Source organism: Paroedura picta, chromosome 10, assembly GCF_049243985.1.
Source record: "Paroedura picta isolate Pp20150507F chromosome 10, Ppicta_v3.0, whole genome shotgun sequence".
In the NCBI taxonomy this organism is placed as follows: Eukaryota; Metazoa; Chordata; class Lepidosauria; order Squamata; family Gekkonidae; genus Paroedura; species Paroedura picta.
This window is the reverse complement of record NC_135378.1, coordinates 41,752,734-41,803,424: the sequence shown is the minus strand read 5'-3', so window position 1 is coordinate 41,803,424 and position 50,691 is coordinate 41,752,734. Positions and strand designations below refer to the sequence as shown.

Here is a 50,691-nt window from a genome sequence, read left to right as displayed (position 1 = left end):
ATTTTAAAAAGTGGCATCAGTGTATCATGTGATCATGGCAGCTCTAGGAATAACTGGAAACGCTTTACCATAGAATTTCCTGTGATTCCTAGAGCCATCCTATGTCACTTTTGGGTTTTCCCTGGAAGTGACATAGCAACACGGCCACCCTTGCATGCCCCATATCCCCTGCCGCAACCCTCTCACCAGCTTGGCCTGGCGACATCTCCCTTACTGTATTTTATCCTCACAACATTCCTGTGTCATAGGTTAAGTTGAGAGTATGTGACTGGTCCAAATGTTTAGTTAAGAATGCTTAACATCCCCCCGATTTAAAAATAAAACACTTTAATATGTTAATATTAAAACTAATAATTGACAAACCCTGCAATTCTAAACTGAGTCCCACCTAAGTCCATTGCATGGCCACAGATGTGTGAAAACCGCATTTAGGACTGCATCACTAACCATTTAATCAGTTGGCCACTGCTCATTCTTTACACTCCACAGGAATAGCCTAAAGGCATATTTTAGAAGCAAAGAAATCATCTCTAATGCTTTAGTTAACAGTTGAGGAACCAATTAAATGCGCCACTAGGTGGCAATGCAGGAACCCTTAGAACTAAATACACCTGAACTCTGGACATCTGGAAATTGAAGACTATATCCTTTGCAGATGACATCTTTGCTGTTCTGTCGTGTCAATTGTCAAGCAGTTTCTTTTATTACGGTTAATTAGCAGTTTCTCAAATGGGAAACCTTTTCCTTTCTCTTTATATTCCCATGAACAAAATGGAACTCACATTTCATTCAGAAGAAGTGTGGAGCACACTCTTCAAGGAATGCTCAACTTTTTGAACTAGCTATGCAGTTTCTTACAAATGAAAATTAATCAAAGTACTATTAGGATTGTGATTCCTATTATTTATTATTTTCTGTGTGTAAATATAAAGTTATCTGTTGAGTAGGATCAAGACAGCTTTTTTCAAAAAACCAGAGCCCTCGATGAAAGGGGTTTTAAAATGTCCTCCTAGAACAATTCAGCCGTTCAGACTGGAATTGCACATACAGAAGCACGTATGTATATAAGGATTTACTAAACTATAAACACTCTATCTTTTCAGCTGGGAGCAACAGCACAGAATTTACAGGGTGTGGGAGGGGAGGGAAACCAGCAGGGAGTCTGCCCTTCCTTCCTTCTCTCCTTCTCTCCTTCCTTCCTTCCTTCCTTCCTTCCTTCCTTCCTTCCTTCCTTCCTTCCTTCCTTCCTTCCTTCCTTCCTTCCTATTCATTGGACCCAAGACAGAGTCCCTGGCGCTTTTCATTGCAGAGATATTAAGGAAATGTGCAAACAGTTTTTTCAGGATTGCCTGGGGGAATGGAAGGGAAGAAGTTGCAATGCAGTTAGAGCTGAATCAGTTTACCCCTTCCTGGCCATTTTCATCCCCTTTCTCTCTTTGCTTATTTGTTTCTGTTGTGCACTACCACTTTAATAGGTTACCTCAGAAGGCTTCGGTGGAAGCAGGCCTTGTATGAGAATTTTGTATTGCATCATTACGTAGTGCAAGGCTCCACAAACTCTGCAAATCCAGAAGCAAGCAAAGCCTAATTAAGTATTTATTAAGTATTCTTTTCTTCAAGTCTACTTGTCAGCTCTGGATTTGGCATTTTGCACTATGCAGAAGATTCCATCCTTCTTTAATAGCCACAGTGACTAGTGTTGCCAGCTGGTGGTTGGCACCTGATGGACGGCCCAGTCTGGTAGGGCTGCCAAGTCTGGGCTGGAAAATTCCTGGAGATTTGGGAGCGGAGCCTTTGAAGGGTTGGGCTTGGGGAGGGAGGGGCCTCAGTGGGCTCTGATGCCATGCAGTCCACCCTCCAAAGCAGCCATTTCCCCCAGTCTGGAGATCAATAGCAATTGAGGGAGATCTCAAGGTTGGCAACCCTAACAGCGACATATGGAAATCCTGGGCAGAAAAGGGAATAAGATTTTCACTGTTTCACGGTTGTCTCCTAGGTCTGGGGAGAGAAATTCATCTCGGTAGGAGGAGGTGTGGGGCAGAGGCTGGCACTGGAGCAGAAAAAAATGAATACTCATTTGACTCAGCAAGGTGCCCAGTTGAGAGAGTCATCTTGCTGTAACTTGCCTCTGTGAAAGAATGCATGGCTCTGAATTCATGCAAGTGCAAAATACCTTTTACTCACAGATGAATACCCACTGGGATTAGAGCTGAAGGACTGACCGAAGAAGCATAATAGGCATTTTCAACTTTGTAAGCATGCATTCTTCCTTATAGATATTTTAGTTGCACAGATACATTTTGGAGCCAACTGAGGTTTTTGCGTACAAAGAGCTCTGTTTTTACATTTGGAAATTACCACTACCGATGAAGAACATTTGGAAACACAGCATTTCCTGGTAGTGCTACATTTTGCTTGTTCTTCATGCCAATTCAAATCCAAGCATAGAAAACCCACAGGGAAAACCCTAAATAGTCTCAAATGCTAGCATTCTCCTTGATCACAATATTGTCTCCTTCAATATGACTACTAACATATGACTCAAAAATTGATCTAAAATTATAGTAAAGATGTACTCATGGAATATTGTGAGGTGGGCTTATAAATTAAATTCCTTTGAGGTTAGAGAAGATCTAACTCAATTCAGCATTATATTCTTACAAGAAGCATAGACTACCAAGAATATTTTTCATCCTGATGAATAATTTGATGAATTATGCATGCATACGAAAGCTTATACTTAGAATAAAACTTTGTTGGACTTAAAGGTGTCACTGGAATCAAACTTTGTTCATTTCCCCCCCTTATGCTGACTAGCAACAAAGAATGGTCAAAAAGGGAAAGCAAGTGCTGGCTTGGCATGTCTTATTTCCTCTTCCCTAACAGAAAATGTGTCAAAGTTGAAACCATGTTCATCTTTGGCTATGGCAGTGAAAATCTGGATGGAAAATAATAATTGTACAATAACCATAGCATATATTCCCCCATCCCTAAGTATAATTCAACTAAATCAAAACTGGACAGCAGTGGAAGCTATATTGAAAATATATACAATTAACTCCCTAAAACCAATTTAATGATCATTGGTGGTTTTAATGCAAGATTGGGTAATATTACTAAGGCAGGTTTGATAGAAGTGGAGGAGGGAGATGGATTTGACTGGATACACCATATGGTTATGAAAAGCTCAATGAAATATAAGAAAATAAATTCTGCAGGGAAGAGGTTGCTAGAATTAGTCTTAAGAAATTACACATCTCCTCTGGTACCCCCTGTAGAATATTCTTCATAAACTGTTGAATTCCTGCCTGCTACAGATCTTGCATATTCCAACAGATAAGCCTAGGGCAGAGTCTGCACTTACTTTGTTTATTCCATTGTCAATCCTGTTGAATTCAAATCGATTTGAACTCGGGTCTTCCTCTCCCCCCTCCCCCCCAATTGAAACAGGAAAGTGTTCTGCACGTGGTTAGGGTAGTTCAGAAGGGGGGGCAAGCCTCTTTTTTTCTTTTCTTGAAGGGGGGGGGAGAGGAGCCAAGCAGGGAGGCTCTTTCTTTTCTTGGAGGGGGGGGGGGAGAGGATCGAAGAAGGCAGTAGAGAAAGAAAAAATCCAAGACCAACAGAAGTTGAGAGAAATTAGGGGCTTCTCCTTTAAGGCAGGCTTGTCACATGGCCACCTTTAGCCATTCAGGGCATCTCTACCACGGAGGTTCAAAACAGCCTGCTTTATCAATACGAATCTAAAAATATTAAAGTTTAAAAGCACTGATATCGCACAATAAAGGTAGGGTGATTCCAGAACAATCCTTCTTGCTGCAGAAAGAAAATTTAAAGTGCCCAAAATCCAAATGGAAATGGCATTCTGTATAGACGGCAGGGACTGAATCGACCTGGGATTGGAATAAAAGCTCCGTGCAGTTTACACCTAGGTTTAATATGCCCAGACTAGTTGCCTTGCTTGGTTGTGTCTCGGTTTGACATGCAGAAATTTAATGCATCTCCTAGCATAAAAAGGAAATATTTCATCTGCTTACTTTCTGTATGTCTGAATCCAGTTCAAAGCACGGGAACAGTAAAGAAAAAAAAGTTAGTGATTCTATTTGAATACTATGGACCAAAGCGAGGTAATATCGGCATGCAGGCCTGACATGAGTTATGAGTCATACAGATAAGCTCACAAGGCCGAGGGTGTTTTGTTTGACCTAGTTTAAAAAGATGCAAAAAGATTTTTAAAACAATAAAAAGCAAGCATTACCTAAGTGGACTTAATTCACTTACCTTTGCCAACAATAATGACATCAACATTTCCACCACAGTGATTAAACCACTTCAAAGCTGGAAAATCAGCGAGGATATAAAACTGGGACAAATTGAATGTGCCGAACTATAGGATGGCAGGGTCTGCTAATAAGCTTTTATTGGAGTGTTTGTAAAATCCTGGATGACTCACGCAGCGCCCTGCCACGTGTCTTGTGGCAACGATATGGCAATAAAATTTTTACAGGGCCCACAATGTCACATTTCTGAATCATAATTATGCATATTTTATATGTTGTGTTTTCATACTCACTTAATTTAAAAAGCATTAGAGGTATTACAGAATGTGATTCACCTGGTAATGGATTTGACAAGTTAGTGATGTAATACTTGAGTTGCTGCTGAGAGACACAGGTAGTAATTGTAATTACTGATGTTTTGGTGCCTAATGGCTTCACTCATTATATTAGAGGGATGTGCGGTGTCATATTAACTAATAACAACCTCAATGGAAATAGCCCATTTCTATTCTGGACAGTGTCAATAAAAAGAGTAAAGAATATTTGAAAACATTCAGATTTGGCTGCTATTCTGGCACCTGTCTAGCAGACTTGTAGTTTGCTGAAAATGAGCAAAGGACAGTGACTTTCCGATCAACTAACTTACATTGATCCTGCCACCGCAGATGGTTATGTTGATAGACCAAGTATTTAGCTAGTAATCATGTTGCTGACTCACTGGCTTGTGGCTTTGATTCTATACAATCCATAGCTTCTGTTTATTCTCTAGCCTTTGTTGTGGTTGTTGCTGCACCTGCTGGGCACAAGGATAAATGGTTGGTTTGTTCACTATTTCATACAGGCAGTGCTGCAGACACTGGGTGGGGGAATACATGCAAATGCTATAGTCCTCCCCCAAGTGAGGCCACTGGAGTAGACAGACGGAGGCAAATATTTTGCTTTCATTTCTCTCCCAGCACTGAAGGCCAGGGAGGATGGGGCAGAGACAAATGCTGCCCTTTGTCCCCAGAGGACAGGAAGCAACTGTGTATTGAGTCAATTTTGCATGCCTGGGCAATCAGCACCATGACAGCAAGACTGCCAGGTAGGTTTTATTTCGTTGTTTGGGTTTGTGATGCAGCAGCATTTAGACCAGTGGTTCTCAACCTGGGGGTCAGGACCCATTTGGGGGTCGAACAATCTTTTCACAGGGGTCATGGCAGGGTGAGCTGCTTGGCCCGGGGGGGGGGGGGACGCTGCTACTGTTGCCGTGAGAATGGCATGGTGGGGCAAAAGGCAGAACTGAGGAACCCTGGGGGGGGGGGGAACAACAATTTATATGCAATCATGAACAATGGATCTTCACGCCATTGGTCAGTTTAAGTTTAATTTCTGTGAAAGAACCCTTGCATAATTGTATGGTTGGGGGTCTCCACAACACAAGGAACTATATTAAAGGGTCGCAGCATTAGGAAGGTTGAGAACCACTGATTTAGACCAGTGTTTTTGCAAGGGGACACTGTCATTTGTACTTCCTCTTCAAAACCCATTTTCCAAGGACCACTAGGTTATAATAACTTCTACATTTCCTTGACAAAGAATTGAGACAGCCAGTTGTGTTTCCGAAATGAGCACAGAACATACAGTTCAGCCTTTATTTCTGCAGCCTTTCAAGGGAACCTGCCTGATGGGGCTCAAGAAGCTAAATGTAATAGAAACATAGACTGACTATTAAAAATCCACCCAGAGCATAAAACAGAAATAACTGAACAGCTTAAAATGAATTTACCAATTTTTAGTTTAAAAGCACACTATAGGAATGGTTTTAAACTGTCAGCCCCTCTATTAAAAGCCTGAGAAAACTGAAATGTTTTGTTCAGAAACCTCAGAAAGTTAGGCAGGCACGAGGCAAGCCTTAAGGGAAGGCGGGGGCATTCCAAGGTGAGGTGCCACTACCTAAAAATCCCTGTCTCTGGCTGGTCTCAGAAGGTGGGGGCAAAGAGAACAGGGTCGGAGGCCAGGGTAGGATGGGCAGTAGTATTTCTCACAAATAGAGCTACTGCTGCATTTGGCAAATCAGGTGGCTGCATATGTAGAAAGAGTTGGCATGCAGCTGAGAAAAGGAGACAATCAAACAGTACATGTTTGACTCTCAGGTGAATAGTACAAGGCAGACAAACTGCCAAGGTCTCCTCTTCATAGATATTGTCCAGTCTTTAGTTTTACCAGGGTCCATTCTGCACACGTTGGCTATTGCACTTTGAATGCACTTTAGCTGCAAAAGCACAATTAAATTGCACCACGTGCAGAATGGGACAGTATAGCTTTATGTTCTTCCAGCCTTCAAATACTTTCTGTTTGGCCTTGAAGACAATGGTAAAATCAATCATAGTAAATGGCAGGTTGGATTGTCATCCTGGCAGGCTGCTAGCCTTTAATCCTCAAAGGCACAAGAAAAAATAACATATGAAAAGCAAACAGTATCGATGACACAGTGAAATCCAACTTTCCCACTGCTCTTAATTGAACAGTGAGCAAACCAGCTATGATGAAGGAAACCCTGAGGAATTTATTAATGAGTCCTCCAGTTAAGGGAGGGATAACGTGTCTATTTGTAAGCTATAAGTATCTGGGTGAGAGTTGTAAGGCTTCTTTCTCAGTGAGTGGACTAGCAGGCAGTTTCTGTGTGTAACCATGTGGTGTTCTGGACTGTGGGATGGTCACATGGTAAGGTGTCATTAGGATACCATACTACCAGGTATGCATGCATCTCTGATACTCATAATTCAATAGAGAGGGGAATGCTTCCAAACAGCCCAAATGCCTCTCTGTTACCCATTTTGCATGGCAGCAGCCATGCTGAGCTACCACCAGTTCTTTGCAACAGGACAATTTGCCCTGCTGTTTCCTGTGTCTCCATGGGGGACCATTTTTGGCAGCTGTCCACTGTCCACTGGATTTCTTCCTCCGCATGAGGTTCCACCGCATGGGGGAGAGCTGGTGGGGGGGGGCTTTTTCTTCTGTTTAGAAATGCAGTATTAAAACTGAGTTCCTAAACAAGCAAACAAAAAGGCCCCAGGTGGCCCGGCAGCACTGTGCAGCACCGTGGAGCCACCTAGGGCATTTTGGTGTCCCTTCTGGGACACTGCAGTCAGTCCAGGTTGGGGAAGGAGTCGGGTCTTCCAGGCCCGGTTCTTCCCTGCCACACGGGCCTGGCTCTGCATAGGCCCTGTTGGCACCAAGGATAGAAAAGGGACTGCAGAAATATCTGCATCCCCTTGCCATATGGCAATGGAGGGCCTGAATTGGGACAGGCCCAGGACAGGCCCAGGCCAGCACCAACATCATGCAGCGGTGAGGATTAGCCCCACTGCCAGACGAGTATCGGCACAGGCAGAAAAGGTCTGTTTAGGTTGCCTCAGTCAGAAATCACAATTTTTAAAAGTGAAAAGCACACCTTTTGGTCTTGCAGCAACACCGCCTGCCATTTCATGGATTTCTTCCTTTCTCAAAAGCACGTCGCTTCTCTTTCTAAGGTAGCGATCCCCAACCTGTGGGCCGCAGACCACATGTTGTCCTTCGACTAATTGGAGGTGGGCCGCGAAGGACGCTTTCTCCCCCCCCCCCCGGCCCTTTACAACACACTTCGGGTGTCATTGTCTCCCATCACTCCCAGATGGGACTATCTCCTTGCAGAGAAACAAGCTCAGGGTTCCCATTGATTTGTCATTGTCATGAGTTAAAATTTCCATGAAAATAAAATGTTCCTTATGTTCATTGTTGTGGCGTGTCTGTATCGTATTTTGAAGGAATGTTTAAACATTACCATAGCAATCAGAGAGCGTTAGGGCAGTGGTTGAGAGTAGAGGAGTAAACTACACGCCCCCCACTGGGCCTCAGTAATAGGCATTGAGTGGTCGCCGGTGATAAAAAGGTTGGGGACCACTGTTCTAAGGCATTGCTCCACCAAACATCTGCTGAATTTTAAAGGCCTCAATTCTTGTCAGTTTCACTCCTTGGATTTTGATAGTGTGGAGATTAAATGGGTGAAATTCCAAAGCCAGGCATTTGCTATTCATCCGTTCCCACCAAGACTGGATTTCATGCTGATGGAGCTTCGTGGGAAAGTTAAACACAAGAGAATTTGCAGGTTGGGGGAGGGGATGGTGTGGGTAAGTCTTCCCACTTTCCTTAACTGCAAACTTCAGGTGTGACATCTCTCATTTTTCAGAATGGAACAGATTTTTCCACCCTCCAATAGTTAAATTTATCTAAACTGAAAAGCAGGACATGAGAGGCTGGACCAGTTGAGGCTTCTGTGAAAGTACTTTTTTCTCTCCCCATTGTACTTTGCTTTTCATGAATTTTGCAGCCTGTGGGGAAATGATACCATTTCCACATGGAGGGTTAAAATGCAAGTGGCTTCCTGCTGGCAAACACAGGATGGTAAATCTCGCATTTGCAGCCCACCTCATGGGGAGACCCCTCCCGCGTTTTCCTTCTGCCCTTTCAAGGATTTTTGCCTCCTGACAAGGCTGCAAGGGAACACAAGCCAAACCTCTCCCTCCATTTCTTGGCTTGTCAATCACAGCAAGCCACCAATCACAAGACAGCAGTTCTCTCGTGGACTGAAACTTTCTCCCCCCCCCCACAAATGCAACTTTAATAAAATCAACACTGCCCATTGCTATAGAGAAATGTCAGAATGATACAACATCCCTCCCCTTTTGGATTTGTATTTTTTTGCATTTTATTTCTGTCTGGCTGGACTTCTGAGATGCTGCACATTGTCCCTGGAACCCAAGAAGACATTTTATGCTAATGGTTGGCTTTAAAACAAGCTGCTCAGGCCCCTGTATGATTGGCAGAAGGCAGACAGATCACCCTCCCGCCCCCTCCCCAGCTTATTTCCCATCTCCAGAAGATGCAAACAGGACTGTTTTTGCCTGCCCTAGTTGTGAGAAGGCTGGACAGGTAACTGAAGCCAAAAATATATATTTTGTGCTAATGGTATACTTAAAAACAAAGTGCACAAATGGCTGAATGATTGGGAGAAAGCTGCTCAATCACTGCCCCCCTCCCCCATTCCCAGCTCATTTTCCACCTCCAGAAAACAAGACCGTGGATACTTTAAAGAAGATTTTATTTCACCTTGGATAATGCAGGTTTGCAGTCCCACTGCAACATGAACCATGACATTTTTTTGAATTACTCAAAGCAGGAAATGGAGGGGGAGGGTGGGAGTGAGAGTGGGACAAAACTGCCAAGATTTCCGCGCATTTCCCCCTCCATACGGTCTTATCCCAGGTGGCTCACCGGTGGTTTGCATGATTTAGGAGGGTAAATCCAGTTTTCTGGATTTCTGAAACTGCAATTTAAAAATGGCCAAATTGTGACCCAGCTATTGGACAGCTTTGGGATGTTGGCGATGTCATATGGACACCAACATACCAAGGCTCATGTGGAAATGGCTGATGTCTACCCCTTAGCAAAATGCAAAGGAAAATGCTGATGCCTTCTAGTTGGCATTTTCAGACTTACTGTGTATTATTCCAATGTTACATCTAAGTTTGCTGATATGTTCTTTTTTTCTTAAAATAGCAGGTGGTGATGATTTTAAAGCACAATGGCATATATTTTAGCCTTAATAAACAACAAAACAGTACATTTAATCTGCATACCCAGCTGACATTTACACCCCAAATAATCAAGAGATTCAATTAAGATAAGTTACTTTCCTGTTTGTGAAATACAACTACTTACTTCATTTCCCTGACTGATTTTGGGTGAAAAAATGTAATGAAGTTTGCATTCACTATTCTTTGTAAGGTAAACAGAAAGCAGGAAAGAACCAAGGTCAGCTCTATGCCAATGGCAAGGAACCACATATGAGTTCTTCTTATACATGAATCCAAATATATAGTTGACTGAGAGATAGCAAATCCACTAGAAAAAAGAAGCTAGGACACCGAGAGGGGTGAAACTAGTTCTGTAAGAACAAGGGAACATTGTCCTTGTTTTGCTGCAATGGCCAAGTGCTTTTGAAAATGAAGTGGGTTACATTAGCCATATACATGTTACACCAAATTACAAATCACGTACAGTGTACATACGTGTGTTGAGGAATTCTCATACTACATTGAACCCATGTACAGTTGAACATATGATCTGTGTCTCACATCTTTCCAGAGTGTTCCGCAGTTTTGTTTGTAAAGTGAATACATATTAGTTCTAGCTTACAAACAGATGTCTACATGTGTACGCATGATATATGAGTGTTCACTGTAGCATGGCCTACTGTGGATAAGGTTGCCATCTCCCGGTTGAGAAATACCTGGAGATATTAGGGGTGGAGCCTGAGGTGGGCGAGTTATGGGAGGGAGGAGCATAATGGAGCATAATGCCAGAGAGTCCACCTTTCAAAGTGGCCATTTTCTCCAGGTGAACTGATCTCTGTCTTCTGAAAAGGGAGATATGCTGTCTGCTATAAGTACTTTTTGGATTAGTATTGTTCTTTTAAATCTAAAATGGAAGCACCTGCCTTTAAACATCTGTGTGCTTGTTGTTTTTAACACAATATTTTCCAAGTAAGTGGGTTATTCTATGGAAGCACAGATGTGGTAAAATGTATGTTTTTTTTCAGCCACAGTATATTAGATGTATGATAATGTTGTAGAATGAAGACTTATGAAAATTCCCAAGGGGAAAATGTTCAAAATGTCACTACAAGACTTTGTGTAACCCTTGATCCCCAGCTATAACTTACATAATATCCAATAATGTTTATTTAGGAACTGAGGAAAAGGTTCTCAATATGGTTGCAGTGGTGACACACAGACAGTGAAATGGCATAGCAGAATCTTGGCTTCTTGATCTGCTGAAGAGGCATGCCATCACAAACTCAATAGAAGAATAGGAACCGGTTGTTTTTTTGTTTTTTGTTTTACTCTGCTTTTTACTACCCAAAGGAGTCTCACAGTAGCTTACAATTGCTTACCCTTCCTCTCTCCACAACAGACATCCTGTGAGGTAGGTGAGACTGAGAGAGCTCTGAGAGGAATTATGGCTGGCCCCAGGTGACCCAGCTGGCTGTCTGTGGAAGAAAGGGGAATCAAACCTGGTTCTCCAGATTAGAGGCTGCTGCTCTTAACCACTGTAACTCTTAACCACTACTTCAAGCTGGCATATGGTTATGCTATCTGCAGTATGGGAAAAAGGATAGCTCTAGAGAAACTTTTGACTACGTATTTGCTAAGTTTCTCCACAGTGTGCACATAAAGAACTTCACTGGAATATAGCCAGAAACTTAAGAGGCATGTATGAATGAACTCTTTGTTGATTAACTTGGAGACATCTCCTTTCAAGGTCTGATCTAATCTGAAAAAGCCCAGTTTCTAATAGCTTGTTGTTGTCCCAGTGATTCCACCTTGTGCTATTGCTACTAAGGCAAGAATGACAGCAGGACAAGTTTGTTTGGTTCTGCCCCACTTCTTAGGCAAACCCTATTATCATTAAAAGTAGAAGTACCTATGGCTGCACTAATTTTGAGCGTTGTTACTCTCCAGTAGCTGTCAGGAGGCCAGAGCCAGAGTCCTTTCACTTGAGAGGCAGAACAAGCAGGAACAATATTGAAGGTTCTTTAATGAGATCCCAACTCCAGCATAATTGTATTTCTTTGGGACCCTTACAACTTGCCAGGTGTTTCTGCTCTGATCACTTCAGAGGCTATGCTGAGATACAGGATCCACAGAAGGGCACAAAAGAGAAGCAATCTTTATGCTCCATAGTCACAGTCATGGTGATTGTCTTTCCTTATCAGAATAGCTAAAAGTGCCTTGTTTCAATATATGTGGGAATATGTGCAGTCCTAAACAGAGCAACATCCTTTTAAGTCCTTTAAAGTCAATAGGCTTAGACCCATGTAGGACTAGGGGTGTCAGCTTCCCTGTAGAACATGAGGATTCCCTGGAATTGCAGCTCATCTCCAGACCACAGAAATCAGTTGCTCTGGAGAAAATGGATGCTATGGGAAGTGGGATCTAGAGCAGGGGTAGTCAACCTGCGGTCTTCCAGATGTTCATGAACTGCAATTCCCATGAGCCCCTGTCATGGACATCAGGAGGACCACAGGTTGACTACCCTTGCTCTAGAACATTGTACCCCAATGAGGTCCTCATCCTCCCTCAAATCTCCAGGAATCTCCTAGCCTGGATCTGACAACTCAACCCTTTCCCATCCTCTGCTGGTGGCTGGAGAGGACCAGATAACTTCTATATAGGGCTGGACTGATAGTCTGTATATAAAGTAAGTCTTTTGAGGTAGGAAAAGCCAGATTTTTTTCCAAGCACTCTGTCCCAACAAATACTTGGAAGTCAGCCAACAGCATCTGCAAATTAACTCTGCTTCCAGATGTTGTTTCAACAGCTATTGAATTGTTCTACATAAATGCCTTTATCAGTTATGAATTTGTCCTTGTGCCACATTGTATTGAAGCAATTATATTGTTTGCCAGAAAAACACAAGCTTTAAAGTTTTGCTCAGGGCGTATGTTTACTTTTGTTGCCTTTGGGATTGGGTGGGCTAGAAAACTAAATACATTTTAGTTTTTTATCACATTTTGTTTAAAAAAATAATTACTTGATAACAGATGTATTAATGATTCGCTGTTGGTGGCAGACAAATAAGCATATATAAATCTCACTTTTGTATCACCTCTACAGAGTAGGTTATACACAAAGACCAGACAACATTCTGAAGAGTTGGTATTCCAGTTAGTGAGCCCAAAACAAAAAGGAGAAAATATCCTAACCCAAACGAACACCAAGAACTTAAATAGGTCAAAATAAGGTAAATTAACTTAAGCCTCTATAGGGTCGAACACAGTTTTAAAAATAAAGTGTTAATATTTATTTGTTATTTTGTTTGTTTATAGACTGCCACTTTTGGCTCAGCCACCTTGTGGCGGTTTACATAAAAACATAAAATCAGCGTTAACCCTCCCCCCAAATCTGCAGCATAGCTGGAATAAAATCAATGTGTACATACATACTAACGCTTTCATTGACCAGATGCATTTCGGCATTACTGCCTTTATCAATGGTCAGGGTTGAAATAAAATCAGCACAAATACATATATCTTGACCAGTGGGAGCTTAAATGGACTCTGGGGAATGGTAAAGGACAATCAATCTTGGGCGGCTCCTTGCCCGGCCAAGACCGCTCCTCACTCCTCCCCGGTCCTCCAAGCGCAAACACTGCTCCTCGTTGAGGACTCCCCCCGCCGAGGACTCCCACAAACCTGACTCTGCAGGGTTGGATAAAGGTCCAGGTGATACGCCTCTCGTTGGTGAGTCCCTGGGTAGGAGCGGCGAAGTCGGAGAAACCCCGACAGTGGGGTATAAATGAAATTGCAAAATAAGTTTGAACCCCACCTCCACCTCATTACGTTAATTTTGTAACTCCCTACTCAGTACTGCCTTACCTCATAAAGTTGAAGCAGGGCCTTTACAGAGTCAGTCTGAGGTTGCGAAACAACCTCATATGGGAAGTGAAGCCAATGAACATTTCCTTTGTACTATGGACAGGGGGAAAATACTCCCTTTTCAGTCATATTGTTCAGAATTTGGGTCTGGTTACTGTGTTCTACCCTATGGGCTTGGTCTAAAGTGGCATGCGAGGGGAAGTCATGACAAAGGAATGGGAATGTTTCTTAACAATATTTTCTCAATGGGCTTAAATTCTTACGAAATACAAGCACCCACCAGGGCTTAGAAGAAGTGACTCCCTACTAAAGGGACTGTGCAAATGTCTTGCATGAAGAAAAAGCAGTTTAGATGCTGAGAAGGCAAAGGGAGAGAGACTCTTGTGGGATGGCCGAAGCACTTGAAGGGTGTCAGATCTCTCTCTCTCTCTCTCTCTCTCTCTCTCTCTCTCTCTCTCTCTCTCTCTCTCTCTCTCTCTCTCTCTCTCTCTCTCTCTCTCTCTCTGTATCTGATGTGAGGATTTCCTGCTCTGTAAATGTTTCACTGTTTGTGCAAATATACAGTAATATACAGTAATACATTTGTAAATAAAAATTTTCTCCCCCTCCCCCCAAAAAGGAGTCATACATTTCTCTTGCCTCCAAAAGGAACCAACCCAGTTAACATTGCCCCTGGAATTTCTGACAGAAGGTGGGGAGTGTACAGTAATATAATGCTACTTAACACAGGGAGTGATTAAAATGTGTAGTTTTTTGCCAGAAGATGTAGTGAAGGCCACAGGATGAAACAGATTCTATCAATGGCTGCTAGCCATGGTGACTGAGGGGAACTTCCACATTCAGGGGCACTAATCCTCTGAATCCCAGTCAGGTGGTAACAGACAGGATGCTGGACTAGATGAACTATTGATTTAATTCAGCGTGGCTGTTCTTATGTCCTTATTGCTGATTCCCCCTCGAGAGTTGGGACATGGACCACAGCTGCTGCATAACATAGATCATACTTGGTACATAGCACAAGATATGGGAGGCAATTTAGTGTCTGGCGTGTGTGCATGGTAGCTATGGATAACATATTAAGTTGCCTTTTATATGTTGCTCAGCAGCTCAGGGTTCCCCCCACCTGCAGATCCAGGGCCACTTGCCTTTTGCTCCTTAATCTCTACCATTCCACCTGTTTGTTGCCAACCACTGGGTGTTGTCTCAACACAGCATATTAGCTTCAGTGTTCTAAACAGCACTTAAATGTTTGGAAAAGGTCAAGCCTTCATTGCATAATATTACAAAAAAAATAGTTAGCTGAGATAAAAATCAAGCTACCCAGGAGGCAAGCAAGCAAGCACTGTCTATGTTTCTTTTAATTTCCTTAACTGGATGAATGCCCAGCTATGTTTTTGGCAGAGTACTTGTTATTTGATCAGCACAGCTCTCACAGTTTCTATGGGCAATTAGTACATATCCCCCGAATTTCTCTTCTTTAACAAATGAACACAGACCTGACTGCTTTCCCTGTAAATTGGAGATCTGTTATTAGGAATTTAAGCTCAGGTGATATTTTAACCAGCTTGGTTAGATTCCCCCCTCCAAAGTTTGCATGCAAATCAACACAAACTGGGGTTAAATATATTAGTCATAGTAATTAGAAATTAGTAATCTAGAACAGGATAATCTGTGGTTGTACTTCAAATTACAGTAGTAAAGCATGTGTCAGTATAGGTGTGGCTTAGGTTGACTCAGGAGTCTTTCAGAAGCCAAGAGATGATTCACCTGTTCAAATAAAGAGAAGCGGCTAATAAATATTATGATAATTGATATCTGTAGAGCTACTTGTAATGTAGCAGTCTGTGACATGGAATTTTACGTTAGAGCCAAAGGAGATGAAGAAAGACTGCTTATCCCTCATATCCCTATTATGACAATGACAATGTATTGTTCATTATACCACTACTCCTCTTGTCAAACGCTCAGCATGGCAAGCATGGATTCTCCACACCACAGCTTTTACTCTCTACAATGTCAGTTAAACCAAGAGTTGGTGACTAGTCCAAGATCATTCAGTGAGCTTCATTTTCTGCAAACGCAGATTACTTTAGATTATCACTGAATTGAAATTGGTATAGCTTTAATGAGCTTTCATTTGGATCCTGTGACTCTGTATGTTTTTTTTTTCTCCTTGGAATCCCAGAGTACGTGTTCTCCTCTCCCCAAAGAAAAAGCAGACAGTGTTGCTCTCAGTGCTGACGAGTCTTCCAAACTCTCCTCCCTTTTTCATTCATTAAACTTCCAAGAGCAAGTCAGTTTAAGCACACACTCTCTCTTCTCTGCAGCTGCTGGCTACCTGGCTTGGCCCCTTTAAAATGTGCTTCTATCAAACATGCCTTTCCAATAGATCTACTTGGGGGGGGGGGTCATTTAACAGATGGAAATTAGAAATGCCAGAGGAGATGCTATATGAATGAAAGGTGGAGGAAGAGAGTCTGAAGGCACAGAGTGGGGGGACGGAAATGTAGGTTCCTATCCTATAACCGTCGGAAGTTGGCTATAGAATGTAAAGAGCTTAGAAGTCTTAATGGGTTTTTAACTGAACGTTTGTAACCCACCATGAGCCAGTTTGGGAGTAATTTGGGTAATAAATTAAATAACAACAACAACAGCAATAGTAATAAGTGGCAACTGAGGAAAGGAAGGTGAGGCCTATTTGATGCATTAAGGTTTGAGAAGGTGATATGAAAAGGTAATTTGCTAGCTGTAGTTATAACTAGACAGAGCCAGTTACTAAAAGACGTGAAGGTAAGTATCTGAATACTAGAGAAAAAACAGGTTCAGAATCATATAGGTACCCTGGCCAAAGTATCCATGAAGGTCTCTTGCATGGTTGCCCAAATAGTAGAGAAACAATTTACACAAATTAATAATTAGAATAGAAATTGCTGCTTGAAGCAATATGTAATGATAGTGTAGATGAAGACGGAACAGCAGTGGTTCAAAATTACTAAATCTTGCTTAAACTTTGCTTCATATGAATATGTGAAATAAACTTCTCTTTGACAAGATATAGTAAAAACATGCACAGAAGAAACAGGTATAGGTATAACAACTACTGCTAGCTCAAGGATAGCATTCACCCTATCCTTCCATTTGACCTTGTTCCTTCTTCCCTATCTTGCTTCACTAAATGTTCCACCAAAACATTTCTAAGATCATCTTCTTTCTTTAATTGAGCATGTTGGTGCTTCAAATTTCTTTGTGCTTCATCTGAGGCAGTAATGGAGACTAGCGCTTTTTTGACACATTCATTTTCCTCTGTGTTCAGCTTCTAATGGGTGCCAATTCCTCTGTTAAGTTATTCACTTTTAATATGCCTTTTCCTGACTCTGCTGAATTTTGATCTTGATAAATTCTGTGTTACCTTCCAAGTAATCATCTTTTCCTCCCATGGAAACATTTTGCAAAAAACAAAATTAAAGTTACTATTTTCCCAAGTACTTCCCAAGAAGTGTGCTGGCAAACAAAGGAAACCAAGATAAAAGGAGATAAGGAGTTTCATTATGAGTATCCCTTAGGGATGCTCATTAGTCCTTGTGTCAAACATTCATCACTTGTGATGACAGAATCAAACATAGTTCTATTCAGGACACCAAGAACTAAAATGGATCCTGCATTTCTTTCTCGAAATTTAAGGCTGGATAATTCTACAGGTTTGAAATGAAGAAACATTTGAAAAGACAGAAATTACCTATCAGTCAAGGGAAAGAAGCCAAACACAGAGATTCTCTATTAGAAACAATGCTATTGGGTACATAGGTATAAAGAAAATCCATTGTCCCGTTTCATAAAACCGCGGCTTTCCCACTATAGATCCAGTTACTTATAGAGCCATGTTTGATTCTCCACCCCTCCACATGCAGCCAGGTAGGTGACCTTAGCCTAGTCACAGTTCTTTGAGCTCTCTCAGCTCCACCTATCTCACAGGGTATTACTACTTCTTCAGGGAGTGCAAAGCAGGGTATAAAAACTGTTATTAATGTGAGATTGGAAAGCATTACTTAGTAGTCAAAGTCTATTGCATAATAGGTTATACTCCAAAATTTAAAATTCTATAGCTGATAGTTAACAAAATATCCAAAAGCTTGCAAGTCAATTACTTCTCAAGACAACAAAGAAAGCATAGAGATTATAATTGAACGTACAGAGGATTTTTCAGTTACTGCCTCTGTCAACCTTTTTAACATTGAGAAACCCCTGAAATATTCTTCAGGCTTCAAGAAACCCTAGAAGTGAGATCTCCAGATCCCAGCTGGAGGCTGACATCCCTGTAACTGTTTAGGGATACCAGCCTCCAGGTGGGATCTGGAGAACCCCCAGAATGAAAATTCCTCTTCAGACTACAGAGATCAGTTGGAGAAAAGAGCTGCTTGGGTGGGGAGGCCTTTGTGCCACTGTGCCCTAGGGAGGATCAGGGATGCCAGCCTCCAGGTCGGTCTTGGGGATCCCGTGGAGTGACAGCTTCTCTCCAGAGTACAAAGATCACTTCCCCTGGAGGAACGAGCTGCTTGGGGCAGCTTCTTCTACACACAAACAGGACAAAAGCATTCCTTCGTTCTCAAATTGCAAACCTTATTAACCACACAATCACCTCTCTGTGCAAGAAATACTTGAGTGTCTCCCTCCTTGGATTATGCTGAGAAGCCATTGGACAGAAGGTCCAAATTTAAAGGAGAAGAATCCCATAACCATCAATGAGCAAGTGAGCCTTCGGGGAGGGCGGTATATAAATCTAAATAAATAAATAAATAAATAAATAAATAAATAAATAAATAAATAAATAAATAAATAAATAAATAAATAAATAAATAAAGACACCATCCTTCTGCAACAGCTTCTTCTGCCTGTGCTGTACCTCCATCTCTTTAAGGCAATGCCAATTTGTAGTTTAGTGTAGTGGCTAAGAGCAGTGGCTTCTGATGTGGTGATCTCAATTTGATTCCTTGCTTATCCACATGTTGGTTGACCTTGGGCTAGTTGCAGTACTGTTAGAAACTGTTCTCACAGAGCAGCCTCACCTGCCTCACATGGTGTCTGTTGTGGGTAGAGGAAGGGAAGGCTATTATAAGCCACTCTAAGACTCCTTTGGGCAATGAAAAGCAGGGTATAAAAACGACTCTTCTTCTACTGGGAAGGTGCTACTGGGAAACAGTAGTAGTAGAAGAAGAGTTGGTTCTTATATGCCACTTTTCTCTCCCAGAATGAGTCTCAAAGTGGCTTACAGTTGCCTTCCCTTTCCTCTCCCATAACAGACTCCCTTTGAGGTGGGTGAGGCTGAGAGATCCCTGATATTACTGCTGGTCAGAAGAGTTTTATCAGTGCTGTGGCAAGGTCACCCAGCTGGTTCCAAAGTAGCATTGTTCCTTATATCTTAACAATCTCAGTCTCTTTTTGCCATCAAGTCTCTTCCCTCTTCATCTTTGGATCTCTCAAAACTTTCCCAAAATCATCATGGCTTCATATTTTGGCACTTATTTTGCCACCACCAGTACTTTCCTTACTATGTCTTCATTCCCCCCCCCCCCTTGCCTGTTTAATGTAGGTTTAGGAGCTTTTGGCTGGGGACTGCATTCCTTTCAGGTTCTCCACAACACCTTCTCTGCTTTTGGGCCTAAAGAATAATTTTACTAGTAATAACAACAGAGTTGATCCAGTTTTAGCTCTTCCCTTTCCACTTCCCTGGCCACTTTTCCCTTTCCCTTTTATTCGTTAGTACTCCTGAAAATATAGAGAGAACTAAGCAGACAGCTGTGCAGCTACCATCCTATTCAGTAGCTTGGATTAGAAGCACAATGCCGAGCCTGCTGAATCACAAAATCAGACTGGGACATGCCCAGTCCTACTTTCTGCCAAGAACTATACAATTCTGAAAACATATTAGCAGAGATGCAAATTCACTCACAGTTCAAATATGTGTTGTTGTTGTTTTTAAAGAAAACTGGTTTCAAAGATGAACACACAGCTTGGTGATGGCTGCTCAGCTTCAGGTGGCATTTATCCAAAGTGAATGTATCATATTACTATAGCCTGCAGCAAAACACCAGATATTTTCCCATTTATTCTTTAGTGGGGAGGGCTAGATCTACTAGAGCAACACTAAGTTTCAAAAGGCCCACAGTAGGATGAGAAATATGGGTTACATCTCATGGATCTGCAACAGGGAGAGAGCCAGCTTGATGTAGTAGTTAAAGAAAGGCACCTTTTAATTTGGAGAATCAGTATTGATTTCCCACTCCTCCACATGCAGCCAGTCACAGTTCTCTTAGAGCTCTCTTAGCCTTTCATCACCTCACAGGGTGTTGTGGGGAGAGGAAGTGTAGGTGATTGTAACCCCCTTTGAGGGACTCCTTTGAATAGTAAAAAGCAGGGTACAAAACTCCCAGCTCTTCTTCTAGCAGAAGGCAGCTCCTAAATCAAAGGAAGGGACCCTAAGGCAAACAAAGGCACTATAGGTAGTGAATTACTCCTCCGATGAATAAATCTTTCAACCTGTGACTGCATCATCCCCGTGTGAAACAGGTCATGACTATGTGTTCCTGTGATCTACCAGTTCCTCTGAATTACCAGTTTTGTTATTTTTTTTTAATTAAATCTGTAGTCTTTTTGATTGCAGAGATACAAGGGGAAAGGCAATTGGGGAAATTCACCTCATATCTCCAGAACAGGAAGTTCTGGAAATTTGGGGAATCAGTATATAGCATCATTACATTATGGCAAATGACAATTACTGAGTTTAAAAGCCTGAAAAATCAGGGGTTGGGTAAGTGAGAATGCAGGTGAAATGGAGGCTGATGGAGAAATGTGAGCACAAAATTCCAGTGCAGATACTTCATTGTGATGATAGACAAGTGAAAAACTGGGTGTGGCTATGGTAACAACAGGGATAGTGAATTGCTTTTGGGGTGTATCTTTGTAGCAATACTTCTCTGTGTCCCTTTCATTGTTTCTGTGAAGGTATTTGCAGTGACAGCAGAGCATTCATATTGTCATTTTACCCATCTGGGACTTTTTTTTTAAAAGCCCATAACTGAACCAGAGGCTCTTCTACTGAGCCACAGCCTCACGATAACATAAAATCAGTAACAGTCATATTGTTATAATGTTAAGCTAGGCTTCCCCAACAGGATGACCATTTGCACCATGGGATCCACAACTACTTCTCCAGCTGCTTCTTCTATTGCAGTGGTAGAAAGCTTTTCATTAGAATGAGGGCAGCCAGTCACAAGCCTTGACTTAGAATGGCATTCACTTTCTGAGAAGCTTGGTGGGTGCCAGGAGAAGTAGTGGTAGGCACCATGGTGTTAATAGGTGCCATGATGGGGATGCCATGATCTATGGTTTCGCTATCCTTCTCTGTGTGTCTGTATTACGGTATGTAAGAATACTAAAAAAAATCAATGAAATATATATAAAGTATTTTTTTTGCTTTTCTTTTAAAAATACATACTTTTCAGATCCAAATGCAGAGGAAAGTAATCATCTTACTATTAATTCCTATCCTCCTTCTGAAGTACACAGAAAATTATTTTTCATAATAATATCTTCCCTCCATTTGTTCACCCAGATTGATTATTCATAGTGTAAACATGCCATATTACTTGCAAGTTTTAATTACATTCTGGGTCTAGGATTCCATTAATCCTAACCACATAACGTCAGTCCAACCAGTTCAAGGCATAATTTTTCCAGGTCTTATTAAATTCTGTTCCTACCCTATCTTAGCAATTGGGAAAAATCTATTTCTGAAATGGCATGCATAGACCAATGACCCTCAAATTTATCTATATCTTAAGTTTCAGATTTATTTAATTATTCCAGTTAGGGCAGCATACAGTAAGTGTTACATGATTAATTTATAACAATATTTCATTTTGTTATATGGTGTTGTACCACCCCACTTAATTTAGACTGGAAAATAATTCCTTGTTATAGATTACTTGTGCCATATATTCCATTAGGTCTTATTACAGGACTAGGGATTGTTAGTACTATCCCTCTACACAATGGAGAATTAATGTACTATACAAAAAGAACAGCAGGTTTTGAACTGATAGCACAATACTATTTCAGTCATATATTCTGAGCCAAATTCAAAAGCATAATTTATTTAAGTAATTGGCACCAGAAGTAACTTTGGGGGAGGCTTAGTATAATGCCTACAGAAATTATTCGCTTCACTGAGCATTAGATTGGTGCCTTTGTGCTTAATACAATGTCTGTCCCAGAGCCAAAGACAATATTTTTAAATTTAGTGTTCTTGTAAAGCTAATACGATTATTGTAGTATATAATAAGATAAATAGACAGCATCCAAGCTCATTATTACTGTACATACTAATTACTGTTTTTAAGTATTTGAAGGGATTTCATTTAGAGGAGGGTAGGGAGGTATCTTAATTGGTAGTGGATGATAGGACTTGAAATAATGGGCTCAAATTATGGGTGAGGAGATGTGGAATATTAGCAAGAACTTCTTAATAATAAGAACAGGAATCGGTTTCTATTCTGGGTTCTCCTTCCTCCAAGATATTGAAGCAGAGGTTGGATAGTTATTTGGCAGGGATACTGTACCTGAACAGTGCAGATGGTTGGACTGGATGGTCTTTGGACACCTTTGAACACTTAAATTTTGTGGTTCTATGAATGAGACCAGTGGCTTTCAATTATTTTGACCAGGGACATATGACTAAACTTACTGTATTTTTCAGGAACCACTTGATCAGTAATAGCATATTCCCCCCTGCCCCTCCATAAATGCAGGAATCTCACATTAGTTGATATTGAATATATACATTTTATTGTTTCATGTTTTGTGTTTTTGTGTTTATATAACATTATTGATCCAACATTACTGAACAGCAGGCTGTATTTCTTGGTCATTTCATACACTATGCAAAGAAATACCAAAATTTGCCATTTCAGAGCCTCTTCTGCCAACCTGTTTAGAGATGCCAGCTTTCAGGTGGGATCTGGGGATCTCCTGAAATTACATCTCTTATGCCAATAAAGGTATCTGAATCTAAATCTACAGATCATCTCCAGTTTCCTTGGGAGAAATGGCTGCTTTGGAGGGCAGACTTCATAGGCATTGCACCATACTGAGGTACTGTCTTCCCCAGGCTCCATTCCCAAATCACCAGGAGTTTCTCAACCTGGAGCTGGTTACCCTTCCCCCCAGCTCACTCGTGTAGGCAGGAGGGGCCTGGCAAGCCTAGTCCTGTTTGAGTTCATCTCTCGTGGCCTCACAACCCCCTGTAAGAGAGCTGTGACTCACTTTGGGATCCTGACCCACATTTTGAAAACTATTGAGGGTAAATCAGACTCGGATAGTACACTGATAATTTTTGGGATTACCTGTAATTGACCAAAATGTATTCTGCTTCTGTTCTCACAACAAACTTTACAAGTACATGTGGCATCTAAATCAGTGGTCCCCAACCTTTCTGTGGCTGGGGACCGGCAAGACATCGGGCCGCGCCCGCGCGGACCACACCCGCGCGGGCCATGCCCGCGGGCTGCGCCCACACACCGGGCCGTGCCCGCAGATTGAGCCGCGCCCCGCGGGCCATGCCCGCGCATCAGGCCGCACCCGCACATCGGGCCGCACCCGCAGGCGCGGCCAGCACGGGCGCGGCACGGCCCTGATTCCCTCTCCCCGCCCTCCCACAATAAGAAGCTTCCTGGGCCGCAAGCTTGCGGCTTGGGAAGTTTTTTACTGCGGGGCGGAGCCGGGGGCGAGGGCAGGGGCGGGGAGAGGGAGCCACGGCCTGGCGCCATGGCCTTTGCGGCCCGGCACCGGGTCGCGGCCCGCAGGTTGGGGACCACTGATTTAAATTATATGACTTTTATAACATAGATCTAAAATATTTTGCCACAAATGAAATTAGGTAGTATCATGAAAAGTTTTAAAATAGGTGAAATGCCATTTTGTATAAAATAAGTAACAATTACAATTCTGATACAAAACCTCATTTTGGCAAGATTTCCATCTTTCACATAAGGGATATGGACAGCAATTTTTAAAACAGGTAATCTAACTGTAACCAAGATTTTTTTTTTTGCTTAACCTTTTATTCCAACATACATTCTGGCAGCAGATAACAATATATTTTTCTTTAAAGGAAACTGAGGTAATCTATTATAATTTATTGTTTGTTTGACTGTAATGGCTGTGGACTGAATTCATGGAAATGAATCCCTTGCTTTGTTGTTATCTTCATAACTTCTCCATTTAATGAATCATCTTCAAGTATTTTTATCAGTCCCTCAGCAATTAATGGTGGGCTATAAATGAAATTCAAATGATAAGAATTAGATACAGTTTACTTGACGTGATACTTCTTTATTCCTGAAGGGTGGCAGTGAGGAACAGAGGTATAATAAAACTGCAGACCTGTTTTTGACTATATATTCAGGAGACCCAACGTTTCAATGAATCCAAGTACCAATTCACACATATGCATGCCAACATGGCAATAGAATGGCCACACTTGCTTTGACACCTACTGAGATCATCATTCAGCATGAGTTACCTGTTCCACTGTATGATGAAGGCCTGTATTATACAGAGACAACTGGTAGCTCAGAAATTTTGAATCTGGTTTGCTGCACAGCCTCCAGTTCCAAGGGATCCACCACTGAATATTATGGTTATCAGGTGCTTACTATACAACTCCCTCCCCACCACTGCAAAATTTAATGAGGATTTTGCTTCTTATATATGCCAATGTCTTTCTTTCTTTTTTGGGGGGTGGGGGGATACAGGCAAATAGCTGTTTAACCCACTCCAAGTGATACAAACAGTAACAGAGGATCTGTCAGAATGCCTCCATCTGCTACAGACATAGTCTTGCTAGATATGAAATGAGAAGTGGAAACAGCTGGGAAATGCAGGCAGCACAGTGAACATAACTGTGCTGTCAAGCATAGAAGGCCAATATTTTAAAATTTCAGTTCTATATCAAAACTCACTAAGTTATTTTTTCTTTAACACTCTTGAAGTTGTGATATGGGACCAGGGTTAGCATAGAGGACTGCATGCATGAGCAAAGAAAAGAAATATCAAAGAGCTGAAAAGATTTGGAAAGGAAAATTAAAATGATCAAATGGGAAAGGCCTAAATGCTCGGGAGTATTTAATTAAGGGGAAAAAACATTTTAGATATTTCATGAATTATATAAGGGACTAGCTTCAAAGCCCGTTCCTAAGAATGGGTCTTGAAAGGGTTCCCTCCCCTGGCCCCTGTCCAGGCAGCTTAAGGTGGGTTTGGGCCGCAGCTCGCAGCCAGATCAGGTGGGGTGGGTGGGGGCTGGGCAGCTTGTTAGCAGGGCCAGGACATAGCTCCTTAGCAGGCAGTCAGCAGGCCCAGCCTAGCAGACCAAGAGGCCCTCATTAGCAAGCCCTCCACCATGACTCTTTGCCCAGGGCCCTCTCCCCTCACCTTCTGCTGGCTCCAGACACTGAGGCATCTGAGACATGAGAGCAAAGAGGCTAGAGTCCAGGGACAGAGGGCGGGAGCTGCAGGGGCAGGGCCAATCAGGGCAAAGCTAGCTGCACCCTGATTGGCCCTATTCTAACATGGACAACCAGACACATCCCACCCCCTAGGTTGTTTCACAAATATGTAGAGGAACAACAATGGATAAGGCTGATAAAAGTATATAAAGAGAAAAAAATCTTCCTTCAGTAATGCTAGAACTCAGGGACACCAGTGAAATTTGCTTTCACTATACGTTGATAGATGCTAATTTAAAAGAGGATTTATAAAAGATAACTCTATCAAATAATGGCTTCCATAAACATATTCCTAGGTAATAACTATAGGTTAGCTGTTGCCTTCACACTCTGCTTGTGACCCTTCTATCCACTGTTGAAAATGGTGTGGAGTGGATGGATTTTTAAACTGACCACAGGGTTCTCCTACGAGTAACCATTACATGCTTCCTATGGGAACTTCAGCTGATGCTGGGAAGAAGCACAATTAAAGGCTTACTAATCCCTTGCTGAGGCTTAAAAGAACATGTTGGATGGGAAGCTGATATTCCTCCACCTTTGTTCCCACCTGCAATGAACAACAAGGCCATAATCAGAGGAGCTATTAGGTTGTCAAGGCCCTTCAGGAAGGCAATGGTGGAAGGAGAGGTTTACCAAGAACAAGAAATCAACCTGATATTTCAGCAACATCCCTCATGTGACTTCCAACATGACTTGGAAGTCACATAGGTATGTTGGGGCAACACTCTGGTTTTTGGGTGAAAACCTATATGTTAGAATTAGTCTTTACCACTGAGGTTTTGCTTCCAAACCAGAGTGTTGCTGCAGCATCCCTATCATGCCTACATCACTTTCAGGTCACACTGAAGTCCCATCAGGGATGTCTCTATAATGTAAGGTAAGATTCCTTTTTCTTTTTTCTTTTTTTTGCAGTAAGTCACTCGCACCAGTCAGCTGATCAGTGGAAGAGAGGTGAGGCCTGGGAGCAGGGGCTCAGGCATCCCTAATTAGGAGGGAAGCATATTTTGACTTTTACAGGAATCAGGAAGTTCTGCAATAGAGATGTTGAGCATAAAGGGTGTGTATGTGTGCACATGCACACAAAATTCCACTGAATCCAGATACCAGCAGAGGGACCCTGTCAATAGTGATCCCTGCTGTAAACGAAGGTATAGGCATTCTAACAGCACAAGGCATTATAGCCACTTAGGTTTCCAGTGGATATCTGGTGGGTTATTTTTTTCTTGAACACTCTTGAAGTTGGGATATGGGACCAGGAATAGCATAGAGCAGGGGTAGTCAACCTGTGGTCCTCCAGATGTCCATGGACTACAATTCCCATGAGCCCCTGCCAGTGTTTGCTGACAGGGGCTCATGGGAATTGTAGTCCATGGACATCTGGAGGACCACAGGTTAACTACCCCTGGCATAGAGGACTGCATGCATGACCAAGGAGTACTCAGCAACAATCCTCCGTGAAGTCCATATGTCAAAATATTAACCATTTTGAGCACCATTTTGATTCCAGTATCTAAGTTATGGCTTTGGAGGAAAAAGAAGACTTGAATTTATTTCCCTTGTCCTTTAGAAAGTCTAAGTATAATGACAAGTTCCAGCCTGGGAAATTAAGCAGTTTAAAAGTCCAAGATGGAGCACAGTTGGAATAACAGGTTGTGTGGAAATGTAAACACACTGAACTATACCATACAGACAGGATTTCTGGTTGTCTATTCCAATATATCTGGGCATCTCAAGCAGGAAGGCTTATATCACCCACACTATTTGTAATAATTATTATGCCTTGCTGTTGGTATCCTTTCTAGTTTCTACCTTCTGCAATCTCCCTAATACATCTTAACTATGTGTAACAGGTTGTGGTATCACTGAATTTTTTGTAGGATAAAGATAACAATTAGTTTTGGATGTGCTTTACTCACGGCAATAAACCATAGCTTTCGATCATATTTTTGAGCTCTTCTTTGTATGCTAAATATTGGCCCATATTCTCTTCCTTTTCAATTGTTTTAAGAATTGGTGTGTTAACAAAAGCAGGACAGATTGCATTTATCCGTATACCATACTTTCCTGTTTTAGAGATAATCTGTTAAAAAACAAGAAAAAACATGTTAAGTGTTCCTATTCTGTATATACAAATCTTACACAATTCAGAGCCAATATGGTCAGAATGTCAGACTAGGATCTGAGAAGATCTGCCATGCTTGTTTGGCCCATAACTTTAGGCCAGCCATACAGCCTAACATACCTCATGGAGTTTATTATAACCATGGGTTCAGTGAAGGGACATATCAGCTCCAATCAACCAACACTTTACTAGAACTAGAAAACACTGAACACAGACAAGCAAAAATGGGGATATATATAGGATTAAAACAGGTAGAGAAGAACAGTATAAGTTGCTTTGGGTTCCCATGGGTAAAAAGGTGGCCTATAAATTGAATAAATAATAACTTATATCCTTCACTTTACCCATCTTGAGTGGTTCTAGTCTACTGTTGCCAGATGGGAATGTGTGGACAGAACCATTTATGGTCCTCTGAGTGGGGAAAATGGTATCACACAGTGCTATAGGAATTTGCCCTAACTATGGGAAAAACCATTGAAATATGGAGGATTCCTAGAATGTTCTAGCACTCCATGATGGCACTTCCATGTACCAGGAATGTGTTTATGGCATCACTGGATTCTGTTCCTCTGTTTTGCTCCCACCACTCCCTTGAGAGGGGGCTTTGCATAGGAGGGGCAGACAACCTGGTAAAATGAGTCTATTCCCTTTACACTGAATGAAACACACTTTCAATATCTTTCAATATTGCCTTCAATATCTTAATCCATTTTATTTCCCCTCTTCCTAAAGAACTTTATTAAACTGGGAAGGTGATTTTGTTATTAAGAAATCATTAATAACTCTTTAGCTGTTCATACTCACAGCTAATGACCGTGTGAATCCAATCACCCCGTGCTTTGATGCACAATATACTGGTTGGAATGGAGCAGGCATAAGTCCTTGAATGAGTGAAACAAAGTAGACATGGACATTAATTAAAGACCAACATACATTCCTATAAAATAATGCATGCAAAAGTGTCAGACTATGTACATTAACATTTTTGTTCATGTATTTTACCTTGTAGTTTGATTGAAACAATAAACATTTATATTTCAATTATTTACATAATTTCTAAAAGAATGTTAGACTAGGGTCTGAGAAGCCCAGAATCAAATCCCTGTTTTGCCATGGAAGCTTCCTGGGTGACATTGGATCTGTAATTTTCTTTCAACCAAACCTACATCAAAAGATCATTGGAGAATACAATGGAGAAAGGGCCGCAATATTAGTACTTTGGGTTCCCATTGGGGAGAAAACCAATAAATAAATGAATTAATATTCTTTGTTGTCGTTGCTGTTGAATGTCAGTCAACATGATAAACACAAAACATTTTAAATGCATATAAAATGGTATGCATTTATAATTAAAATGCTAATACACATAACCAGTTTACTCATGGTTTATTCAGGTGAGCAGCTGTGTTGGTTTGAAGTAGGAGAACAAAATATGAGTCCAATGGTACCTTAAAGGTAAAGGTATCCCCTGTGCAAGCACCGAGTCATGTCTGACCCTTGGGGTGATGCCCTCTAGCATTTTCTTGGCAGACTCAATATGGGGTGGTTTGCCAGTGCCTTCCCCAGTCATTACCATTTACCCCCCAGCAAGCTGGGTACTCATTTTACAGACCTCGGAAGGATGGAAGGCTGAGTCAACCTTGAGCCGGCTGCTGGGATTGAACTCCCAGCCTCAAAGGCAAAGCTTTCAGATGGCTGCCTTACCACTCTGTGCCACAAGAGGTTCTTAAATGGTACCTTAAAAGACCAACAAAGTTTTATTCTAGGTGTGAACTTTCATGTGCAGGCACACTTCCTCAGACAATGAAATAAGTGCAGATATAATGAAATATAATGAAATTAATGCAGACAATGAAATAAGTGCAGATATAAGGGCAGAGTGAATACGCAGGAAATTAGTAAACATTCACTCATGGTTGAATACTTTTTTGCTGCTAATTCATTGCAATTGCAAAGTAGAGTTGTTTGGTCTCTCCAGGAAGCCTGTGAGGGATGAATGGATTTACCCAGAGTTTATCCTACATTTCAGCAATGTGCCCATGTGAGTTCAACATGACCCAGATGCGCTGGTTTGGGAGCAAAATCTCTAAGATAGAATTATCTTTTACCACTGAGTTTTTGCCACCAAACCAGAGCACAATCCTGATATCCCCAATATGCCTATGTGGTGCTGAAGTCACATAAACTCATGCATGGCAGCAGCCACGCTAGGCTGCTGTTGGGCATTGTTTCGGGGCAGCATGCCCTGGGGCTTCCCATGGGGAAGGAATCCCCTGGCATATGCGGGCTGTCCTGGCATAGCACTTGCACACATGCAAAACACCAGGGCTGGAAAGCCTGGTACGCTGCCTGGAGGGGGCAGTAGTGTGTAGGGAGAGCAGGGGGCACAGGGCCCTCACCGCTTGCTGGCAGGGGAGCAGTATGCCACCCTCTTACCACGGTGGGGGTTGGGGGATGCCCTATTCATTTCCATGCCTCTGTAGAGCTGACAGGGGCGAGAGGCATGCACGAGGCTGGCCTGACTTAGCCCTTGTCAGTGCCCCTGGCAGCTCCAGGAATATGGAAGAATCCACTTTCCCTTACCACAGGCCTTCCAAGGGCCTGAGTCAGGCCAAGGCTGGGCAGCGCCCAGGATGGTAGCGATGTCAGGCATAATAAGGGATTTGCCCGAAGCCCTATTGCTGCCAACTCGGGCAGTCTGCCCCATGCATGATAGGTCATAGGCCTATCACTGAAAGGCTGCTGCTTCCCTCTTTTTGGGAGGGTAAGCTAATGGACTCCGGGGAATGGTAGAGGACAGGAAGGCCTGGAGGATCATTGTCCATGGGGTCGCGATGGGTCGGACACGACTTCGCACATAACAACAACAACAACAACAACAAGCTCTCCTGTGGGCCAGCTGATCAGTGGCAGAGAGGTGGAACTCCACTGGGGTGTGTGTCTGTAATAATTTTTTATGAAACTGTTCAGGCCACATTTGCAGAACTATTTCTTTAAAAAAGTAACTGTGCCCTGTGTTTCATTCAAAAGTCTATATCCAACCACAACAATATTATTATTTATATATTTTATCCTACACTTACTCCAAGGAGTTCAGAATTATATATATAGCTTTTCCCATCTATATTTTATCTTCGAAACAACTCTGTGAGGTAGGTTATGCTGAATCTGTGTGATTTAACCAGTGAGCTTTATAAAAAAGCAGGAATCTCAACCTAGGTTGCTCCAGCTACTGAGACATTTTAACGGGTAAATACAAAACAGTATTTGCATTGTGGAAACCAATTTCAGTAACCTGTCCAAAATGAGCAAGGGCAAAGTGCCCAACTTGGTTACAGAGCTCATGTTATATGGCATTTGATATGCTAGGGGGGGAAATATGAAAGGGCTCAGAATTAAACCTGAATAATGTAAAGCGGCTAGACAGACACATTTTATAAGGAATTTGTAAGAACAAAATATTGAAAAAGACTGCAGGAGTAGGCAGGAAAGAAGCAAATTGAGAAAATTAGAAATAAAACATCTTTATTGAGCATGAATTAGAAAATAATATTCTGCTGCTCATGGAAGAGTCTAAGGAGAAGAAAGGACACTGGAGGTAGAAATTATACATGTATCTTTTGCTTTGAAGTTACTGAAAATGCTGTGTAATGTAAACAATATATATTTTACTAGGGACAAAGCCCATTGTATCCAGGAATACAACAGGTGCTAGGACCTTCAGATAGAGGAAGGAAGGAAGGAAGGAAGGAAGGAAGGAAGGAAGGAAGGAAGGAAGGAAGGAAGGAAGGAAGGCAGGCTGGCTGGCTGGCTGGCTGGCTGGCTGGCTGGCTGGCTGGCTGGCTGGCAGGGAGAGAGAAAAAAGAAAGACATAAAATGACAGGAATAACAAAGACAGACAGAAGAGAAAAGAAAAGAATAGGAAGAGAGAGAGGGAGGCTGGGAGGGAGGGAGGGAAAGAAGGGAGAAAGGAAGAGAAAGAGAGAAAAAAGGGAGGGGGAGTAAGGAGAAAGGAAGGGACACTGTCCCCCACTCCCAAACATTTGTTAGGGCATGTGGAAGAGTGCTCCAAGGCTGCCCAGGACCATATGGGACCCTTGGGTAGCCTTTCAGCCTCCCTGGGGTGGGACGTGGAGAGAGCCGAGCAGGGCAGTGCGCAATGTTAGGGGCCTTTGCTAGAGGGTAACCAGGCTGGGGTGGGGGCTTTCCAGGGTTTTGGGCAACACCCCAGGACCTGGAGATGTCATGCTGGAGGCTCTCCAGGCTGGCTGCAGGCCCATATGACTGATGAGGGGGCCTTTCTAGGTCCTTCCATGGCTGCCCCAGGCCCTGGCAGGCCACAATGAGCCCTCCACAGGTGGATGACCATTTCCTGGTGGATGGCCATTTCTTGGGCCTTCTTCATAGTTCTGGACTGGGGCAGGCCACAGAGAGGCCCCAGAGGCCAGGCTGAGCCCATATGGGAAGTGAGTGGCCTTTCCAGTCCTTCCAGGCCCCACTCCCAGTGGGCAAGCAGCAATTGAGGGTACACGTGACCTATGAGCCTGGGCTGTGTTCCAGGCTCTCCCTTCCTCCCAGCCCCCACTTTCCAACCACCTTACCTTCCAGAGATAGGCCAGCAGGGTGGCCAGCTGTTCTTCCAGATGGAAGGAGGAGGGGGAGGTGGTCGGGGGGGCATCCCCCACCTGCTTGGTCCTCTGGAGCAAGCCACGCCCTTGTGGGCCAAGGAGGAGGCAGAGGCAGTCAGGGACAATGCACAGCCTACCTGATTGGTCCTACAGCATGAGTGATGCTCCAAAAGGCCAATCAGGTAGGCAGGCTGTATATCATTCTTTTCATTTTTATTATGCTTTGATGCTTTATTTATAGAATATATATGGTTTATTTATAGAATATAAGATTATGTTAGTATTAATAAGCAATTAAAAGTCAATAATTTAAAATAAAACTACAGCTTTGAAGGTATTTACAAACTGATGTGCCAGCTGGATCCCTTCTTAAGCTTGTGGGAGTTAATAATGTAAAAACAGTTGTTAGTTTTCAGTTTATTGTTCTTTCTTACAAGTGTCTGGCTGAGGCATGCCTTGTTCAGTCCTCTAAGACTTGTGCGGTTGGTGTTTTGAGCATTGGGTTTTTGTTGATATAACTTCCCATGTTTATTTGTATTGGAGATAATAATGTGTAACAGACAGACTCAAGCGATGACTAACATCCATTATAATAGAAAGGAAATTCAAAGCTAAGGCAGATTCCAAGACCTTAACCTCTTACTGTCAGCATCATTATAACAGAATATATCTGTTTTTCTACTGGTGGAATGGCATCCCAACTTGTAATAAAAAACCGAAGACTTCTAAAAAGTAATTTCCAATCTGATCAAAGATTTAATAAATAGCAAGTGGTAAATGCTACCACATGACCATACTGAACTTCATGTGTCAGTAATGGCATATCTTTATAAGAAACTACTGCTTGTTGTCACATTAAAATTAGAAAAAAGTTCATAAGCCCTGTTTTTGTCCTGTATAATACAATGGAATATGATGTATTGCTATGAACAGACTGTTCTGTCCAGTGCAGTACAGGAGAGCTGGATAACTGCCACCCAGCCTCAAATGTACCATTCTTGGTGATTCTACAAGTAGGACTGGGCAACTTCAGGGATTCCTGAATGAAGCAGATTGTTTGAATCCATTCCAATATCATTACAGGCCTGGATATGGGACTGATGTGGCCCTGGTCACCCTGGTGGATGACTGCCAGGAGACCGATAGGAGAAATATGATCCTATTAATTCTCCTGGACTTCTCAGTGGCTTTTGGTGATACCATATAGATCACAATAACCATCTGGACTACATTTTGGGATAGGGAAAGAAAACTTGTTTTTATACTCTGCTTTTCACTGTCTGACAGAGTATCAAAGTGGCTTATAGTGGCCTTTCCTTCCTCTCCCCACAACATACACCATGTAAGGTAGCTGAGGCTGAGAGAGCTCTGACAAGACTGCTCAGTCAGAATAGCACTATCAGGGCTGTGATGAGCCCAAGGTCACCCTGCTGGTTGCATGTGGAGGAGTGGGGAATCAAACCTGGCTTTCCAGATTAGAAGCCATTGCTCTTAACCACCACACCATGCTGGCACACTGGGAAGCACTGTTATACAATAGTTTTGGTGCTACCTCTAAGGTTGGTTCCAGAGTATGGTACTGGAGGACTATTGCCGTGTCCCTTGGCCTGCATGTTTCCATGTTGTCCCCCATGCTTTTCAACATCTTTAAGTTCAACTGCTGCTGCTTTGTTCCATATGTCCATGTGAAATATTCTGAGATTGGTGAAATATTCTGAGATTGGTGGGCAAGCACGTGCGGGAAGAAACGGGAAGATGGGAGTAGGTCGGAAAAGAGCAGTCTGTGACATGGAAAGATGGGGTGAGGAAATGGAAAAGTAAAAGTAAAATAAGGTTGATTTTGGTTGTTTGAGAGTCTTTCCATAAGAAGACTGTGATATCCCTTTGTGTGTATTTCTTAGGTTTTACTAGACTGCGTGGAGCTCAAATTACAAAAAAGAGGATATAGTGACTTATGATTGAAGTCAGTGAATCATGTGAAAACACACCTAGCTTATACAATGCTGACCGCACATGAAGCTGTCTCACACTAAGTCAGACCCTTAGTACATCAAGGACAGTATTGTCTGCTAGGGACAGGAATAAACTGCATTTTCATTTTTGGTTCATGGCTGAATCACAAACTGAACCAGGAACCTTTATGAACTGGGAGGTTAGTTTGGTGAACCCACTTGGTTCATATTTATGAGCCATTTAGAGTTTAAACTCTGAACTGCAGGAAAAAGAAAGTAGGGGTTTCTGAACAAACAGGTCCCTACTGCTCAGTTGCTTTTCATAAGAATTTTCTGCTCCTTTCACGAATAGCTTTCCAATCTTAACGAACCACCATGAACTGCACCAAAATTTGTGGAAGTTCATAGTGGTATTCAGTTTGCTAACATTGCTTTGAGCCGGCCAAAATTCAGGATAAACTTTAGTTTGTCAACTGGTTTGTGTCCATCCCTACAGTCAGACTGGCAGCAGCTTTCCAGGGCCTCAGATAGAGGTCTTTCATATCACCTAGTATCATATTCTTTTATCTGGAGATGCCAACAATTGAACCTAAGATCTTCTCCATGTCAAGTAGTTGCTCTACCACCAAGCCACAGTCTGTCCCCAGTCTCATTCCCAAATCTTCTGGAATGAATTGAATAAAAACTGCCCTGAGCTGTAAGGGAGGGCGGTATAAAAATGTAATAAGTAAATCAAAATTAAAATTATAATCTATTATACTTAGAAAACAGCTATGGAATGCTGATTTGCTTTTTAAAATATGCCAGGAATAGACAAATTAAATTATACTTTTCTTACCTGCCAATGATGCTATATTAACAATAACCCCTCCATTGCCTCCGTTTTCTGTTTTCATGTAATCTATACCAATGTATGTTCCTCTAATTACTGAAATCTAATATAGGAAATACAAAACAGGCACTACACTTAGTAACAAGTCGTTCTGGGATTTATCTACTTAAATTCCTTATTAGTAGACATTTTGAACTAGATCCATAGCCTTGTGTTTTATTCCCTCATCTTGTCCAAATGTTACTTCTAAGTTACCTTTAAACATACTTCTCAGTGAGTAGGTGAGTTCAAAAATCTACTAAACGATCATTAACTGTAATTATCATTAATAAAGTTAGTGCAATTAAACCCCATATTAATATTCAGACCCCCTGCTTATTCTAGGTACTGTATTGTAGAATTCCAAGGTCAGATGAGATCTGGTATGTTCAGGGTAGTGTGACTGTATGCTATTAATTCATGCAATCAGTGGGAAGAGTGAAAAGAGCAAGACAAGTTATGACAGAAATGACAAGCTTTCCCTCTCCTCTGTTCCTCCACATACTATGCTGGCCTGGGCTGATGCTAGGACCATTGCTGCTATCCGCTTGGCCTAGCCTAGAAGGATTAGCAGGGGCTGGTATGGACAGGGACTTCTGCCTCCCTTCCCATACGAGCCTGGTCTCCTCTTGTTATGGACTGCAAGGCAGACAGATTTGGATGCTTCAGTTCAAACTTTATTACAGTCGTTGCCAGGTGACAACTCAGCTGGCTAAGTTTTGTGCCGCCACCATAAATATCTGATGCTCTAAAGCAGCATAATATTAAGTTCTATTTTATGATCTGTTTTAAATTGCATTATATCAAATGACCATATTCTTTTGGTCTTTTATGTATTAACTTCATACAACTTGATCTGAACTACTGTAATAAAGTTTGAACTGAGATTTGGGTACTTTTTCTGACTTGCTTCAAGGAATTTAAAAAAATGGATTCAGCCCTCCAGATTTATTATTTATTTATTTAGATTTGTCTACGCTTCCTTTGAAAATGGATTATGCAACAATGTTGTCATGTACTTTATCAGTGATAGAACCTCTCTTTTTTTTGCACATGTGCAGTAACTTTATAACACCATAACATTGTAAAAAAGGCTGCATGCATCATGGGGAACAGTATGGTTGCCACCATTTCAAAGGTCCCCTCCTCCTCCTTAGTTGCCAACGAAGAAAATGGTCACACAAGAAAGAAATCTCAAGCTGGCGATGGTGAAATGATTTATTTATAACATGAAAATGGTCAGCAAATATTCCCACAAAATCCTAATGAAAATAGTATTTCATTTGTGACCATCAAGCGCAATACACTAATTCATAACAGTGTAATTCAATAATTATGAAGTACTAGTAGCTTAAGGAAGGGAGGGAGGGAAAGAGGCGCAATGTCCAGAATAGTGGAAGGAAGGAAGGAAGGAAGGAAGGAAGGAAGGAAGGGAGGGAGGGAGGGAGGGAGGGAGGGAGGGAGAAGGGGATAGAGGAGATAAAGGGATGGAAGAAAGAAAGGAAGAAAGAAAATCAGAAGAGAAAGAGATGGATGGGAGAGAGAAAGGAGATAAAGGGATGGATGGATGGAAGGATAGAAGGAAGGAAGAAAGAGAGAGAGAGAGCAAGAGAGAGGGAGAGAGAGAGGAGAGAGAGAGGAAGGAAGGAAGATGCAATGTCCAGTTTGCCCCTCCCCTCAGCTCCTGCTGCCCCACCCCCAGCTTCAGGTCTTCCCCACAGCCCAGCAAACGCACCCGCCACCTCTTCGAGGCAGCAGGTGCGCTTGCTGGGCGGCGAGGAAGCTTGCCCCCCTGGCTCCAATCCTTCCCTGCGGCCCGGCAAGCACACCTGCTGCCTCTTTGAGGGGGAGCTAGCCACCCCCTGGCTTCCGTGCAGGCCTTGGAGCTTCGAGGCCTGCCCGGAAGGCTCGCTCGCCTGGCCGCCTACCTGGCAAAGCAAAGTTAATTATGATTATGCAGATCAAAGTTAATTATGTAGATCAAGACAACCATGAATGAACTAGAATCCATAAAATTACTAATGTATTAGTTGTACTGAACTCAGTGGAATTTTTAACTCCCCCAAGAGGTATGCATAGGATCAGTATGCAATGGAGATAAAATTATGGAACATAAAGGGCACTGAAAATGTTCCAGGGTATTTTTCCACCTTATAGGATCTTTCAATATCAATAATGCAGGAACACTGGTATGATTATTACAAGACATGTTCATAAACTAAACTTCTGTTTTCTCTTGAGCAGTATATTTTACTTTATTCAATATATTAATATTTTATAATATCAGTAATTCTAGTATCTCTCTTTCTTGCCCTTCATCCTCCTTTCTAAAGGCTATAAAAACAAATCCTAAATTATGAAATGTCCTGAAGGAGTGACCTTCTATGTTTGTTTTGATTTATAGTGTTATGTACTGTACTCCGTACTCTATAGTATATCATGACCCTGTCATTTGCCTATATTCTTTTCCTTTTGAGTATTGTTTTGTATGTTGAGGGCTGTACCAAAAGTAAACAAGCATGTACTCATTCCTGGAGACCAGCCAGGGTACAGTCCCAGATCTGTCATAAGTACTAATATTGTTCACTGTTGGATCTATGTGACAGTGTTTCCCTTCCCCACTCACCTTCCATCTCCCTCCTTGAGCACTTCTTAAGTAGAGCTGCCTGAGCTGCTGCTGCGCCGCCCAAGCTTGGGCAGTGCAGCAGCTTGGGTGGGATGGTGGCAGTGCCCTCTTTAAGAACTGTTCAGGGAGGGAGAGGGAAGGCAGAAGTACAAGGTGAATGGGAAAGGGAAGGGCTGAGGGTCAGATCAGTGGGGTGGGGAGAGAGAAGAGGAGCAGAAGGGATGGGGGCGTGACACATGAGAGGAGGGAGGGAAGGAGGGAAGGAGGCACTTGGGCAGTGAGGCACCAGTGGCTGCTTGGACGGTGGAGGTTGCTTAGGACCACTACAGAGAACCTTTATGGCAGCTGAACTACTGCATGGGTAGGAATCTGCTTCCCTTGCTGGGCAGGAGTGAGGGCAGGACAACGCTCAAAAGACCATTGCATGTTTCCCCCTCCATATGGTCTTTTCTCTGGTTGCTCACTTGTTGCTCACTGGTAGTTTGCACATTTTAGGATGGTAAATACACTTTCCTGGATTTATTGCTTCATGAATTAAAAATGGTGAAATCGCGAGCTGCCTACTGGACAGCCTCAGGATCTTGCCGATGTAATGTGGAGGAGGCTGAATATGCCACCAACATGTGGAGACAGTCCAGCTACATTTTGCATATGCGGAAATGGCCATGGAAACACCAGCAAGAGTCTTTCAAGGCAAGTGAGAAACAGCAGCATTTCTGCACATCTTTAAAAACAGCATAACACCAGCTGAGTGGTGTAACTCTAACTAAAATTGTGCCTCCTGGCCCCTCCTCACCTTTTTTGCTGTCTCACTCTTCTCTGCCACCATTTCACACCTCCCCCTCCCCAAGTGCTGCTGGAAACGTCGGAAGAGAGCAAAGAGATTTATACATGACTCTCTTCTGCCTGTCAGTCAAGCCAGGCAGCCAGTCTCCTTTCCCCTTGCTTTAAAGGGCCTGCAAAGCCCACTAATTTTTTAAAAAATCATTACTTCTCCATTAAAACACCTATGCATCTAATTATAGATGCATAATGCTTCTTTATTGCTACCTCTTATGGAATCATGAGTCTTACTTCTTTTAAAAATAAATCTCGTTCCTGATTTGGTAGGGGGGGGGGAGCTTGGAGAGGTATGCTTTGTGCTAGAACTTTGGGGAAACATTTTTTTTTTGCCTTTGCCTGCATGAATGAACACCTGTTTGTTGCTCCAGGCAGTTCACTTTTACAAAAAAACCTCCCATCCCCAGGAGAAGCGAAAGAGAGGCAGGTGCTAGGGCGGGACATTGGAGGCATTGCTGGTGGCCTGCCGGTAGCTCTCTGGTAGGTAGCGCTACAAATATTGGTGAATCCACTTTTTGGGATTCACTAACTAGTGCTTTAAAATGGCGGATATAGCCGGCTGGTTGCTGCTTGGACACTGGATGTAGGCGATGTCATGTGGAGGGGCTGGAATATAATGATTACTTACGGTAAATGTTACACTATATTTAAAAGGTGCGGAAATGCCCCAGAAGTTATTTTGCCATTGCCTTCCTCTGCCTTCCTTGAGTGCACATTTATCAGAAATATTTGCCCAGAAGTATAACTGGGAAGATATTTAGTTGTCATTTCCCAACATGCTCAACCCACTATGCTTTCAATAAAGGTAATGTTTGTTTAATGAAGACTGAGATTATTTGTCAGAGTATTATAAATTGTTGCTTTAGAGTTTCTATTCCTGATCTAAGGCAAATGTCTGAACATTCAAAAGACTCTGTGTTCATCCACCTGAATTTTTTGGCTTCTGCTTTAGAGGACTGCAAGCATGATAAAAAGATTTTAAATAACTGCTTTTAAGTTTTTCAATTAAAGGAGAAGTTGGTATTTGTAAGTGATGCTTGCTGCTGCATACTTGTTGGGGATGAGGACTATTCAATTCAGGATTTTGGTCTAAGTAATAAGCACAGGTGACCAGGCTGCATTTTTCTTAGAATTATAGATTCATAGAATCATAGAGTTGGAAGGGGCCATACAGGCCATCTAGTCCAACCCCCTGCTCAATGCAGGATTAGCCCTAAGCATCCTAAAGCAGATTTAATCTTCTGCAGATTAAAAATAAACTGCTAAAACAGTTTAGATTCTATTAGCACCTTGGAGACCAACAATATTTTCAGAGTATAAGCTTTTGTGAGTGAAAACTCCCTTCATCAGATCTCAGTTTGAATAGAAATCTCTGAGTCTTTATATCCCAATCAGAATGTGGAAAGGATGTTGTAAAGAAGGAATGCAGTATACAAAAGTACAATGTATATTGTAATCTGCTTGAATAGAACAGAGGGGAAATACCTGGGGGCATTATATTAGCATCAGTAGTGAAATAAGATTCCTAAACCCCTATTCAATCCTGGGGGTGGCGGTATCCATTACTCTGAATTAAAGAATGAACTCAAGTTCAGAAATAAGGTTCAGTTGTTCTACTGCAGAATAACATTGCGTCCTCTGAAATTTTGCCTTTTTCTAAAATCCTAAACTCGACATTCCTTCAATCTGGAAGCTACTCCCTTTGAAAATGTAGTTTTAAAAAGTGTCTTATGTGGATATATAATGCATCATTTAAACTTACCAGATTAATCTGGACTGTGACTTCCCAGTTTTTTTCATTATTTACTCCAGCATTGTTAACCACAATATCCAACCTTCCAAAATGCTCAAATATCTTCTTAAAAGCATCTATAAGGAGAAAGGTAGGGGAAAGAGCATTTATTTATATACAGTCATATAACTTCATTCAAACAACCTTAATTATGAATTTTACATAGAGTTGCCAATATAGATTGGGAAATTTCTGGAGATTTGAGGATGGAGGATGGGGTTTGGGGAGGAGAAGGACTTCAGAAGAATCCACCCTCCACAGTATCCATTTTCTCCAACTTTTTCTCCAAATCATGGGCACTGCTTTGTCACTGTTGTGGAAAATCTAGAAATGCCATAGGGCAGCTCTAGTAATCCCTGGAAACCTGTGAGAGAGTTTCTGATGAGTACTACAACTCTCCTACATCACTTCAGGATTTCCCTGGATATGATGCAGCCGTGTGCACAAACCCTATGCATCCACCTCCAAACCTCCTGCTCTAAATCAAAGATTTAAAAAAAATCCCAAGTGATGCATTCTTCCCTTTCCCACATATGTGAACATCACAGATACTGAAAACTTTTCCCTTATTTCATTTTTAAAGATACCCGTTTCAAGATGTAACATCTTAGTTTTGGGACATTAAATCCTGTATTAGAATTTTAACACATTCTGTTCATAAAACAGAATATTCCTGGGATTTTCACAGAAGTGTCACCAAATGTTTTACAGGATTTATTTTCTTTATCATGTGCCAAATAATTCCGTTTAGGACATTCACATACTGCTAATGTTTCACACTTGTAGATGTAGTATACACTGGAGACTGCTTGAATTTCAAATGTAGGCAGACATCCAGAAAACTGCACAGTTTTTATTTCTGTAGCATATTTTCCTTCCAGGCTGCTGTATGCTATGGCAGAATAAAAAGAAATGGCCAACCAAAGGATTTTCTTATTACCTTTTAGCTGTTCTTCATTTGAAACATCGCAAGGAATGAAGATGGTTCTCTGCGTACCAAATTGCTTGTCCAAGTTATTTTTGCTTTCCTTACCTACTTCTGCATTCAGATCCACTAGGCCTACCTATGCAACAGAGATAAGCAGTGACAATCAATACTAAGTGGTTAAGAGAGTAGTGTCAGAATAAGAGTACGATATATTCTCTTAATTCCCCTTTACTCGATTTCTCGCTAAAAGCCAACAAACCTTTTATATTTCTCTTTTGAGCAATCAAAATATGTATAAATACCTAAATGAGTACGTGCCTACCTTCCTTAAAAGAACTTAATTTTGCCAGTGTCTTCGTGATGTTTTTATGGGCCCATAGATTGACATGAAGCTTGTCACCACAAAGAGATCTGTGCCTATGCACTCCTCATATGTTGTGCAGGAATATACGAATATGGGAAAGTGTGCTGAAGAGGCAAGCCTTGTCCCCGTCTGGCCATACCGCCTGCATCTATGCCCCGGGGGATCGCTAAGGGAGCAGGAGTCCCGTGGCCGCACTTGGTAGCCTTCGGGGCATCCAGGCAAGCGCAGGGGCTCCCAGGCGGGGGTCGGGTGGGGCGAGGGAGAGCCCTGCTGGCTCGCCTCTGTCACCGCCTCACACGACTCTGGGAACTCCCTTGGCAAGACACCATCTTTCGCTACCTGCCAGGTTGTCCCCGCGCCTTCCGCAGCGGAGGGAAAGGCAGGTCGCGGCAGGAGCTGCTGCTGCTGCGGCGGGGACACCCCCGCCCCCTCCTCCGGGCGCCGCCGCCGCCGCCGCCGCCTCCGCCTCCTCCTCCGAAGAGGCGCGCTGGCACTTACCTTGCAGCCCTTTTCCAGCAGCGCCTGGGCGCAGGCGTTGCCTATGCCCTGGGCTGCTCCAGTCACCAGCGCCACTTTGTCCTTCAGGTGCATGGCGCTGCTCCGCTTCGCCCTCGCCGCCCGCCTCGGGCACCGAAGGGTTCTCCTCCCTCGCTCCCGGCTGGCTGGCTGGCTGGCTTGGGAAGGAAGGAAGGACGAACGGCAGCGGCAGCGCCGGAGCCCCAACCCCCGCGGCCGGGCTTGACAGAGGCGAACTCTGTGTCACCTGCGCGGAAAGTTGCCTCCCGCCCTCAGGGCCTCTCCCCGCCCCTCGCGCTTCCCCTTCGGGAGGGACTGTGGCGGAGGCGCTGGCAGAAGCCCGAGCCCCGCGGGCGGTTACTGTCAACCGCTCTCCCGCCGTTCCATCCACCGCCTGCGGAGAGCGAGGGACTGGCGTCGACGCCTGAAGGCGCTCGAGGCCGACGGCGGGGCTCTCCTGCTTACCGCCCCCTTCGATAAGCAAACAAAAGCCCGGCTGAACTCTTCACCCTGGAGCCTCGGCAGTCCTCCTCCGCCGAGGGGGGTGAAAAGAAGTTAACAGGCACCTTGGAAAAAGAAGGGATTCGTTCTATGGCAGTTCCTCTGAAGTGACACGCGGTCTCCTTGGCCCAGTTCGTAGTGTGCACAGGACCAAAATGGGGGAGCACCAAGCACCTCCACGAAGAAATCAAAAGCCTACCAAGAAACAAAATTCCTAAAATGGGAAGGGAGGGAGAAGGGATGCTGGATGGGGTCCATCTCATCAACACCTCTCAAACAAATGCTTGTGAATACTAGTTGTGATTTTGCCGTTTGCGAGCCTTGCTCTACAGAGTCCTCATTTTAAAAACAGGGTTCCACACCTACTTAAGTAAACAAGCCCTGTAAATATAGGAAAACCTACTGATAAATTCTAATCACTAGTGTCGGCTGGCTGCCTCCCTTGGGAGTTCATTTGTATAGGGAGTTTCAGATAAGCAACAGAGTGATGTGGAGGACTGAAATGTGCTCCCTACATTTCTTACAGTTACTTTTTTGGCATAGAATAAAACATGCGTCTTTTTCTCTGTTTTAAGGAGCCTGTTTGTCTTGGGTAAACAGCAGAAGGGCATTGCTGACAGATGATTGCCCTAGAGGATGAACAGGTGTATGAGTACCCCATGGTATGCCTGTTCTTATTAGGTCCTGTAATTGTGTTGTCTAAATTGATATGAGAACAAAGTGGGCACCTGGGTTTGACAATCTGAAAGCTATCCAAAGTAGATCCATGTATTGAAGCACTGGATCTCATTTCCTGTAATTCAGTATATCAGGCTTGTACCCTTTGGAAGCTTCCTTTTGTCTAGAGAAATGTTTCAGTATAGAATGTATTTATACTTAATGACCCAAATTATGGTGTTGATTGATGTAATCAGTATTTCAGTGTAAAATTCTGGACAATTTCCAAAGTACTTAAATCTCTAAGAGCTGATGATGCCAACTTTGTTTGGAAAAGGTTATATATTTATTGAATGGCATATGTGTAATTGTCTGGCTGCCAGGCAAGAGATGTTTGGATGTGGTTTGCCATTGCCTGCCCCCACATCATAACCTTGGCATTTCTTGGAGGTTATCCTTCCAGGGTTGACCCTGTTTAGCTTCTAATATCTGACAGGATCCGGCTTGCCTGGGCTATCTAGGTCAGGTATCTGAAGAGATGAGACACAGTGATGCAAAAGACTGTCATTAGTTGTGAATAAATTAAGGTAATTTTAAAATAAGCACACTTGACAATTGGGGATATGCACATTTATTTAATATTCATTAATTTTTCATTTAAATGGTTATTTTCCTATGTATAAACTATTATTTGTTTTTATTAATTTTATCTATTTTTTTTTGTTTCAGATTTTTCTACAAACCTAGGAGCTTCTCCAGGATTGTACAGATCCCGCCCCCAAACCCCTCTGTACATCATCCTCATTGTGTAGATTTCTAACCTGCATTAAATAGGCAACACTCTTCATTCATGACCTTTTCGTCATTTGAGATGCAGTTATCCAGAATTTCTCCCTCAAGGGATTCTCTCTGTCAAAGTGGGCAGAGGGAAACTTTGGCAATGCAAGCTGTGTAAGCAGGCATCAAGGCAGAGCAGACTTAGATGTTTACTTTGATGTCATAAGAAAGGAAGCATGAGAAAGAGGGCACAGATAATATACAACAAGGAAAAATGCCATCAGGATTGCACAACATTTAGTGAGAATGTGGCAGACATGCAGGGAATGGAATCAGGCCAGGAAAACCTTGCAGCAGTTCCATACAATATCTCTGTGACATAGCCAGCTTAGTTTTCTTTGTTCACTTTCTCTAAGAATGAAATGGCATGTTGCATGTAGTACTATGATTCTTCTAACCAAGGTATTATGTCTTATAATGTAATAGAGCCATATTATCAGGGCTCTATAGTTTATCAATACTTATTGCAGAGAAAATTTGTGTTGAGAGATACCTCTGTCCTTTCACCAATCAAGCATGGAATGGACAGTAGGCTCTATGGGGTGTTGATGCACCCCAGTATCAACATTCCTTATTCACATATACCTATCTCTAGTCTGTAATGTTGTTCGTGTGCCAGAAACAAACTTCAGCCCTGTCACTTGCAGGTGCAACACCACTGAGATGATGTTGTACCTTTCTGCCTCTGATATCCATAAACTCGAAGCCAGACAGGCAGATGCTGAATGGACAATTCCAAATATTGCCACTTTAGATTACTTATAATTGATACAACTAATTCTGAACATGGCCCCAGAATACAGGTCAAAAATCTACACAATGAGGGCCAAGTACAGAGGAGGGGGATTTTTTTTTTGGTGTTTTTTTTGGGGGGGGGGGAGCTCCTAGGTTTGTAGAAAAATCTGAAACAAAAAATAATGAAGAAAGTTTTTAAATGCTCTCCAAACAGAGAAAGCAAAAATCTTGTGAAATCTCACATGATCAAGAATGGCATTGTGTGGTTCTCCCTAGTAAATGTACCAGAGGCACATTAGGCCTGGACAGGCAATGGAAGCAGCAATTAGGATGTAAGAAGGAAACAGAGGGGAGTATAAAGCAGATATTTTTCTTATATGAATTAACTCATTGTCCACTATATGGAAGAGAGGAAATGGGAATGGACATCCTTTTGCCTAGTATGAGTAAGTCAGGAGCTCAGAAAATGTGCCACTGATGTCATCCTGGAAATAAACTTTGAGAAATTAACAAAACAGTCCTAAACCTGCCAATGTGGCACTGCTGTATCTAGTATCTTGTGTTCCCTCAATAGAGAAAAGTTATTTTTTAAAAAGTACAGCTCCAAGGAGGTGAGAGCACCGCAACTATGCTAAGGAGCCTATAGCAATGGAAAACCAACCCAAACCCAATGGTTGGATGCTTCCCTGAAAGTGCTGTTTCTATACCCTTCGCTATGTAGAGCAGTGGTCCCCAACCTTTTTATCACCGGGGACCACTCAACGCCGGGGACCACTCACCGGGGACCACTCAATGCCTTTTACTGAGGCCCGGTGGGGGGGGGTAGTTTACTCCTCTACTCTCAACCACTGCCCTAACGCTCTCTGATCGCTATGGTAATGTTTAAACATCCCTTCAAAATATGATACAGACACGCTACAACAATGAACATAAGGAACATTTTCATGGAAATTTTAACTCATGACAATGACAAATCAATGGGAACCCTGAGCTTGTTTCTCTGCACTCTGGGAGTGATGGGAGACAATGACACCCGAAGTGTGTTGTAAAGGGCCGGGGGGGATGAAGTAAAGGGCTGGGGGTGGGGGGGGAAGGCGTCCGCAGCCCACAGGTTGGGGATCACTAATGTAGAGGATTGAAAAATGCCCAATTGGAGATCAGGAACTACCATACTGCAGTTTGCTCCAAAGGCTGGGGTTTGAATTCTTTCATGCAAGTGATACACAGGAAAGAAGGTCTGGTCAAACAACCACATTACCAGTTATCTCTACAGGGCACTTAGAAAAAAGCCTCAGAAAAAATCCATGCAAGGATTCCTGTCTGGAGTAGGAAGAGGGAAGGTATTTTTGGAAGATAAGGGAAACTCAGACATTGGAAACAGCCACAAGTGTATATTCACAGAAGGCATTACTGTAATCTTCCCAGCCATTCAGTGGAGCAATACTGTTATGTGAGGGTTTTAAATTCCACCAAAGGGAAATCTGAGTGTAAAGAAAAAGTCACCTTTTGGCTAGCAGAAGCAAATAAGAAACAAGCAGGAAAAGAATATTTCTCATAGTATACATGTAGCTGGACACATAGGAAACTGACATATCAGCTATCAAAGAGGCAAGTCTAGCAAATTTACTGTAGCATAACGTTTTACAGACCATACTGTCAGATATTGTTACTTGTAGGTTAGGTGTATATGCGGGATATAGGACGGGGACTTGTCCTTTATAAAAGGTCAAGTAATGCAAGAGCTAGGAAAAAGTTGTGTCACAGTACTATGCAGATCATGAATGAATACAAAATGCAGTCAAATGAATACATGATGCAGTCATCATTTGTGTAAACCCATCATGTTAAGAATGATTAGGAGGTGAACATTCCTGGCTCGAAGCTCTTAGGGTTCAGCCTTCATGAAAACATGCAAAGATCTGTCTTCAAGCATAGGTACATAATCCATATAGGCCAGAGAGCTAGTACCAATTTGAAATCATCACCAAAGGAACCAAGGGGAGGATTCCAGACACATATTAAACACATGGGCACTTTCCCAATAGCATGTGTCAAAACAGGAATCTCTGGAAGTGTCTCTGTTTAAAGAGATCAACTGCTCCTCCTAGAAACAGGGTGTATGTTATAGGGAACCACCCTGCCAAGAGCTGTTGGTACATAGAACTAGGATGTTCATTCATACCATGCTCAGATTAGCGGAAGTTTTGACATGGGTTTCTTGTGACATAATATTAGCTGAATGTCTCTGAAAACACACATAGAGCTATTTCATTCTATTGGCCTCATGTAGCTTTTAGCTTCTAGTTATCCTTCTCTTTCCAATTGGTTCAATATTTATTATGTATTTATCCTATCCCTGGGGTGGCACACATGGATTCCTCCTCCTCCACTCTGTCCTCACAGCCTTGTGAGGTCAGCAGTGAGTGGTTAAAATGATGGACTAGTTTCAGGGAAACTTCAGTTCAAATCCCTGTTGTTCCATGAAACTTACTGGACCATGGATTTAGTCATTTGTGATATAATAACTCACATGATTGGTATGAGGATAAAATGGAGAAGAGGAGGATGAGCGGAAAAAACACTATTGTATACTAAAATTATGTATTGTGTAAATGTGCCCAAAATCCCACACTGGACTCAAAATCACACAAAATAACCAAGTGCAGAAAATAAATCTGCTATCTCTTCTATCCTACCATGAGCTGTTGACTTAGTTTTAAACAACTAGTTAGCCTTTATGAAAACAGAAAAGTATTATTTTTTTTAAAGCAACAGTTGGTTTGAAAGAAAATATCCCTAGCAAGAAAAATACACCTAAAATTTGATTTAGACCAACACGTTTGTGATTTAAAAAGCAGTGACACAATGATGGAGTCCAGTGGAAGCCTGGACAAGTAAGACTGAAGTGAGAATGTGATCAAGAATAACAGGGATGGTTTATTTGACATGAAATGTATGCAGAAAAAATATTAAAACATGTTTACAGCACTAAACACTACAAAGCCTGCAACTATATTTTGCAGTTTGACTGCTGTCAAAATGTGTCTATTAAACAGCAAATGACTCCACAGGCTGAAAGAGGAAGATGTTATCCTGCTCTGTATGATGAGAAACATCTAAGGATGTAGGTGTCCAGGAATCTGACAATCTGTGTAGACCTCACATGTAGATACATACTGGGAGGAAGGGCTGGGATGTTCAGGAGGGAAATTTGCCAGAGAGGAACCAAGCAGGGTTTCAGACAGGGATTTCAGGCAACAATCCAAAGAGATCCAGGAGGAATAGTACATGGAAAAGGAAAAGCTTGGCAACCAAGTCAAAATGCATAATACACAATCCAGAAGCTGTTCTAAGGAATATTGGGGACAAAACTTTGGGATTTCCCAGGCCTGGAGGGAGGCAGGGAGGAAGTCAGAGACAAAGTCAGAGAGGAAGTCAGAGACAAATTTGGTTAGGGGAGGATTTCAAGCAGAGTGAAGAGGTGCTTTCATAGTGTATAGCTTTCCAGCTAAGTATGGCAGGAAGGAGGTAGGTTAGAGGTAGGTTATAAGCTGACATGACAGGGTAGAAATGGTAGAATAATAGTTGTAGAGCTTGCTGTGCCTGAGTCAGTTTCTTTTTGGGCTTTCCATTAAATCATGTTGCAACCTTTTACATTGGGTAAACTGGTCACTGTTTCTTCATGGCTAACAAAAGAGCATGAAAAGCAGCTTATGTTTTCTTCTGCTAACATTCACCTTGTTCTGAAAACCCCATCCAGAACAACTTCCAGAAAAGACAGACAGAACTTTCTGAGTTTGAAGGAACAGGTGGCTGCATATTCACAGGATGCAGGACTAATGGCAGCCAAATGTAGGCAGAAACAAGCCCCTCCTCTTGATGGGATATGTGTACATGCATGTCAAGGAGTGCCAGTCCAGAGACACTTGGGGTGGTAACCAGAACACACCTGGGAATCAGGCTCCCCTGAACCTAAGGCAGGCCTGCCTCCAGTTTCTCTAATCCACCCTAAGTTCACACCGAGGAAGCAACCATCCAGCCTTATGTGTTAAACCTCAAAGTCAGCAGGGCTGATTACTGACTCGCTGAGTTCCAACCAAAACAATTATGTAGTAGCCATGCCAAATTTGGCAAAATCCAAAATCCAAGGAATCACCACATAAATATAGGGTATAACATTTCTTAAACTTAATAAATCTTATAACCTATACTGTTTCCAGACCAGATATTAGCATTTCATGATGTCAGATCTCAAGAACAAGGAGCGACAGGTTACCTCATTGCCAAAGTCTAACCCAAAGACTTCTTCCTAAATAATACTGAAGACTGCATGTTTTTATGCCTCATTGTCCAGCAACAAAATATACTTCAGGAGCCAATCCAGACACTGAATTGATAATAAGACCATATATGTTTGCTCTCCCTGATACAATCTTGGTGGAAGCATAATCTGTTGCATGTCTCTGTATTTCTTATGAGACACAACTTCCCACAATCCTATTTGAAAGGTCTACGAGGTAGGAATAACTTTATATAAACTTTGGTCAAACAAAGCCAGTTTCTTGACAATGAATGTGAGGTTCCAGTACATTTTAAATGCACAACATGTATTGATGGATGAGTAGATGACTCTCAAATATCAATTCTTATTTATCTGCTACCACTGCAAAGCATGATGGTATGATGAGAACGGCTGTTTCAATTTGAACTCAGGCTTACCGTCACCTATCTATAAGAAATCTCAATTTCAGCATGGCTAATTTGAGAGCCATTTAGAGAGGGGAAAAACCAGTTAGCATAGAGTGACACGTCCAGCTGGCAAAAGACCTGAATTTGAGGCTTGGCTACATGGAAGTTGTAGCAAAATTGTTTCTTTCCCCCAGAGTCTCTATGGATACAATTAATGAGCCAATTTGGTAAGCCAAGCGTAAGGCGAAACAAAAGCCTTCAAAACCAAGAGAGAGTTAAAAAGAACCACAAACCCTAAAAACCTAATTCAGTAGTGGTCTTTCTTTTCTCTTTCTGTATACGGGGCTTAGTCTGTCCAGCAATAGACTACAGTCTCTCTAATAAGGTACATACTTCTATCTAAACTTCAGCAATGATATAACTTGTAAAAGCATCTACTAAAACACAAGAGGTGCTGGCATTGCTACAACTTTACAATCAGGGGGGAAAAGTCATCCCTCCCCCCAGTCCTTGAATATACAGGTAAAGGTAAAGGTATCCCCTGTGCAAGCACTGGGTCATGTCTGACCCTTGGGGTGATGCCCTCTAGCGTTTTCATGGCAGACTCAATACAGGGTGGTTTGCCAGTGCCTTCCCCAGTCATTACCATTTTACTCCCCAGCAAGCTGGGAACTCTTTTTACCAACCTCAGAAGGATGGAAGGCTGAGTCAACCTTGAGCTGACTGCTGGGGTTGAATTCCCAGCCTCATGGGCAGAGTTCTCAGACTGCATGTCTGCTGCCTTACCACTCTGCACCACAAGAGGCTCATAATATACAGGTACATATGACAATTAGAGCATTGCCTGCTTTTTGTGCACTCACATTCAGTGGCATCTAGTAATGAAGAAAGCACAAGAAGTAATTGCAACATGTGCTGCATTCACAGACAGACACTGAGGATTCACAAAGACCTAGTGGGCTGGATCCAATCAGGCTTTTCACAGAATCTCATCCAATTCCCTTCCTTACTACAGCCCTCAACCCACATGGATTTTGTCTATTCAGGTCCCATGATTCCCAGCATGATGTTTTTTTGTCCAAAGTTGGATGCCACCTCTTTTTTTTTTCCACCAGAAGAACACATGGTTGGTTTCAAGCCAGTAGGTCTCAACTTAAAAATCTCAAATATTTGTTCAACAACATGCTTTTAAAAAATTAGAAGCCGTGGCAGTTAGGAGGGAGAGGTAGCTGTCAGAAAGTACTCTAATTGTGTAATGAAATAGTCTAATTGTGTAAATGCATTTCTCAGATGCATTTGAATAGTTTGGTTCATGGATGACTGAACGTATATTTTGGG

The 50,691-nt window shown here is 42.3% G+C and overlaps 1 protein-coding gene across 2 annotated transcripts; it reads right to left on the bottom strand.

Moving 5' to 3' along the window:
- Positions 1-22,555: 22,555 nt before the first annotated feature.
- Positions 22,556-42,362, bottom strand: HPGD (15-hydroxyprostaglandin dehydrogenase). Of its 2 annotated transcripts, none has more exons than XM_077302448.1 (7): positions 41,917-42,362; positions 41,067-41,190; positions 40,097-40,203; positions 34,836-34,932; positions 28,222-28,298; positions 27,212-27,375; positions 22,556-24,065 (listed from the first exon to the last, which is right to left on the bottom strand). In XM_077302448.1, the coding sequence occupies exons 1-7, from the start codon at positions 42,007-42,009 to the stop codon at positions 23,927-23,929; spliced, it is 801 nt and encodes a 266-aa protein (XP_077158563.1). In that variant the 5' UTR covers positions 42,010-42,362; the 3' UTR covers positions 22,556-23,926. The 2 variants fall into 2 exon arrangements, with proteins under 2 accessions (XP_077158563.1, XP_077158564.1); XM_077302449.1 differs by lacking the exon at positions 41,917-42,362 and adding an exon at positions 41,377-41,603.
- Positions 42,363-50,691: the final 8,329 nt, after the last annotated feature.

Bases quoted from the DNA above. Each gene is read 5' to 3' on its own strand.
- HPGD (XM_077302448.1), bottom strand. From the start codon at position 42,009: ATGCACCTGAAGGACAAAGTGGCGCTGGTGACTGGAGCAGCCCAGGGC. The intron at 41,191-41,916 runs GTAAGTGCCAGC...TCTGTTGCATAG, and splicing joins TGCTGGAAAAGGGCTGCAAG to GTAGGCCTAGTGGATCTGAA. The intron at 34,933-40,096 runs GTAAGTTTAAAT...TTCCTATATTAG, and splicing joins TCACAGTCCAGATTAATCTG to ATTTCAGTAATTAGAGGAAC.